Here is a 72,089-nt window from a genome sequence, read left to right on the forward strand (position 1 = left end):
GCGGTGGACCCTCGCAGCGGCCCACGCGCGAAGGCTAGAAGGGCTCCTGAGATGCGACCCTGTTGAGCCCTGGGACGTCGATGCAGACGCACAGCCCAGCATCCTCGCCTAGATGGGGAGCTGCGCCTCGCGAGCGGCGGTTGCCGCGCATGGCCCTTGCGTCATGCAGTTCCTGAGTGGTCCTGGTGATGAACTCCTGAGCGGTGGGCGCTCCTCGCCCTGTGTTCTCCTGTGGGAGACGTGCCGTGAAGCACGCCTCCAGGTGGTGCCCGAGCGCCTCCCTCGTGATGTTGGCAAGGTCTGATGCCCTCCAGAAGAGAGCCCCCGAGCCCTGCCCGAGAAGGGCGCCGGACACGCCTTCCTATGCGATGGAGGAAGGTGCCCCTGGCGCGCGCGCTGATCCTGACGAGGTTCCAGTCGCGACGCCACCCTCCCGAGGTCCTGCACGGCGCTGCTTCTTCTTCTTCTTGGGGGTGGCCTCAGGAGGGCACTCGCCCTTGCTATCAGGGTCGTCGATTGCTGCAGCTTGGAAGGCACACTCAAGGGAGCACACCGCATCTCTTTCTTCGCATGGGACCGTGATGATTCCGCCGCTTCCCGGAATCTTGAGGACATTGTAGCCGTGATGGGTCACCGCCATGAACTTGGCCAGGGGTGGATACCCGAGGATGGCATTGTACGGTAGACGGATGTGCGCGACGTCGAAGTCGATGAGTTCGGTGTGGTAGTTTTTGCGTTCTTCGAAGGTGACGGGAAGGCGGACCTGCCCGATCGGGGTAGTGGAGCCGTCGGTCACTCCTGAGAAAGGCTTGGTGGGCTGAAGCTGGTCATACGGCACTTGGAGGTTGTCGAACGTGTCAACGGACAGGACGTTGAGCCCTGCGCCGCCGTCGATGAGGGTCTTGGTGACTTGCACATTGCTGATGACTTGGGAGCAAAGCATCGGGAGGGCGCCTGCGGTAGCCACGCACTTGAGTTGATCTGCCGAACTGAAGGTGATGGCGCACTTGGACCACCTGAGCGGGCACGTGGCCTCAAGCTTGGGGAGGACTGCATTCACTTCACGAGCAAACTGTTTGAAGATACGCTACGAGGCTGGGGCCTGAGCTCCGCCCAAGATGCAGGCGATAGCACGCGGCTCCTGGAAGCCCCCAGCCCCCTCGTCTTGATGGTGGTCGTCATTCCTTCTTGGCGGCGGCGGTAGTAGGGGAAGACCGGCGTTGCCCTGAGGACGATCATCACAAGGCTGGTCCCTCCAGGCGCCCTCGCGAGGCTGATCCTGCCAGCGGTCCTCACGAGGCCGGTCGCGCCACTCCTGGCGCGAGCCACGATCGTCCCAGCGTCCGCCACCACGTCCTCCTCCTCGGCCGTAGCCCTGGTCGTTGCGCTCGGGGCGTCGACCGAAGCGTCCTTCCCGAATGGCTCTGAGCTCTTGACAGTCGCTGGTGTTGTGGGTATGCAGGTTATGGAAGGCGCAGAACGGTCGGCTGCTCTTAGATGACTCGGGCTGGTCTCTGCCGCGCTTGTTGTCCGGCTCCGCCGCGAGCACGGCTGCTCCCTTGCGCTTCACGTCCTTGGCCTTGGCTTTCTTCTCCTCTGGGTCCGCAGCTGGGAGCTCAAGGAGGGAGATGCGCCCCTCCTCAACTCTTGCGCACTTGGTCGCCAGGTTGAACAGCTCCAAGGACGTGCATAGCTCCTTGTGGATGGCGAGCTCCTCCTTCATCTTGACGTCACGGACGCCATCAGAAAACGCGGAGATGATGGTATCGTCCGTCACCTTGGGGATCTTGAGACGAACATTGTTGAAGCACTAGATGTACTTCTGGAGGGTCTCTCCCGATTGTTGCTTGACGCGATGCAGGTCACCCGCGGCTGGTGGGCGGTCACGAGTGCCCTGAAAGTTGGCGACGAAGCGGTCGTGCATCCCGTCCCAGGAGGAGATCGAGCCTGGAGGCAGGTTCAGGAGCAACGAACGAGCGCCGTCTTTGAGCGCCATAGGGAACCAGTTCGCCATGACTTTCTCGTCACCGTTGGCCGCCTCGATGCTTAGCTCGTAGAGCTGCAGGAACTCCGCAGGGTCGGGGGTACCGTCGTAGCAAGGAGGCAGATCCGGTTTGAACTTGCCCGGCCAGGCGACGCTACGCAGCTCGGGGGTGAAGGCGCGGCAGCCGGCCGTGGTCACCGGGGCCCGTCTTGGAGGTGGAGCTTGGTCTTGGCGCCCGCGGGCCGCTACAGCAGGCGTCGCGGGGCCTTGCTGCAGCAAACGATCCTGGCGTGGCAATGTGAGGAGTGGCAGAGCGTTCTCTTGCGGTCGAGGGGCTTCTTGACAGCTTCTTTCGTCACGCGCGGGCGCCGGACGCGGTGGGTCGCGCCGTGGAGCCGCGCGCCTTGGCGCCAGGGCGCCGTCTTGGTGCAGAGGTGGTGGGGGTGCTCCGTGAGCTATGTCGCCCGTAGCTGGCGGAGGGCGAGGCAGTGAGAGGGACGGCGCAGGGGAGCCCCCTGCGGCGCTGATAAGCTCGACAATGCGGTCGACCCAGTCCTCATAGAGGTCGTCGACCGGACGGTAGCGCAAGAGCTCGTGCGCCATGAGGAGTGTGGCCCGTGCGTCCGTGGGAGCACGACGAGCGTGAGACGACGAACCAGCGGGAGTCAGCGATGGAGTGACGGTGCGGCCGTCCGGTCGCACCGTGGGGTGCAACGAGGATGCTTGCTGTGTTGGGAATCGTAGCATAATTTAAAATTTTCCTACGCTCACCAAGATGCATCTATGGAGTGTACTAGCAACGAGGGGAAGGGAGTGCATCTACATACCCTTGTAGATCGCGAGCGGAAGCGTTCCAATGAACGTGGATGACGGAGTCGTACTCGCCGTGATCCAAATCACCGATGACCGAGTGCCGAACGGACGGCACCTCCGCGTTCAACACACGTACGGTGCAGCGACGTCTCCTCCTTCTTGATCCAGCAAGGGGGAAGGAGAGGTTGATGAAGATCCAGCAGCACGACGGCGTGGTGGTGGATGTAGCGGGTCTCGGCAGGGCTTCGCTAAGCTTCTGCGAGAGAGAGAGGTGTTGCAGGGGAGGAGGGAGGCGCCCAAGGCTGTAGGTTGCTGCCCTCCCTCTCCCCCCCTTTATATAGGCCCCCTAGGGGGGCGCCGGCCCTAGAGATCAGATCCAAAGGGGGGGCGGCGGCCAAGTGGGGAAAGGGGTTGCCTTGCCCCCCAAGGCAAGGGGGAACTCCCCCCCTTAGGGTTCCCAACCCTAGGCGCATGGGGGGAGGCCCAAGGGGGGCGCCCCAGCCCACTATGGGCTGGTTCCCTTCCACTTTCAGCCCACGGGGCCCTCCGGGATAGGTGGCCCCACCCGGTGGACCCCCGGGACCCTTCCGGTGGTCCCGGTACAATACCGGTAACCCCCGAAACTTTCCCGATGGCCGAAACTGGACTTCCTATATATAATTCTTCACCTCCGGACCATTCCGGAACCTCTCGTGACGTCCGGGATCTCATCCGGGACTCCGAACAACTTTCGGGTTTCTGCATACATATATCTCTACAACCCTAGCGTCACCGAACCTTAAGTGTGTAGACCCTACGGGTTCGGGAGACATGCAGACATGACCGAGACGCCTCTCCGGTCAATAACCAACAGCGGGATCTGGATACCCATGTTGGCTCCCACATGTTCCACGATGATCTCATCAGATAAACCACGGTGTCGAGGATTCAATCAATCCGTATGCAATTCCCTTTGTCAATCGGTATGTTACTTGCCCGAGATTCGATCGTCGGTATCCCAATACCTTGTTCAATCTCGTTACCGGCAAGTCTCTTTACTCGTACCGCAATGCATGATCCCATGACTAACGCCTTAGTCACATTGAGCTCATTATGATGATGCATTATCAAGTGGGCCCAGAGATACCTCTCCGTCACACGGAGTGACAAATCCCAGTCTCGATCCGTGCCAACCCAACAGACACTTTCGGAGATACCCGTAGTGCACCTTTATAGTCACCCAGTTACGTTGTGACGTTTGGCACACCCAAAGCACTCCTACGGTATCCGGGAGTTGCACGATCTCATGGTCTAAGAAAAAGATACTTGACATTGGAAAAGCTCTAGCAAACGAAACTACACGATCTTTTATGCTATGCTTAGGATTGGGTCTTGTCCATCACATTATTCTCCTAATGATGTGATCCCGTTATCAAACGACATCCAATGTCCATGGTCAGGAAACCGTAACCATCTATTGATCAACGAGCTAGTCAACTAGAGGCTTACTAGGGACATGGTGTTGTCTATGTATCCACACATGTATCTGAGTTTCCTATCAATACAATTCTAGCATGGATAATAAACGATTATCATGAATAAGGAAATATAATAATAACCAATTTATTATTGCCTCTAAGGCATATTTCCAACAGTCTCCCACTTGCACTAGAGTCAATAATCTAGTTCACATCACCATGTGATTAACACTCACTGGTCACATCACCATGTGACCAACATCTAAAGAGTTTACTAGAGTCAACAATCTAGTTCACATCACTATGTGATTAACACTCAATGTGTTCTGGTTTGATCATGTTATGCTTGTGAGAGAGGTTATTAGTCAACGGGTCTGAACCTTTCAGAACCGTGTGCTTTACGAATATCTATGTCATCTTGTGGATGCTACCACGCGCTATTTGGAGCCATTTCAAATCATTGCTCTACTATACGAATCCGGTTTACTACTCAGAGTCATCCGGATTAGTGTCAAAGTTCGCATCGACGTAACCCTTTACGACGAACTCCTTTCCACCTCCATAATCGAGAAAATTCCTTAATCCACTAGGTACTAAGGATAAGTTCGACCGCTGTCATGAGATCCTTTCCCGGATCACTATTGTACTTTCTTGACCAACTCATGGCAAGGCACACTACATGTGCGGTACACAGCATAGCATACTATAGAGCCTACGTCTAAAGCATAGGGGACGACGTTCGTCCTTTCTCTATCTTCTGCTGTGGTCAGGTCTTGAGTCTTACTCAATACTCACACCTTGTAACACAGCCAAGAACTCCTTCTTTGCTGATCTATTTTGAACTCTTTCAAAATCATGTCAAGGTGTGTGTTCTTTGAAAGTATCATCAGGCGTCTTGATCTATCTCTATAGATCTTGATGCCCAATATGTAAGCAGCTTTTATCCAGGTCTTCCTTTGAAAAACTCCTTTCAAACAATCCTTTATGCTTCCCAGAAATTTTTACATCATTTCGGATCAACAATATGTCATTCACATATACTTATCAGAAATGTTGTAGCGCTCCCACTCACTTTATTGTAAATACAAGTTTCTAACAAACTTTGTATAAACCCAAAAACTTTGATCACTCCATCAAAGCGCATATTCTGACTCCGAGATGCTTGCTCTAATCCATGGAAGGATCGCTGGAGCTAGCATACCTTTTAGCATCCTTAGGATTGACAAAACCTTTCTGATTGTATCACATACAACCTTTCCTTACGAAAACTGGTAAGGAAACTTGTTTTTGACATCCATCTGCCAGATTTCATAAATGCAGCTAATGCTAACATGATTCCGACGGATCTAAGCATCGCTACGGATGAGAAAAAACTCATCGTAGTCAACTCCTTGAACTTGTGAAAATACTCTTTGCCACAAGTCGAGCTTCATAGACGGTAACATTACCGTCCATGTCCGTCTTCTTCTTAAAGATCCATTTATCTCAAGGGCTTGCCGATCATTGGGCAAGTTCACCAAAGTCCATGCTTTGTTCTGATACATGGATTCTATCTCGGATTTCATGGCCTTGAGCCATTCGTCGGAATATGGGCCCACCATCGCTTCTCCATAGCTCGTAGGTTCATTGTTGTCTAGCAACATGACTTCCAAGACAGGATCACGCATTACTCTGAAGTAGTGCGCATCCTCGTCGTCCTACGAGGTTTGGTAGTGACTTGATCCGAAGTTTCATGATCACTATCATAAGCTTCCACTTCAATTGGTGTAGGTGCCACAGGAACAACTTCCTGTGCCCTGTTACACACTAGTTGAAGCGACGGTTCAATAACCTTATCAAGTCTCCACCATCCTCCCACTTAATTCTTTCGAAAGAAACTTTTCCTCGAGAAAGGACTCGTTTCTAGAAGCAATTACTTTTGCTTCCAGATCTGAAATAGGAGGTATACCCAACTGTTTTGGGTATTCCATGAAGATGTATTTATCCGCTTTGGGTTCGAGCTTATCAGCCTGAAACTTTTTCACATAAGCATCGCAACCCCAAACTTTTAAGAAACGACAACTTAGGTTTCTCTAAACGGTGTCGTCTCAACGGAATTGCGTGGTGCCCCTTTTAAAGTGAATGCGGTTGTCTCTAATGCCTAACCCATAAACGATAGTGGTAATTCGATAAGAGACATCATGGTATGCACCATATCCAATAGGGTGCAGTTATGATGTTCGGACACACCATCACACTATGGTGTTCCAGGCGGTATTAATTGTGAAACACTTTCCACAATGTCTTAATTGTGTGCCAAACTCGTAGCTCAGATACTCATCTCTATGATCATATCACAGACATTTTATCCTCTTGTCACGACGATCTTCAACTTCACTCTGAAATTACTTGAACCTTTCAATAATTCAGACTAGTGCTTCATCAAGTGAATACACTCAGCATCTACTCAAATCATCTGTGAAGTAAGAACATAACGATATCCACTGCATGCCTCAGCACTCATTGGACTGCGTACATCAAAATGTATTACTTCCAATAAGTTGCTCTCTTGTTCCATCTCACTGAAAACGAGGACTTTCAGTCATCTTGCCCATGTGGTATGATTTGCATGTCTCAAGTGATTCATAATCAAGTGAGTCCAAACGATCCATCTGTATGGAGTTTCTTCATGCATATATACCAATAGACATGGTTCGCATGTCTCAATCTTTTCAAAAACGAGTGAGTACAAAGATCCACCTACATGGAGCTTCTTCATGCGTTCTACACCAATATGACTCAAGTGGCAGTGCCACAAGTATGTGGTACTATCATTACTATCTTATATCTTTTGGCATGAACATGTGTATCACTACGATCGAGATCCATTTTAGGTGCAAGACCATTGAAGGTATTATTCAAATAAACAGAGTAACCATTATTCTCCTTAAATGAATAACCGTTTTGCGGTAAACATAATCGAATCATGTTCAACGCAAACACCAAATCTCGATGGTAGAGGGAGCATGCGATGCTTGATCACATCAACCTTGGAAACACTTCCAACACATATCGTCATCTCACCTTTAGCTAGTCTCCATTTATTCCGCAGCTTTTATTTCGAGTTACTAACACTTAGCAACCGAACCGGTATCTAATACCCTGGTGCTGCTAGGAGTACTAGTAAAGTACATATTCATGTAACGTATATCCAATATACTTCTGTCGACCTTGCCTGCCTTCTCATCTACCAAGTATCTAGGGTAGTACTGCTTCAGTGACCGTTCCTCTCATTACAGAAGCACTTAGTCTCGGGTTTGGGTTCAACCTTGGGATTCTTCACTAGAGCAGCAAACGACTTGCTGTTTCATGAAGTATCCCTTTTGCCCTTGCCTTTCTTAAACTAGTGGTTTTACTAACCATCAACAATTGATGCTCCTTCTTGATTTCTACTCTCGCGGTGTCAAACATCGCGAATAGCTCAAGGATCATCATAACTATCCTTGATATGTTATAGTTCATCACGAAGCTCTACTAGCTTGGTGGCAGTGACTATGGAGAACTATCACTATCTCATCTGGGAGATTAACTCCCACTCGATTCAAGCGATTGTGGCACTCAGACAATCTGAGCACACGCTCAACGATTGAGCTTTTCTCCCTTAGTTTGCAGGCTTAAGAAACTTGTCAGAGGTCTCATACCTCTTGACATGGGCACTAGTCTGAAATCCCAATTTCAGTCTTCAGAACATCTCACATGTTCTGCAACGTTTCAAAAACGTCTTTGGTGCCACAATTCTAAACCGCACTGAACTATCACGTAGTCATCAAAACGTGTATGTCAGATGTTTCGTAACATCTACAGACGACGCTGAGGTTCAGCACACCGAGCGGTGCATTAAGGACATAAGCCTTCTGTGCAGCAATGAGGACAATCCTCAGTTTACGGACCCAGTCCGCATAATTGCTACTACCAACTTTCAAGTAAATTTTCTCTAGGAACATATTTTAACCAGTAGAACTAAAGCGCAAGCTATGACATAATTTGCAAATACCTTTTTGACTATGTTCATGATAATGAAGTTCATCTGATTATGAACTCCCACCCAGATAGACATCCCTCTAGTCATCTAAGTGAAACATGATCCGAGTTTAACTAGGCCGTGTCCGATCATCACGTGAGACGGACTAGTCGAGATCGGTGAACATCTCCATGTTGATCGTATCTTCTATACGACTCATGCTCGACCTTTCGGTCCTCCGTGTTCCGAGGCCATGTCTGTACATGCTAGGCTCGTCAAGTCAACCTAAGTGTATTGCGTGTGTTCCGATGCCATGTCTGTACATGCTAGGCTCGTCAACACCCGTTGTATTCGAACGTTAGAATCTATCACACCCGATCATCACGTGGTGCTTCGAAACAACGAACCTTCGCAACGGTGCACAGTTAGGGTGAACACTTTCTTGAAATTATTACAAGGGATCATCTTACTTACTACCGTCGTTCTAAGCAAATAAGATGCAAAAACATGATAAACATCACATGCAATCAAATAGTGACATGATATGGCCAATATCATCATGCTCCTTTGATCTCCATCTTCGGGGCACCATGATCATCTTCGTCACCGGCATGACACCATGATCTCCATCATCATGATCTCCATCATTGTGTCTTCATGAAGTCGTCATGCCAACGATTACTTCTACTTCTATGGCTAACGCGATTAGCAACAAAGTAAAGTAATTTACATGGCGTTATTCAATGACACGCAGGTCATGCAAAATAATAAAGACAACTCCTATGGCTCCTGCCGGTTGTCATACTCATCGACATGCAAGTCGTGATTCCTATTACAAGAATATGATCAATCCCATACATCACATATATCATTCATCACATCTTCTGGGCATATTACATCATATAACACTTGCTGCAAAAACAAGTTAGACGTCCTCTAATTGTTGTTGCAAGTTTTTACGTGGTTTGTAGGTTTCTAGCAAGAACGTTTTCTTACCTACGTATGACCACAACGTGATTTGCCAATTTCTATTTACCCTTCATAAGGACCCTTTTCATCGAATCCGTTCCGACTAAAGGAGGAGAGACAGACACCTGCTAGCCACCTTATGCATCTAGTGCATGTTAGTCGGTGGAACCTGTCTCACGTAAGCGTACGTGTAAGGTCGGTCCGGGCCGCTTCATCCTACAATGCCGCCGAAACAAGAAACAACTAGTAGCGGCAAGAAGAATTGGCAAACTCAACGCCCACAACTGCTTTGTGTTCTACTCGTGCATAGTAACTACGCATAAACCTGGCTCATGATGTCACTGTTGGGAATCGTAGCATAATTTAAAATTTTCCTACGCTCACCAAGATGCATCTATGGAGTGTACTAGCAACGAGGGGATGGGAGTGCATCTACATACCCTTGTAGATCGCGAGCGGAAGCGTTCCAATGAACGTGGATGACGGAGTCGTACTCGCCGTGATCCAAATCACCGATGACCGAGTGCCGAACGGACGGCACCTCCGCGTTCAACACACGTACGGTGCAGCGACGTCTCCTCCTTCTTGATCCAGCAAGGGGGAAGGAGAGGTTGATGGAGATCCAGCAACACGACGGCGTGGTGGTGGATGTAGCGGATCTCGGCAGGGCTTCGCTAAGCTTCTGCGAGAGAGAGAGAGAGAGGTGTTGCAGGGGAGGAGGGAGGCGCCCAAGGCTGTAGGTTGCTGCCCTCCCTCCCCCCTTTATATAGGCCCCCTGGGGGGCGCCGGCCCTGGAGATCAGATCCAAAGGGGGGGGGGCGGCCAAGTGGGGAAAGGGGTTGCCTTGCCCCCCAAGGCAAGGGGGAACTCCCCCCCTTAGGGTTCCCAACCCTAGGCGCATGGGGGGAGGCCCAAGGGGGGCGCCCCAGCCCACTATGGGCTGGTTCCCTTCCACTTTCAGCCCACGGGGCCCTCCGGTGGCCCCACCCGGTGGACCCCCGGGACCCTTCCGGTGGTCCCGGTACAATACCGGTAACCCCCGAAACTTTCCCGGTGGCCGAAACTGGACTTCCTATATATAATTCTTCACCTCGGACCATTCTGGAACCTCTCGTGACGTCCGGGATCTCATCCGGGACTCCGAACAACTTTCGGGTTTCTGCATACATATATCTCTACAACCCTAGCGTCACTGAACCTTAAGTGTGTAGACCCTACGGGTTCGGGAGACATGCAGACATGACTGAGACGCCTCTCCGGTCAATAACCAACAGCGGGATCTGGATACCCATGTTGGCTCCCACATGTTCCACGATGATCTCATCGGATGAACCACGGTGTCGAGGATTCAATCAATCCGTATGCAATTCCCTTTGTCAATCGGTATGTTACTTGCCCAAGATTCGATCGTCGGTATCCCAATACCTTGTTCAATCTCGTTACCGGCAAGTCTCTTTACTCGTACCGCAATGCATGATCCCGTGACTAACGCCTTAGTCACATTGAGCTCATTATGATGATGCATTACCAAGTGGGCCCAGAGATACCTCTCCGTCACACGGAGTGACAAATCCCAGTCTCGATCCGTGCCAACCCAACAGACACTTTCGGAGATACCCGTAGTGCACCTTTATAGTCACCCAGTTACGTTGTGACGTTTGGCACACCCAAAGCACTCCTACGGTATCCGGGAGTTGCACGATCTCATGGTCTAAGGAAAAGATACTTGACATTGAAAAAGCTCTAGCAAACGAAACTACACGATCTTTTATGCTATGCTTAGGATTGGGTCTTGTCCATCACATCATTCTCCTAATGATGTGATCCCGTTATCAAACGACATCCAATGTCCATGGTCAGGAAACCGTAACCATCTATTCATCAACGAGCTAGTCAACTAGAGGCTTACTAGGGACATGGTGTTGTCTATGTATCCACACATGTATCTGAGTTTCCTATCAATACAATTCTAGCTTGGATAATAAACGATTATCATGAATAAGGAAATATAATAATAACCAATTTATTATTGCCTCTAGGGCATATTTCCAACATGCTGCTCGTTCCCCACCGGGCCGGTGGCGGCGTTGGCGGCAGGCGACGGAGAGCGACGGGGTGGCCCGCTGACAGGGGTCGTCTGAACAAAGCTGGTGGCGAGGGCAGCCCGGCGCTCGGCGCAGGCACGGCGTGCGTCCGCCATGGGGACGATGAAGCGACGTGACGCGGAGCGACGGAAGGGAAGCTTTGGCGCACCCCTGGTCCTCTCCCCGAATATTGAGCGGGAAGGGAGCCAACAACGGCCAATTTGAAAGGGGACAACTAGTATAGCTTATCCTGACAAAAGCGGTCTTTGCCTGCAAAAGGCTCTGGTGGTGACGCCGCCTCGGGCTCCATGACGACCTCCGTCTTGCCGTCCTGCTGGTCTTGGTCTCATTGCACCGATATGGAAACCTTTGCTTGACGCCTCGGTACTCCGCGCATGTGCTCGCTTCCTTAGCACCAAAGGGGAAACAAGGAAACTGTGCGCTGGCGCCCGCCTGATCTTGATCGTCATGGCTCACGTCACGAGAACCTCGCGAGCCTTGCCTTTCCTTGATCTCTCCGCCCTCGCGAGCCAACCTGGTGAGGCCGCTCCTGAGGAGGTCTTGCGTCGTCCGCCTCGCGAGGCTTGGCCCCTCGCGAGGGTCTTGAACGCCTTGTTGATGAAGATGGGCCGTACGGGCCCACACGCAGAGCCACGCCGCGGGCCGTAGGCAGGCAAGTCTGGGGACCCCCATTCCCAGAACGCCGACAGTTGTGCCTGCCATCTTTCACCAATAGCCGTCGGATCTAGATCTGACGCATGCAAACCAAACTTCTCCAGTTTTACAAAAAGATGCCCGCACTTGTTCCCTATTTACAAACAACTCCTTGTCTCTCACAATCAGCCTTATCTCCTCCCCACCACATCTAGAAGGCCATGGAAAAATCTGGCGCGATGACCGCTACCGGCGTTGTCCACCCCCCAATCTTGGTGTTCCGTGCAATGCACGGGCATCTACGCACGGGAAATTATGTCGAACAGGCTAGTTGTAAGCAGGCTAGGTCTACAGCCATGATGATAGTGACTGCAGACGGTGAGGCTGACTATGGTATGCCGAACACGGCGCCTATACTCAGGTGTCATCTCTGGCGTAGGGTCTTGTCACTTCACTGTGAGGAGCAGCACGTAATAATTTGACCAACGGGTAGTACATTGCTACTACATTGGTAGTACTACTACTAGTACTAGCACCACCGTCTGGATTTAGTAGTACTACCACGTCCACCTGGATTTAGTATTTGACTAGCAATATCTAGTAATGCATGTCACAATAAATGTACTACTCCCTCTGTAAATAAATACGTGATGTATTGTTTTATTCCTATCGGCGAGATAACTTAATGTCTTTTTGCTACTTAATAGGATTACATGCAATGAACTAACCACTGCATGTGATGTTTGGTAGTCTCAAGTCATTGAAAGCATGCACGAGCACGGAGGGGGACGCAGCTTCATTGACTTACTACACCTGCCTTTGGGTGTATGACACGTGGGCCCAACGGGTGATTGGCTAACCTGTCATACAGTCAAAGGCAGGTGCCGTAGAGGGGCGAGGAGTAGATGGCCAACACGCACGTGAATTCAACGCAGTCTGCACTTCTCATATAAAGGCTCCCTCCAATCCAATCTACGAAATCCTACGCACCTACGCACCCAAGGGCAAGAGTGATCATTCCAATCGCAAGATCAGTTGACTAGAAGCTAGACCCATGGAGGCGATGAGCGCGAGTATCAGCCGGCTGTGCCAGATGGTCCACGACGCCGGCCTGCGGCCCGACACCGAGGAACGTCTCCAGGTAGTGCTTGAGGCCGCCAGGGCGAGGGGCCGGTTGGACGACAGCTTCGTCTCCTTGTTCGACAAGGTCCTCGTCGGCTTCCTCGGCAAGTTCACCGTCGTCAAGAAGCTCGCGGACGACCTTGACATACGCCTCCAGCCCACGCGCCTAGGCTCTGCGATGCCTGCCACCCTCAACGGCCTCTATGGTGACAACCTCTTCGATGCACTGGTGGCCCTGCGACTGCCCGCCGTCGCGCCGGAGAATGTCCACCTCGAGGTCGCGCTCGCCGCGAGCGCCTGGCGCAACAAGACACCATCAACATAATCACCCACATCTACGCGCAAATCGTCCACAAGGACTACTACATGCAAGAGGAGGACGATAGGACGCTGGCCTTCTTGGACCGCAGGGCAACCTTGGACGGCATTGTTCAGAAGCACATTGAGCTTGCCGCCAACGCCGCTGCTCCTCACACGTCGGTTGATGACCCGATGCACTAGGGCGTGAGGATGTCGTTGATGGATCCGTATGTATCTTTATCTTTCCGTCAAATCCATGTAGCAGTATATGGTACTACTAGTAATTATCTTACCTTTCGCATCAACTTCATAATTTTCGTACGTACTCCATGCATGAACCGCGCCAGAACCAAACTTCTCATTACTCTATCTATCGGTCGCGCCATGGAGCAGAACCAAATTTTACAAGTTACAAGTTCAAAAGGAAAAGCCTGCCGTGTTCGCGTCGCACCCCCACACGGTTGGTCCGGCACGCCGCTCAAGGGGGAATGCATGCTGTGTTGCATTTTCACTTACAAGTGGGACCGCAGTTGAGCAAACCGACTATGGGCAAACCCCCACCCCGCCCACCGCGCGATGGCTGAGAAAACAGGAGGGAGAAGAGATGGCTGTAGCACGGATTCCAAGAAAGTTGGTGTCGGATGGGACTCGTGTGGGTGGCGTGTGCCGTACTGCTAGACATGAATGCTACTTATGGTCCATGCTACCCCACTATATCGAGGTGCTGGTTACGTAGAACATATTTCCTGGAGTCCGTGCTCAGCCCTCCTCTATCTCTCTTCTCAGCCAGCCAGCAGACGCGCGGAGCCCATCGTCTGTTTGCTCATATGCGGTCTTACATGTCAGTGAAAACACTAGAGGACCCACTGAACCTGCACATCTTTCACCTCGACGTGCTGGTGATGAAAAACAAATCCAATAAAGATCTTCGGTGGCCGCTTTTGGAGTTACTCAAGAGTAGTAAGATTCTATTTACAGTTTAACCCAAGATGCACATCACGTGGCTTCAACTACCACTCTATTTTCTTGCATGACACGACCTAGATGCTGGATGTCCCACGTGTCGGCAAAAGGAGGAAGAACTCGACCAAATCTTCGGTTGTGCTCTCGGATTAGACTAGTTGAGCTAACTTAAAAAATTTATTGTGTAGAATGGATGCAAGTTTTGGTATTGGGAAGAAGAGTACAACGATATATTGATAGAGCGCAATTTAGTAGATGTTCTAGCACTTTTAGCTAGCATAGAGGCTAGAGATGAGACTAGTGCGCTTGTTGATAGAATAGAGGCTAGACACGTCTACTTCTTTACACTCGAAGAAGAAAGAAGCACGCAAGATCGAGCCTCCGCAGATCAACAATGAATGCATCGAGAAGGCACTAATCCAACTTACAGGAGCAATTATGGAAGTTGGATGTCTTCTAAAATGTATTCTTGTGGTTCTTGTTTTCTTTGGTCTTGCTTTTCTAGTCAAAATTTTAGTGATGTATTTCCACGTACCAAAAAATCAATGATGAAAAAAAGATATGTGTTTGCAAAGAAAAATATACGCGGCCGGGATGCGTCCGCGCGTTCGGCGCACGGCCACCGCATCCGAGAAATGGCCCGGACACGACCCCATTGCCCTACCAAAATGGACAGAATCCGGGCAAAATGGAGGTCCATTTGGGTCGTGCGTTGGAGTTGGCCTTACAAGTGGGACCGCAGTTGAGGAAACCGACTATCGGCAAACCCCCACCTCGCCCGCCGCGCGATGGCTGAGTTAGAGAAACGACGAGGTTGAAGAGATTGCTGTAGCACAGACTCCAAGAAATATGGTGTCAGATGGAAGTCGTGTTGGTGGCGTGTGCCGTACTCCTGGACGTGAATGCTTGTTCTGGCCCATGCCACTCTACTACTCCTACTACTTATAGTAGTAGTATCGAGGATTCGAGGTCCTGGTTACGTATAGCGAACACATTAACATATGGCCCACCTCACACTGTGGCCAAATTTCCTGGAGTCTATGCTAGGTTAAAAAGTGTTCTTTGTGAGGATGGGTGGCTAGTCTCAAGTTCAAAACTTGTTGTATTACGTACGTAGACGTAGAGATAGTGCAGCATGTGAAGGTAGTACAAATAGTGTACTATTTTTGATTGGCCTCATCCGATAACCTGTTACAATGCACGTACAATTATGTATTCAGAAAATATTTTTTTCCTCGTCGCAGCACCCACTCAGAGCAGCGACTCGAAAGCCATTCATAAATTTAGTAAGTTTATCACAGGCATATCATTTTATTACATACAATAGGTCATCAACCCACAACGACAATGAGGATACATTATAAATACTAAAGTTTTCATCACACAACAAATAACAAGCAATGAAATGAACTTCAACTCAACTAATCCTCGGCGTTGGAAACGCTTGCTTTGAACCACAAGCGATTCTCTGGGAAGAGCCAGCTACTGTCAATCTCGAGACCAACGCAGGACTGATCATCCAAGCTGAAGTGGCCTACTATATCACGACCAGGGTAGGGAACCGCCGCAATTTCCGACGCATAGATACAATTGCTTCTCATAAATGGTAGTAACGTTGTGTCAACAACAGTTGGATCGCCTTTCACCATCATTGGATAGTTTTGTCCAAGGAAGAGCGAGTTTGCTCCAAGACTATGAATACTGTACCAGGGAGAAGGTGTTGGCGCTAGCACACTAGTATCCATCCCGAATACCATGCAACGGGTGTTGGAATAGGTCCGGAGAGTGTGACCATGGGAGACAACACCGGGTCCCTCAGTAGTAACATCAGCAGTTGGCTGTATACAGACAAGAAGTGGTGATCCATTGGAATTAGTTGCCAGCCGCGAGTGAGCATATGGGCCCTGCTCGTCCTCATGCTCGTGATCATCACCATCATCATCTCCCCCTTGGTTATAAAATTTTTCAAGTATAGGTGGTGGAATGTTCACAGGACCTTCAAAACACAAGAAGGTTAATTAGTAGAGAAGGGAAACTTGCTAACTCGCATGCACGTGGATGAAACAATTATAATTACGGTGGAAGACAAACGTACCGAAACTACGAGGATCCCATGAAAAAACAGTGCCACGAGTGGTGGCAGCAAACACAAGACCCTCGTATTCAATTGCATCACAGTACACATCCGTGTATAGAAACTGATTTTTGAGCAATATCCATCCAGTCGAACCACGAAGGACGGCAACAAGCTTGTCGAAGCTAGCAACAACTTGATAGTTCTTGTAATTCCAAGAGCGGTTGGGAACTCGAGAAATTGCTATCTTCCGTAGACGACAATCACCATGATCATATTTGAACGTACGTAGATCATCTGTGTGCTCAACCTCAGGGCACTCAGAGATTTTTGGAAGTGGAATCCGCTGACGAGTGTACACATTCACAAGTTCCCACTCGCAATTGTACCCAATATAAACAACCCAATCTCCATTTGCGCCAGCCCAGGCCTTACCCTGAAGCGATGGCATCTTGACATCACATGTATCGTTATCAAGCGGCATCAACTTGCACAAGGCGAGGCCTCCGTCGTCCGCGCCCATGCGAACAGGCTTATAGCGAAGAAGATAAGGGAGATCAAACCACTCCTGGACCCTTGGGTTCCTTGTAGTGATGTTATTAGTTGAGTCGAGAATGGTCTTGAACGAACCTGACATGCTAGCCAAGGTGATGACGCCGCACTGATCAATGAGTTCCCCCACCACGTCATCTTTCAGATCGTGGCAAGAATAACGGGGTCGTTTCTGGCTTGTTCCCTCCATGGAGAAGACGATCAAACAATGGCAGAAGGAAGGGTGAAGGCAAATGGAGGAGGGAGGAAGAGCGTGCGACAGCAGTTCCAAATCGAGAGGGAAAGGCGAAGAGTCAGTGGACGGTTGCCAGTTTGCCACGGTACACGAAGAGGCGCCCCGGCCTACACATCCTTTCTGAAATTGTACAAAAGGACTCGCCGTCGTCTCACTGACATGTTGGAACGGGACCACATGTCAACGAAACATGGTGTGTAATTTCTCGTGCAAAATGTGATCTGGCCGCGTTGGCCCGAGGTGCCGCATTAGTTATCGACCTTTATTTTTTTAACATACAATCTGAGTGGATAGCTCCTGTGGTCATCACACGTGAGCAGATATATAGGTGGGCTAGTTGGGCAGGCGGCAACAATCTAAGTGCTAAAAGAGTTGATCTCGAAAAAAGAGTTGATCCAATGCTTGGTTTTGTTTGGATTTTCCAACTATGACCATTGGATAGAGTGAATCAATGGTTTACGTTCAAAGTTATTCTCATACTATAGAATGGTATAGGAACATGGAGAGATTTGGTTGATTTTATATCGCTGAATAATATAAAATATTGTGAGTGCAGACGCTCCACCCCGAGGTTTGTAGCTCCTTCTCGGTCATCGGGAATCTATGTTCTTCCAGTCTTTCATTTAAGACGTGAGCTTTGTTCATCCTGTTGCCGACACGCGGGACATCTATATGCCTCCATTTTACAAAATAATACTATATGCCTCCAGGACACGCGAGATATGCAGTGCGTAAGTGAGTCTTGCACTTCGATGGTACCTAGTACTACGCAATATTTTTTCTCCTCGATGGCACATGAATAGTGCACGTACTCAATGACAGAGCACGTGATGGTAGCCATGGACATGGCCGACCCTTTTTGAAGAGAGTACTAATAAATACGTAACTTTGATGTGTCCCGTCAACTCGCAGAATGACGAGAAGCTTGCTTACTATGCCTTCTCCCTCGCCAACGCGTGCGCAGTGGCTCGCAACACGAGGAGAAACTTTTGCTTACAAGCGGTGGACGTGCAGCAGTTCATTTGGTTTCAGATTGCCAGAAGTAGTACAGTACCATCATTATTGTTCGACTTCCGGAAGAGGAGAAGAGCCAAGCGCAAGGTCACCTACTAACCTAGTACAGTACTACTACAGCCAAAGCTGGTCCACCTTTTTAGAGCATGGTTAATTAATATAGGCGGCTCTTGCAGCGGCACATCATTAAGAGCAAGTACTCTCTTCGTAGGATCAAGGGAAGTGAAACAAAAGTTGGAGTGGATGCTAGATTGCCAATTAAAACATGATTACATAGGAAAAAATCCTATAGCATTCTATCCTATGAATCAAATGACCAATGTAGGAAAATTATGAGGGGGTCTCTCCAACAGTGTTCCTCGGCTCGCACCTAGCATCACGGTGGTCGAACTTGGAGTCATTCATCTGGTACACGTGGCATCTCAGATCTGGTACTCCAATTTTAGGTTGGCTCTATGTGATGTGGCAACTTCATATACTAACCGGATGCTGGCTATACTACTATGGTACTCACACTCCAAGAAGTGACTCGAAAAACATTCATAAATTGAGTCTATGACACACATTTGCAAATGTACCATTCATTACATACAACAAGTCATCAATACACAACGACAACGATGATACATGTTGGATTATAGATTATTTCCAACAAAACATTCTAGTAAATACTGAAGTTTTCATCACACAACAAATAACAAGCAATGAAATGAACTTCAACTCAACCAATCCTTGGCGTTGGAAGCGCTTGCTTTGAACCATAGGTGCTTTGGGAAGGGCCAGCTATTGTCAATATCGAGAGCAACGCAGGACTGATCATCCAGGCTGAAGCGGCATATATCAGGAGCAGGGTAGGGAACCACCGCAATGTCTGAGGTATAGATACAGTTGCTTCTCATAAATGGTAGTAACGCTGTGTCAACAGCAGCTGGATCGCCTTTAACCATCATTGGATAGTTTGGTCCAAGGAAGAGCGAGTTTGCTCCAAGACTACCAATACTGTACCAGGGAGAAGGTGTTGGCGCTAGCACACTAGTATCCATCCCGAATACCCTGCAACGGGTGTTGGAATAGGTCTGGAGAGGGCGACCATGGGAGACAACACCTGCTACCTCAGTAGTAACAATCATAGTGCACTGTATACAGACAAGAAGAGGTGATCCATCGGAATTAGTTGCCAGGCGCCACTGAGTATATAAGTTCTGCTCGTCCTCATGCTCGTGATCATCACCATCGTCATCTCCCCCTTGGTTATAAAAATTTTCAAGTATAGGTGGTGGAATGTTCAAAGGACCTTGGAAACACAAGAAGAAGGTTAATTAGTAAAGGGAAACTTGCTAACCCGCATGCATGTGGCTGAAACAATTATAATTACAGTGAAAGACAAACGTACCGAAACTACGAGGAACCCATGCAAAAACAGTGCCACGAGTGGTGGCAGCAAACACAAGACCCTCGTATTCAATTGCATCACAGTACTCATCCGTGTACAGAAACAGATTTTTGAGCAATATCCATGGACGAACCGTGGAATAAGTAACGACGGCAACAAGCTTGTCGAAGATAGCAACAACTTGATAGTTCTTGTAATACCAAGAGCGGTTGGGAACTCGAGAAATTGCTATCTTCCGTAGACGACAGTCACCATGATCGTATTTGAACGTACATAGATCATCTGTGTGCTCAACCTCAGGGCACTCGGAGATTTTTGGAAGTGGAATCCGCTGACGAGTTTACACATTCAAAAGTTCCCACTCGCAATTGTACCCAATATAAACAACCCAATCTCCATTTGCGCCAGCCCAGGCCTTAGCCTGAAGCGATGGCATCTTGACATCACACGTATCGTTATCAAGCGGCATCAACTTGCACAAGGCGAGGCCTCCGTCGTCCGCGCCCATGCGAACAGGCTTATAGCGAAGAAGATAAGGGAGATCAAACCACTCCTGGACCCTTGGGTTCCTTGTAGTGATGTTATTAGTTGAGTCGAGAATGGTCTTGAACGAACCTGACATGCTAGCCAAGGTGATGACGCCGCACTGATCAATGAGTTCCCCCACCACGTCATCTTTCAGATCAGGGCAAGAATAACGGGGTCGTTTCTGGCTTGTTCCCTCCATGGAGAAGACGATCGAACAATGGCAGAAGGAAGGGTGAAGGCAAATGGAGGAGGGAGGAAGAGCGTGCGACAGCAGTTCCAAATCGAGAGGGAAAGGCGAAGAGTCAGTGGACGGTTGCCAGTTTGCGACGGTACACGAAGAGGCGCCCCGGCCTACACATCCTTTCTGAAATTTTACAAAAGGACTCGCCGTCGTCTCACTGACATGCTGGAACAGGACCACATGTCAACGAAACGTGGTGTGTAATTTCTCGTGCAAAATGCCATCTGGCCGCGTTGGCCCGAGGTGCCGCATTAGTTATCGACCTTTATTTTTTTTAACATACAATCTGAGTGGATAGCTCCTGTGGTCATCACACGTGAGCGGATATATAGGTGGGCAAGGTGGGCAGGCGACAACAATCTAAGTGCTAAAAGAGTTGCTCTCGAAAAAAGAGTTGACCCAATTCTTGGTTTTGTTTGGATTTTCCAACTATGACCATTGGATAGAGTGAATCAATGGCTTACGTTCAAAGTTATTCTCATACTATAGAATGGTATAGGAACATGGAGAGATTTGGTTGATTTTATATCGCTAAATAATATAAAATATTATGAGTGCTGGCGCCCCACCCTGAGGTTTGTAGCTCCTTCTCGGTCATCGGGAATCTATGTTCTTCCAGTCTTTCGTGTAAGACATGAGCTTTGTTCATCCTGTTGCCGACACGCGGAACATCTATATGCCTCCATTTTACAAAATCATACAATATGCCTCCATGACACGCGGGTCATCTAGCATCAAGGTGGTGTGTCATGCAAAAAATGGAGATATGCAGTGCGTAAGTGAGTCTTGCACTTCGATGGTACCTAGTACTACGCAATATTTTTTCTCCTCGATGGCACATGAATAGTGCACGTACTCAATGACAGAGCACGTGATGGTAGCCATGGACATGGCCGACTCTTTTTGAAGAGAGTACTAATAAATACGTAACTTTGATGTGTACCGTCAACCCGCAGAATGACGAGAAGCTTTCTTACTATGCCTTCTCCCTCGCCAACGCGTGCGCAGTGGCTCGCAGCACGAGGAGAAACTTTTGCTTACAAGCGGTGGACGTGCAGCAGTTCATTTGGTTTTAGATTGCCAGAAGTAGTACAGTACCATCATTATTGTTCGACTTCCGGAAGAGGAGAAGAGCCAAGCGCAAGGTCACCTAATAACCTAGTGTAGTACTACTACAGCCAAAGCTGGTCCACCTTTTTAGAGCATGGTTAATTAATATAGGCGGCTCTTGTAGCGGCACATCATTTAGAGCAAGTACTCTCTTCGTAGGATCAAAGGAAGTGAAACAAAAGTTGGAGTGGATGCTAGATTGCCAATTAAAACATGATTACATAGGAAAAAAATCCTATAGCATTCTATCCTATGAATCAAATGACCAATGTAGGAAAATTATGAGGGGGTCTCTCCAACAGTGTTCCTCGGCTCGCACCTAGCATCACGGTGGTCGAACTTGGAGTCATTCATCTGGTACACGTGGCATCTCAGATCTGGTACTCCAATTTTAGATTGGCTCTATGTGATGTGGCAACTTCATATACTAACCGGATGCTGGCTATACTACTATGGTACTCACACTCCAAGAAGTGACTCGAAAAACATTCATAAATTGAGTCTATGACACACATTTGCAAATGTACCATTCATTACATACAACAAGTCATCAACACACAACGACAACGATGATACATGTTGGATTATAGATTATTTCCAACAAAACATTCTAGTAAATACTGAAGTTTTCATCACACAACAAATAACAAGCAATGAAATGAACTTCAACTCAACCAATCCTTGGCGTTGGAAACGCTTGCTTTGAACCATAGGTGCTTTGGGAAGGGCCAGCTATTGTCAATATCGAGAGCAACGCAGGACTGATCATCCAGGCTGAAGCGGCATATATCAGGAGCAGGGTAGGGAACCACCGCAATGTCTGAGGTATAGATACAGTTGCTTCTCATAAATGGTAGTAACGCTGTGTCAACAGCAGCTGGATCGCCTTTAACCATCATTGGATAGTTTGGTCCAAGGAAGAGCGAGTTTGCTCCAAGACTAGCAATACTGTACCAGGGAGAAGGTGTTGGCGCTAGCACACTAGTATCCATCCCGAATACCCTGCAACGGGTGTTGGAATAGGTCTGGAGAGGGCGACCATGGGAGACAACACCTGCTACCTCAGTAGTAACAATCACAGTGCACTGTATACAGACAAGAAGAGGTGATCCATCGGAATTAGTTGCCAGGCGCCACTGAGTATATAAGTTCTGCTCGTCCTCATGCTCGTGATCATCACCATCGTCATCTCCCCCTTGGTTATAAAAATTTTCAAGTATAGGTGGTGGAATGTTCAAAGGACCTTGGAAAAACAAGAAGAAGGTTAATTAGTAAAGGGAAACTTGATAACCCGCATGCATGTGGCTGAAACAATTATAATTACGGTGGAAGACAAACGTACCGAAACTACGAGGAACCCATGCAAAAACAGTGCCACGAGTGGTGGCAGCAAACACAAGATCCTCGTATTCAATTGCATCACAGTACTCATCCGTGTACAGAAACTGATTTTTGAGCAATATCCATGGACGAACCGTGGAATAAGTAACAACGACAACAAGCTTGTCGAAGATAGCAACAAATTGATAGTTCTTGTTATACCAAGAGCGGTTGGGAACTCGAGAAATTGCTATCTTCCGTAGACGACAGTCACCATGATCGTATTTGAACGTACATAGATCATCTGTGTGCTCAACCTCAGGGCACTCGGAGATTTTTGGAAGTGGAATCTGCTGACGAGTGTACACATTCATATGTTCCCACTCGCAATTGTACCCAATATAAACAACCCAATCTCCATTTGCGCCAGCCCAGACCTTAGCCTGAAGTGATGGCATCTTGACATCACACGTATCGTTATCAAGCGGCATCAACTTGTACAAGGCGAGGCCTGCGTCGTCCGCGCCCATGCGAACAGGCTTATAGCGAAGAAGATAAGGGAGATCAAACCGCTCCTGGACCCTTCTGTTCCTTGTAGTGATGTTATTAGTTGAGTCGAGAATGGTCTTGAACGAGCCTGACATGCTAGCCAAGGTGATGACGCCGCACTGATCAATGAGTTCCCCCACCACGTCATCTTTCAGATCGGGGCAAGAATAACGGGGTCTTTTCTGGCTTGTTCCCTCCATGGAGAAGACGATCGAACAGTGGCAGAAGGAAGGGTGAAGGCAAATGGAGGAGGGAGGAAGAGCGTGTGACAGCAGTTCCAAATCGAGAGGGAAAGTCGAAGAGTCAGTGGACGGTTGCCAGTTTGCCACGGTACACGAAGAGGCGCCCCGGCCTACACATCCTTTCTGAAATTGTACAAAAGGACTCGCCGTCGTCTCACTGACATGTTCGAACGGGACCACATGTCAACGAAACATGGTGTGTAATTTCTCGTGCAAAATGCCATCTGGCCGCGTTGGCCCGAGGTGCCGCATTAGTTATCGACCTTTATTTTTTTAACATACAATCTGAGTGGATAGCTCCTGTGGTCATCACACGTGAGCGGATATATAGGTGGGCTAGGTGGGCAGGCGGCAACAATCTAAATGCTAAAAGAGTTGATCTCGAAAAAAGAGTTGATCCAATGCTTGGTTTTGTTTGGATTTTCCTACTATGACCATTGGATAGAGTGAATCAATGGCTTACGTTCAAAGTTATTCTCATACTATAGAATGGTATAGGAACATGGAGAGATTTGGTTGATTTTATATCGCTGAATAATATAAAATATTATGAGTGCAGACGCTCCACCCCGAGGTTTGTAGCTCCTTCTCGGTCATCGGGAATCTATGTTCTTCCAGTCTTTCGTTTAAGACATGAAGGGCCAGCTATTGTCAATATCGAGAGCAACGCAGGACTGATTATCCGGGCTGAAGCGGCATATATCAGGAGCAGGGTAGGGAACCACCGCAATTTCTAAGGTATAGATACAGTTGCTTCTCATAAATGGTAGTAACGTTGTGTCAATAGCAGCTGGATCGCCTTTAACCATCATTGGATAGTATGGTCCAAGGAAGAGCGAGTTTGCTCCAAGACTAGCAATACTGTACCAGGGAGAAGGTGTTGGCGCTCGCACACTAGTATCCATCCCGAATACCCTGCAACGGGTCTTGGAATAGGTCTGGAGAGGGCGACCATGGGAGACAACACCTGCTACCTCAGTAGTAACAATCACAGTGCACTGTATACAGACAAGAAGAGGCGATCCATCGGAATTAGTTGCCAGGCGCCACTGAGTATATAAGTTCTGCTCGTCCTCATGCTCGTGATCATCACCATCGTCATCTCCCCCTTGGTTATAATTTTTTTCAAGTATAGGTGGTGGAATGTTCAAAGGACCTTGGAAACACAAGAAGAAGGTTAATTAGTAAAGGGAAACTTGCTAACCCGCATGCATGTGGCTGAAACAATTATAATTACGGTGGAAGACAAACGTACCGAAACTACGAGGAACCCATGCAAAAACAGTGCCACAAGTGGTGGCAGCAAACACAAGATCCTCGTATTCAATTGCATCACAGTACTCATCCGTGTACACAAACTGATTTTTGAGCAATATCCATGGACGAACCGTGGAATAAGTAACGACGGCAACAAGCTTGTTGAAGATAGCAACAACTTGATAGTTCTTGTAATACCAAGAGCGGTTGGGAACTCGAGAAATTGCTATCTTCTGTAGACGACAGTCACCATGATCGTATTTGAACGTACATAGATCATCTGTGTGCTCAACCTCAGGGCACTCGGAGATTTTTGGAAGTGGAATCCGCTGACGAGTGTACACATTCACAAGTTCCCACTCGCAATTGTACCCAATATAAACAACCCAATCTCCATTTGCGCCAGCCCAGGCCTTACCCTGAAGCGATGGCATCTTAACATCACACGTATCGTTATCAAGCGGCATCAACTTGCACAAGGCGAGGCCTCCGTCGTCCGCGCCCATGCGAACATGCTTATAGTGAAGAAGATAAGGGAGATCAAACCGCTCCTGGACCCTTGGGTTCCTTGTAATGATGTTATTAGTTGAGTCGAGAATGGTCTTGAACGAACCTGCCATGCTAGCCGAGGTGATGACGTTGCACCGATCAACGAGTTCCCCCACCACGTCATCTTTCAGATCGGGGCAAGAATAACGGGGTCGTTTCTGGCTTGTTCCTTCCATGGAGAAGACGATCGAAAAATGGCAGAAGGAAGGGTGAAGGCAAATGGACGAGGGAGGAAGAGCGTGTGACATCAGTTCCAAATCGAGAGGGAAAGGTGAAGAGTCGGTGGACGGTTGCCAGTTTGCCACGGTACACGAAGAGGCGCCCCGGCCTACACGTCCTTTTGGAAATTGTACAAAAGGACTCGCCGTCGTCTCACTAACATGTTGGAACGGGACCACATGTCAATGAAACCTGGTGTGTAATTTCTCGTGCAAAATGCGATCTGGCCGCGTTGGCCCGAGGTACCGCATTAGTTATCGACCTTTATTTTTTTGATGGCGTGCCGTTCAGTTTTGAAGCACGACTAACTGGTACTGTTTGCATAGAAAATATAAACTACTCTACCACTACTCCTCCTCTAGTACTAGTAGTATAAAAAGATATATAGGCTGGAGCATCAGAGCTTTCTTGCTAAGGGCTGCCCACTTGCTTCTCACGCTATCACCCTCTCTCCCGATCTAAAAAAGACGGCCTCTCTCTCTCCCTCCTCGCCGGTGGTCACAGATCCTCCGGGGAAGAAAAGGACATGCAGCGTTGACACACTTGTCGTTGGCGAGCGAGGTCACGCACTGACGACAAGGCCGTCCTCTAAGACCTACCGCCCGCGCGGGATGGCCTCCGTCCCCAAGCTCGCTGCCGTAGTGCGTGCGGAGGACGACGACCACGAGCGAAGCCACTTCGCGCCGACCCTCAGGTATGCTACCTCTTTTCGAACCATACCCTTGTCTATTGCCCCATCTGCCACGTCGCTGCATGTGGATCTTTTTCCACTCCCCCATCTTCCCAATTTGCTATCCTCTGCTCTGCTGGTCACGCAGACGAAAACCTTAATTTGAACTATTAAAGGAAACCCTACTTCATGCATACTAATCCATGTATGGGTTGAATAAGGAAAGGAAGGGAGACTGTACTGTCCAAGAGAGTAGGCATCGAACCCTCATCTAGGTTGAAAAGGGGAAAATCAGTAGCTAAGGAACGAGTCTCGTGTCTCTTGGTTGAAGAAGGGTAGAAAGGCATGACAACGCAATAGAGAATGACCAGGTCGATCGGTTTGTTGTCCTCACATAGGAAAAAGGTGGCTAAACAGAACAAAAATGGGACGTAATCCACATATGCTGCCTGGATATTTGTTGCTCTGGGCAACCATACCTCCCTCACCACTCTATGCGTCCGTGGAGGTACATCGTACTGGTACGCCCACTGTCCGAATGGGCCTCCCATGCTCTTATTGTCACTTTTTTGCTGTTAGTATAACGCCAGCAGTCAAGTCAAGCAATGCTGCTGCTAAAGTGATGCCACATTTAACTAATGCCGCACTCTGTCTAAAGCCACCGATAAATTTAAGCAATGCCATTTAATGTCACTGGATTATTTCAGGGTTAGCTGTTGATTGTGGATGTATTAAAGATTTTTTGTCTAAGGCATTCTAATGTTGTTGCACAGCCAGTATACCAACGATGAAACTTGTTACTACCTTCAGATTTTTGCACTGTTAATGCTTATAGATTACATACCTCACTTTCATGAGATAAGTTAATTTTTTTGTACAGTGTCACCAAAATGCCAAGGCGCTGATGTCATTTTATTTTGGTTAAATTGCACAAAAAATTATGAAGACAAGAGGAAAGGTCAAGAGTGGGCACCTCCTCCTCGGGCTGTTCTCTTGATTTGTTCGATTGAGTTTTTATGTTTGATTGATTATCAAGATTGGGATAGCAATTTTTAAGGTCCCCCCGAGTTCGAAATGATATTTACCTTGGAGGTACATGGTTTGCAATTTTTTTATACTGTCATTAGTTAATAATGCTAGTTACCTTCAGACTTTTGTATTTGGTTTAATGCTCATGCACAGCTAGTATACCAATGCTGAAACGTGTTACCTTTACATTTTGTATTGTTAATTCTTATAGAAATCTTCCAGTGCTAGAGTTTATTGAAATCTGTTCAGTAAAACCATTGTAATGTACCCTGTAATAAAATAACTACTCTACTGTTGCACTAGCCACTAGATTAGTGTATATTTGTAGTATTCGAAATTTCGAATGGTGTTGCATTAGCGTATGGACATAAATAAAGTGTGGCAAGCTTTCCCAGATATGTGCTCAAGAAAACTACTACCTGTTTTTCTAAATACTAGACGTTTGGGTACTTTAAATTGAACCGCGAAAACGTCTTATATTAAGGAACAGAGGGTGTAGAGTTCACTCAAATTATCATGATAAAGCTAGTCACACCTTTGTTAAAATTAATGTTCATTATGTTATCGGAGGAGGTCTGTAAGTTTGTCTCTAATGCCTGTCGACTACATATCTGACATCATGATGTAATGTTAAGTCATTTCCTTTTGTACAGTGTCACTGAATTGTCAAGGCGGTGATGGCATTTTATTTTAGTTGAACTGCACAAAATATGCTTAAAAGAAGAGGAAAGGTCAGGAATCGATCATTCTTTCAGAAAGAACTATATATGCCTTTCTGACATCAGCCGTTGTTGCCTTATTTATTCCTTCAAACAGGTGGTTAGAAACAGTCTTGCTACCTTTTCCCATTAAGAAATTGAAATGCTTATATTTGTGAGTCTATGCTTCAACTAGTGCCACTTTTATAGTAATCACACTTTCAATATCTATGCAAACAGGGATGCTCGATTTTAGTGGAACTGCACAAAAAGTCCAACTGGTTCAACATTAGGAGCATGTTTTCTTCCAAACCTTTATATCCAATTGGTGGCACTATGAGCTGTTCATTACGAAGGTACATGGTTTGCTACTATCTTGCTACTCTTTTTGTACTGTCATTAGATAGTAATACTAGTGGTTTGCATGTGAATTTATTGGCAGGGTGGACCTACATTGGAGGTGCAGGACATGATTCAATGATTGGATGCTCAATTTCGGTTGTATCGATTTCACCTCTTCCATCACTGCGAACATGGATATCCTTGGTCTGATGAAGAATAGGTGCTATATTTCTGCTCTGAACCAGCAAATCAATTCAGTATGAAATTGTCCGTGGCAAAACATGACTGTATCAAATTGTCCAGTGCAAAACATGACAGATGCTAAGCGGAAGAGATATGTTTAAACCGAAAATACAAGGTGGGGTATATGTTTACTAGCTGCTTGATATTTGTGCGGACAGAGATGTCTGCCCGTTGCTATTTGGCAAACACACAAAGTGACCGCAATTTTGGTTGAACTGCACAAGATAATAGTATAGTCACTGCATGCAGTGCCATTTGAAAATAGACACAGAAAGATTGGATAGTCACTTCATGGATTGCAGAAAAGTAGTACTGTACTATTTATTGGCCAACACTAGGTGCTTCATTGCTTTGGTCTGATTATACAATGGGCATCATTTTGCCTAAGTTAAAGTTTGTATTCCGAAAATAGTCTCGCCTTGTGATCGAGAGAAGACCAAATCATATTGCAGTGGATGTTCCTCCATCATGTGTGCTTCATTCTCATGGTTCCAGCTGTTGATGAAACCACTTACGTTTGCAAGAGGAATTGTAGACTTCACAAAGAAATTTGTCTTTCAGTCTGTACTGAATGTGCCAAGAGAAGCATCCATGTTAAGAGGCAGAACAGATGTTTTTTCTAGATCTTTGCTTTTGGAGCCACATATTTGTATATGATCTGTGAATCATTGAGATGCATTAACATGTTGATCTTATGTATGGGAATCGTACTGGTTGGTTTTAGTTGTGATGCAAGATCCGAAGTGGCTGATCTTTGCTTTTGGAGCTACATATTTGTATATGATCTGTGAATCATTGAGATGCATTAACAGTTCCTTATTTCTGTTCGCTCAGTGTTTACAAGTTACTGATCGATAACTAGCTAGCCTACTAATGCGCTCCTGGCAGTTTTAGTTGCGACGCAAGATCTGAAGTGGCAGTTTTTTGAATAAAAATGCCTACCTCTGAAGAAACTGACAAGCTGTTCTGAAGAAAATGCCATGCGAATCTGAAGAAACTGCCAGCAAAAACATTCGCAAATGCCTTATCTCCCAGCTAAAGTTCATCAACTAATGCCCTCGGCTGCGACTCGTTGCATGCTGCTCCGCGTACTGGCTGCGAGCGATTTTGAGTGTCTGCATGCAGCCGCCGTAATTAAGGCAGCTAAGTGATGCGAAAAAGATGCGCTTTAATTGTTGCGGGCCTTTTAAATCCATGGAATCATTATTGACAAGGAGGGGGATGATTCGAGTGCACTCGTTTGACCGTCATGCCCGCGTGCGACCCAGCATGGACGGGACGGGACGGCACAGTCATAATTTCAGTTTCTCTAGTTTTCCACAGCACGCTGGCGCGCTAAGCCATGCCTGCTTAATTATGCATTGAATTCCGATGACCGTCGCGCTACCTTCCGCCTATAAGTACTGTTTCCCGGCCTTCTCCGGTGGCACCGTGACCCAACTCACCCTATCCTCATAAGCCCCCACCAGCCCGACGTCGCTCGCCACTTATCCTCCCTCTCGCCACGTCCGCCATGCCCCCGCCTGTTGATACGTCTCCAACGTATCTATAATTTTTTTTATTGTTCCATGCTATATTATATTCTGTTTTGGACATTATTGGGCTTTATTATACACTTTTATATTATTTTTCGGACTAACCTATTAACCGGAGGTCCAGCCCAGAATTGCTGTTTTTTGCCTATTTCAGAGTTTCGCAGAAAAAGAATATCAAACGGAGTCCAAACGGAATGAAACCTTCGGGAACGTGATTTTCGGAACGAACGTGATCTAGAGGACTTGGACCCTACCTCAAGACATCAACCAGGAGGGCACGAGGTAGGGGGCGCGCCTACCCCCTGGGCACGCCCTCCACCCTCGTGGGCCCCCTGTTGCTCCATCGACGTACTTCTTCCTCCTATATATACCTACGTACCCCCAAACTACCAGATACGGAGCCAAAAACCTAATTCCACCGCCGCAACCTTCTGTACCCGTGAGATCCCATCTTGGAGCCTGTTCCGGAGCTCCGCTGGAGGGGGCATCGATCACGGAGGGCTTCTACATCAACACCATAGCCTCTCCGATGATGTGTGAGTAGTTTACTTCAGACCTTCGGGTCCATAGTTATTAGCTAGATGGCTTCTTCTCTCTTTTTGGATCTCAATACAATGTTCTCCCCCTCTCTCGTGGAGATCTATTCGATGTAATCTTCTTTTGCGGTATGTTTGTTGACACCGATGAATTGTGGGTTTATGATCAAGTTTATCTATGAACAATATTTGAATCTTCTCTGAATTCTTTTATGTATGATTGGTTATCTTTGCAAGTCTCTTCGAATTATCAGTTTGGTTTGGCCTACTAGATTGATCTTTCTTGCAATGGGAGAAGTGCTTAGCTTTGGGTTCAATCTTGCGGTGTCCTTTCCCAGTGACAGTAGGGGCAGCAAGGCACGTATTGTATTGTTGCCATCGAGGATAACAAGATGGGGTTTATATCATATTGCATGAATTTATCCCTCTACATCATGTCATCTTGCTTAAAGCGTTACTCTGTTCTTATGAACTTAATACTCTAGATGCATGCTGGATAGTGGTCGATGTGTGGAGTAATAGTAGTAGATTCAGCAGGAGTCGGTCACTTGTCTCGGACGTGATGCCTATATACATGACCATACCTAGATATTCTCATAACTATGCTCAATTATGTCAATTGCTCAACAGTAATTTGTTCACCCACCGTAAATACTTATGCTCTTGAGAGAAGCCACTAGTGAAACCTATGCCCCCCGGGTCTATTTTTCATCATATTAATCTCCCGACAACAAGCTATTTTTGGCGCCGTTTTTATTTTACTTTCTTTACTTTGCATCTTTATCATAAAAATACCAAAAATATCATCTTATCATATCTACCAGATCTCACTCTCGTAAGTGACCGTGTAGGGATTGACAACCCCTTATTGCGTTGGTTGTGAGGATTTATTTGTTTGTGTAGGTGCGAGGGCACTCGTGCGTGGCCTCCTACTGGATTGATACCTTGGTTCTCAAAAACTGAGGGAAATACTTACGCTACTCTGCTGCATCACCCTTTCCTCTTCAAGAGAAAACCAACGCAGTGCTCAACAGGTAGCAAGAAGGATTTCTGGCGCCGTTGCCGGGGAGTCTATGCAAAAGTCAACATACCAAGTACCCATCACAAACCCTTATCTCCCACATTACATTATTTGCCATTTGCCTCTCGTTTTCCTCTCCCCCACATCACCCTTGCCGTTTTATTCGCCCTCTCTCTTCCGCTTGCCTCTTTTTGCCCGTCTCTTGTTTGCTCGTGTGTTGGATTGCTTGCTTTGTCGTTATGGCTAGTCGTCTATCTTCTCCGTTGTCTCCCGAGAATGAAGTTCTAAATTTTAAGCAAAGGGAGGGAGAAAATCTAAAAGACGCTTGGTATAGAATTTGCAATGCTCAAAATAGATCTTCCAGGAAGCAATCTACTTCCGTTCTTCTCCGCAATTTTTATGTAGGCGCTACTCCTTGGTACAGATATATCCTTGATACCATTACCGGAGGGAATTTCTTGGGTAGCCATACTTTTGATTCTTATAATGCTATGATAGATTTGTTTGGCTCACCACCTCTTTTGGTTAATGGAACTATGTTAACTTTGGAGCATGTAATGCAAAGACTTGAAATTATTGAAAATAAAGTTGCTACCGTAGAGTTAATTGAAAATCCGGATAAAAAGATCCACAATCAAATTACCCAATATGGATCTAAAGTAGGAGTCACTTTGAAAAATATTAAGGAGAAGGAACCCATAGTTAATGAAAGAATAAATCAAGATTCCACTAGAATCAATAAACTTGAGGGTATCATTACCAACTTGGGAACCGCTTTTTCTTCCGTAAAGAATACTCCAAGTTCTCCAACTAAAATTGCCAAGCTTATGTATGTTCCGAAAAATAAGGGTGAATCCTCTAGTAAAGAAACTGCGGATCTCAAATCTATAAGTATTCATCCCAATCTTTTTGCTATCATTAAGGAACCAATTGTTACAAATGAATTTTTCGATCTTGTGCCTAAAAGTTTGATAATTAATAAAAAGAAAGAAACTTTCAAGGATGATAGATGCCACATTCAAGAATTGCCCACCAAAGATGGCAATACCTAGATCTATCCTTGCTTTTATGCCTAGCTTGGGGCGTTAAACGATAGCGCTTGTTGGGAGGCAACCCAATTTTATTTTTAGTTTTTTTTGCTTTCTGCTTCTGTTTAGGAATAAATCTTTGATCTAGCCTCTGGTTAGATGTCTTTTTATGTTTTAATTAGTGTTTGTGCCAAGTTAAACCTATAGGATCTTCTTGGATGATAGTTATTTGATCTTGCTGAAAATTCCAGAAACTTTCTGTTCACGAAAATAATTGTTAAAAATCACCAGAACGTGATAAAATACTTATTCAAATTGCTGCCGATCAATAAACAAGTTGTCTAGGTCGTCCTATTTTGGCTGAATTTTTGGAGTTCCGGAAGTTTGCGTTAGTTACAGATTACTAAGACTGTTCTGTTTTAGACAGATTCTGTTTTTCGTGTGTCGTTTGCTTATTTTGATGAATCTATGGCTAGTAAAATAGTTTATAAACCATAGAGAAGTTGGAATACAGTAGGTTTAACACCAATATAAATAAAGAATGAGTTCATTACAGTACCTTGAAGTGGTGTTTTGTTTTCTTTCGCTAACGGAGCTCACGAGATTTTCTGTTAAGTTTTGTGTTGTGAAGTTTTCAAGTTTTGGGTAAAAGATTTGATGGATTATGGAACAAGGAGTGGCAAGAGCCTAAGCTTGGGGATGCCCATGGCACCCCAAGATAATCTAAGGACACCTAAAAGCCAAAGCTTGGGGATGCCCTCTTTCGTCTACTTCCATCGGTAACTTTACTTGGAGCTATATTTTTATTCACCACATGATATGTGTTTTGCTTGGAGCGTCTTGTATTATTTGAGTCTTTGCTTTTTAGTTTACCACAATCATCTTTGCTGTACACACCTTTTGAGAGAGACACACATGATTCGGAAATTATTAGAATACTCTATGTGCTTCACTTATATCTTTTGAGCTATATAGTTTTTGCTCTAGTGCTTCACTTATATCTTTTAGAGCACGGTGGTAACTTTTGTTTTATAGAAACTATTGTTCTCTCATGCTTCACTTAGATTATTTTGAGAGTCCTACAAAACAGCATGGTAGTTTGCTTTAATTATGATAGGCATCCAAGATTAGTAAAAACAAATTTTCTTATGAGTGTGTTGAATATTATGAGAAGTTTGATACTCCATAATTGTTTTGAGATATGAAGATGGTGATATTAGAGTCATGCTAGTTGAGTAGTTTTGAATTTGAGGAATACTTGTGTTAAAGTTTGTGATTCCCGTAGCATGCACGTATGATGAACCGTTATGTGATGAAGTCGGAGCATAATTTATTTATTGATTGTCTTCCTTATGAGTGGCGGTCGGGGACAAGCGATGGTCTTTTCCTGCCAATCTATCCCCCTAGGAGCATGGACGTAATACTTTGCTTTGATAACTTGTAGATTTTTGCAATAATTATATGAGTTCTTTATGACTAATGTTGAGTCCATGGATTATACACACTTTTCCTCCTTCCACCATTGCTAGCCTCTCTAATACCGTGCACTTTTCGCCGGTATCATACACCCACCATATACCTTCCTCAAAACAGCCACCATACATACCTATCATGGCATTTCCATAGCCATTCCGAGATATATTGCCATGCAACATACCACCGTTTCGTTTATTATGACACGCTCCGTCATTGTCATATTGCTTCGCATGATCGTGTAGTTGACATCGTATTTGTGGCAAAGCCACCGTTCATAATTCTTTCATACATGTCACTCTTGATTCATTGCATATCCCGGTACACCGCCGGAGGCATTCACATAGAGTCATATTTTGTTCTAAGTATTGAGTTGTAATTGTTGAGTTGTGAGTAAATAAAAGTGTGATGATCATCATTTTTAGAGCATTGTCCCAAGTGAGGAAAGGATGATGGAGACTATGATTCCCCCACAAGTCGGGATGAGACTCTGGACGAAATATATATATAAAAAAGAGGCCATAAAAAAAGAAAAAAATGCCCAAATAAAAAAATGAGAGAAAAAGAGAGAAGGGACAATGCTACTATCCTTTTTACCACACTTGTGCTTCAAAGTAGCACCATGATCTTTATGATAGAGAGTCTCTTATGATATCACTTTCATACACTAGTGGGAATTTTTCATTATAGAACTTGGCTTGTATATTCCAATGATGGGCTTCCTCAAAATGCCCTAGGTCTTCGTGAGCAAGCGAGTTGGATGCACACCCACTTAGTTTCTTTTGTTGAGCTTTCATATACTTATAGCTCTAGTGCATCTGTTGCATGGCAATCCCTACTCACTCACATTGATATCTATTAATGGGCATCTCCATTGCCCGTTGATACGCCTAGTTGATGTGAGACTATCTTCTCCTTTTTGTCTTCTCCACAACCACAATTCTATTCCACATATAGTGCTATGTCCATGGCTCACGCTCATGTATTGCGTGAAGATTGAAAAGGTTTGAGAACGTCAAAAGTATGAAACAATTGCTTGGCCTGTCATCGGGGTTGTGCATGATTTAAATACTTTGTGTGGTGAAGATAGAGCATAGCCAGACTATATGATTTTGTATGGATAACTTTCTTTGGCCATGTTATTTTGAGAAGACATAATTGCTTAGTTAGTATGCTTGAAGTATTATTATTTTTATGTCAATATTAAACTTTTGTCTTGAATCTTTCGGATCTGAATATTCATACCACAATTAAGACGAATTACATTGAAATTATGCCAAGTAGTATCCACATCAAAAATTATGTTTTTATCATTTACCTACTCGAGGACGAGCAGGAATTAAGCTTGGGGATGCTTGATACGTCTCCAACGTATCTATAATTTTTGATTGTTCCATGCTATATTACATTCTGTTTTGGACATTATTGGGCTTTATTATACTCTTTTATATCATTTTTGGGACTAACTTATTAACCGGAGGCCCAGCCCAGAATTGTTGTTTTTCCCTATTTCAGAGTTTCGCAGAAAAAGAATATCAAACGGAGTCCAAACGGAATGAAACCTTCGGGAACGTGATTTTCGGAACGAACGTGATCCAGGGGACTTGGACCCTACGTCAAGACATCAACCAGGAGGGCACGAGGTAGGGGGGCGCGCCTACCCCCCGGGCGCGCCCTCCACCCTCGTGGGCCCCCTGTTGCTCCACCGACGTACTTCTTCCTCCTATATATACCTACGTACCCCCAAACTACCAGATACGGAGCCAAAAACCTAATTCCACCGCCGCAACCTTCTGTACCCGTGAGATCCCATCTTGGGGCCTGTTCCGGAGCTCCGCCGGAGGGGGCATCGATCACGGAGGGCTTCTACATCAACACCATAGCCTCTCCGATGATGTGTGAGTAGTTTACTTCAGACCTTCGGGTCCATAGTTTTTAGCAAGATGGCTTCTTATCTCTTTTTGGATCTCAATACAATGTTCTCCCCCTCTCTCGTGGAGATCTATTCGATGTAATCTTCTTTTGCGGTGTGTTTGTTGAGACCGATGAATTGTGGGTTTATGATCAAGTTTATTTATGAACAATATTTGAATCTTCTCTGAATTCTTTTATGTATGATTGGTTATCTTTGCAAGTCTCTTCGAATTATCAGTTTGGTTTGGCCTACTAGATTGATCTTTCTTGCAATGGGAGAAGTGCTTAGCTTTGGGTTCAATCTTGCGGTGTCCTTTCCCAGTGACACAGTAAGGGCAGCAAGGCACGTATTGTATTGTTGCCATGGATGATAACAAGATGGGGTTTATATCATATTGCATGAATTTATCCCTCTACATCATGTCATGTTGCTTAAAGCGTTACTCTATTCTTATGAACTTAATACTCTAGATGCATGCTGGATAGCGGTCGATGTGTGGAGTAATAGTAGTAGATGCAGGCAGGAGTCGGTCTACTTGTCTCGGACGTGATGCCTATATACGTGATCATACCTAGATATTCTCATAACTATGCTCAATTCTGCCAATTGCTCAACAGTAATTTGTTCACCCACCGTAAATACTTATGCTCTTGAGAGAAGCCACTAGTGAAACCTATGGCCCACGGGTCTATTTTCCATCATATTAATCTCCCGACAACAAGCCATTTCTGACGCCATTTTTATTTTACTTTCTTTACTTTGCATCTTTATCATAAAAATACCAAAAATATTATCTTATCATATCTATCAGATCTCACTCTCGTAAGTGACCGTGTAGGGATTGACAACCCCTTATCGCGTTGGTTGCGAGGATTTATTGTGTGTAGGTGCAAGGGACTCGTGCGTGGCCTCCTACTGGATTGATACCTTGGTTCTCAAAAACTGAGGGAAATACTTAAGCTACTTTGCTGCATCACCCTTTCCTCTTCAAGGGAAAACCAACAGTGCTCAAGAGGTAGAACCTGTCCGCGATAGGCGAGGCTGGAGGCCGGCAATTAGTTCAAATTTCTTTTCTTCATTTAGAGATTTTAAATTGCATTAATTTTTATGCGTGGACAATTTGTTGGATTTTATATTGATATACATTTATTTTTAAAATCAGTTTGAATGTGACTCGAAATTTCGGGATTAAAAACAGTTCGGACCGCACCGAAATATGCAAAATTTCGTATAATTTTTTAACCGTGGCCACAATATGGGCTGTAATGCTAACAAAAAGAATATGGGCTCCAAAAAAACCTTAAGAATTAGCAAATGGGCTATAATTTTTTAGAAATAATGGCAGATGGGCTGTATGTTGTTTTCCACATTTGAGGCTTTCCTAAAAAAAGGTTGACGCACAAGCAGTGACTGTTGGATGTCCATCCAGCGGCCGTCGTGCTTCTTCAATCTCTGCTCTTCCTGCTCCAGTCGCTCAAACAAGCACCGGCGAGACTGCCTGCTCCCTCCTCCCCGCGGCCGGCTGTGCTGCCACGCAGGCCTCATCGCCCCACCGTACTCCCATCGCTGGCCTAGGCATCCCTCTACTCACCCACACCAGATGTTATTCTCCAGCGACGGCAGACGAACCAGTAAACCCTCGTACAGTCATACTCCCCTCCACGTGGGAAACAACTGTCGAGTCTTCCCTGCCTCCGTGTCGTTCCCTTCCTAGGCCTCGCCCACCGCCCTGGTGCTCTCGACGCGGCCTGGTCAACGTGGTCAACGACCGACATGCATCTAAAATGGACTGTAGGTGGAGAAGCTGACAGCTGGGTCCACGGTCGCACGCAAGGAAATGCCTCCTTATTACGCGCAAAATAATGATTCCTCCACCTGACATCTGGCACCCACCGAAAGGGCCTCTGTATTTCGCGATAAAACGTTATCGCCGCTGACAGCTCGGACCCACCGGCTATATCTTCGCACGCAAGGAAGTGCCACCTTATTACGCACAAAAAAATGAATACTCCCCCTGCTAGCTGGGACCCAGTATAGTGGCAGGCTGACTTGTGGGCCTCTAAGTTGACGGGGACGGAGGGCTTTGTCAACTTAGTCAATATGCACGATTCTAGCTCCAGTGAACGTACACGAAATTATAAATGGGGTGTAATTATAAAAACTAGGCAGTAACTATAAAAAATGCACCAAACACGAAATTAGTTTATAAAATATTATTTATGGATTTTGAAAATCTTAATTTTTAATTGTTGCGCGCGCAATGTTTCGTTGGCTTTTTACGTAATACAAATTTATATTTAATCTGACTAGAAATTTCGGGATAATTTTTTTCGGATCCCATCAAAATGTGGGAAATTTTATTGAATTCTGTCTTGAACGGTTGGTTGAAATTATTAATCATTGTCCTAGCTAGAAAATGGGTTGTATTTTTAACAAACTGTAAGTGGGCTGTAGTAAATTCCATTAGAATTCAAAAATAGGTTGTACATTCTTACAAATCGCAAATGGGCTATAAGTTCTCTGCCACACACTTGTGAGCCTACTAAGTTGATGCGACCCCTAAAAAAAGAAGTTGACGCGTATGCATGGCTTTATCAACTTATTATAGTCAACACACGGCTCTAGAAGCAGTGGCCGTTGGATGTCTATCCAACGGATGTCGTGCTTCTTCTTCAATCTCGGATATTCTAACTTTGGCCGCCCAAAAAATGATTCCTCCCCCTGACATCTGGGGCGCACCGTCTCGGAGGCTGACCTGTGGGCCAACTAAGTTGACGCTTACCAAGGGTTTTGTCAACTTAGTCAATATAAACGATTCTAGCTGCAGTGACCGTATGATGTCCATCCAACGGCCGTAGTGCTTCTCTAACCTCTGGTCTTCTTGCTCCAGCCGCCCAAAGCAGCGCCGGTCGTGTCGCCTGCTCCTGCCTCCCGTGGCCGACTGTGCTACCGCGGAGGCCTCACCGCCCCCTACTACTCCCACCGCTGGCCAGGCGATCCCTCCACTCACCCACACCCCATGTTATTCTGCGGCGACGACAGCCTCACACCGCAGCCGAACCAGTGAACCCTCGTACTCCTCTCCGCGCGGGCTTCCGCTGCCGCGTCTTCCCCGGCTTCGCGTCATCCCCTTCCTAGGACTCGCCGTCGTCCACCGCCGTGGTGCTCTTGGCGCGGCGTGGTTAATGTGGTCAACGACCGGCTTCAATCGGAAGAGTATTGTACGTGGAGAAGCTGACAGCTGGGTCCACGGCAGCCGCAAGAAAGTGCCTCCTTATTACGCGGAAATTAATTATCCCTCCACCTGACAGTAGGGACCCACCGGACGGGCCACCATATTTGGCGAAAAAACGTTTCCCCCCTGACTGCTGGGACCACCGGACGGGCCACCGTATTTCGCGAAAAAAAACGTTCCCCCCGCTGTCAGCTCGGACCACCGGAAGTGCCTCCTTATTACGCACAAAAAAAATGAATACTCCCCCTGCTAGTTGGGACCCACCTTGGTGGGAGGCTGACTTGTGGGCCTGCTAAGTTGACGGGGATGGAGTGCTTTGTCAACTTAGTCAATATGAACGATTGTAGCTCCAGTGACCGTACGATGTCCATCCAACGACCGTAGTGCTTCTTCAACCTCTAGTCTTCTTGCTCCAGCCGCCCAAAGCAGCGCCGGTCGTGCCGCATGCTCCAGCCTCCCGTGGTCGGCTGTGCTACCGCGGAGGCCTCACCGCCCCTACTATTCCCACCGCTGGCCAGGCCCTGCGGCGACGGCAGCCTCACACCTCTGCCGAACCAGTGAACCCTCGTACTCCTCTCCGCGCGGGCTTCCACTGCCGCGTCTTTCCTGGCTCCGCATCGTTCCCTTCCTAGGCCTGCCATCGTCCACCGCCCTGGTGCTCTCGGCGCGGCGTGGTCAATGTGGTCAACGACTGACTTCCATCGGAACAATACTGTACGTGGAGAGGCTGACAGCTGGGTCCACGGCGGCAACAAGGAAGTGCCTCCTTATTACGCGGAAAATAATGATTCCTCCACCTGACAGCAGGGACCCACCGGACGGGCAACCGTATTTCGTGAAAAAAATGTTTCCCCCCTGACTGCTGGGACCCACCAGCTACATCTTCGCACGCAAGGAAGTGCGTCCGGGCAAAAAAAATGATTCGCCCCCCTGACTGCTGGGACCCACCAGCTACATCTTCGCACGCAAGGAAGTGCCTGACAGTCGGGACCCACCTAGTCGAAGCGTACGTAGCGTTGTCTGGTCGCGAACGTGTACGTATATACTGGTCGATGTAGAGGCGCACATGTAGCATATACACATACGTACAGCGGCCAGTGTGCAAGAAAGAAAATACAGCCACGTACGTACATATGGGCGGGATCTCGAACGCCTACTCGCGCATACGTACGGCCAAGGCTCGTGTACATGGCTGGGTCGGAACGGAGAAACTGCTCGTCGTCGTGTTCATGGGGAGCCAACCGGTTGGGTCCAAACGGAATGCGTCATCGTGTTCATTGGGAGGGCTTGGACGGAACAGCCGATGGAAACGAGGCCTGGCATACCGCTAAACAGAGGAAATGGCCTTGTGTTCGACCGGTCATGTTCGAAACGAGATCCTGTTCATCGAGAGGGGTCTGGCGTATCGCAAAACGGAGGAAACGGACCTCCCATGGTCGAAATGGGGGTCCTGTTGATCGGGGCGTGTGGCGTACCGCAAAACGGGACTCCACGAGATACTGTTCATCTCCACCGTCGACCCCCTCCAGCCTCCACGAGCTAATGTTCATTCACCGTCGACCTCCTCCAGCCTCCACCTGCGACTGTTCATCCACGGGCTCCTATTCATCCAGCCTCCACCGCGCGCTACTCCACCGGCTACTGTTCAACCAGCCCTCTCCACGGGCTCCTGTTCAACCACCCCTCCACGGGCTACTGTTCATCCAGCCCTCCACCGTCTACTGTTCATCCAGCCCTCCACGGGGTCTTGTTCATCCAGCCCCAACCGGCTCGATCGATCGGGGTCCTGTTCATCCACCCCCACCGGGAACTGTTCATCCAAACCCCCCAGCAACGCTCACTGTTCATCCAAAGGCAGCATCGATCGGCTTCAGTTAGCAGCAGTAGCGAAGGAATCGCTCAATCGGGTTCAGTTAACAGCCATCAATCGATCGCTCGGGTTCAGTAACGCATAGCCTGCAGTGCAATCGCTCGGGTTCAGTTAGAGCCCAACGCCTCGCACCCACGCACGTGCGTGTACGAGAGAAACGCGCATCGCTTGGCCCCGACCACCCACCGTAACCGGGAACACCCCGGTATTTTCCTCGCCCTCGCTTCTACCACGGTTTTTTCCGTCATGGACGGCCCAAAGAATGTCATGCAGCTGCGTCTCCGGTCCGCCCAGGACGAAAAGCCCATTTTCTGTCATGATTTTTTGTCATAGAAGTAGGAGCCCACCACATCTATGATGATACCGGGTTTTGTCACAATTATCATCATAGAAGTGTCATAAGTATGACAGAAAAAAATTCCATTCAGCCCAAAATGTCACGGATGTGTCTTTTTTTTTTGTAGTGTGCATCTATTTAATAAAATGTGCAAAGCTAATTAACCTTCAAAGATCCGCTTGTTGAGTTCATCCTCTACATATCTATACACGGAATTTATTCAGGTAAAAATCCATCTTCTTTAACACTAAAAGAATCATAAAATTTGATACACTTAAATGCAATATCACAATAAAACGGATCTGATGAGAAAGAGGAAAGGTGGACCACTTTGGCTACCTGACGAAGACGGATGATGAACCCTTGCGTCAGCGTGTTGACATGGCCTTGTGTAGGCTGGCGACGCGGATTTGTGTCCCCACACCCATGTACAGGTTGGAGCTCTCCCGTCGCGTCGCCGGTGGGGCTTCAATAGACGACATCGTCAGCCTGCTCATAAGAATGATTTCTGTCAAGTTATCGGCAATTGTCTAAAGTGGATTTCAAAGTTCAGTTTGTAGAAAATAAAATCATGTAAGTACCTTGGGGGTAAAATCTTCTGTAACGTATACTGAATTGGATTTCAGCTCTGATATAGCGAAAGGAGGCCGCGACTCGGTGTGCAGATACCTTAAGCTTTGGGTGATGCCGATGGCTATTTTCATTCGTCTGAGCCAAGAGAATTGGGCCGCTTCCCCATCTAAAGGAAGAAAACAAATGAGATCAAATCAATGACACACAGAAAATGCAAATATTTAGTCTGTCGTAACGAAACTGAAGAGATAGACCTACAGTGTAGGTGCTCGTACAGGGTCCCATTTGATGCGTACTCAAAGACTAACATCCTTTAGAATGGGTCACTCTCTCTGCAATAGTCCAGAAACTTTGCTATGTTCTCATGATTCAACCTTTCCATATCAATAACCTACAATGTTCATCCCATTTTATTTGAATTAAGAGGTGTTTTTGAGTCACAGTTTTAGACAAATGAACAACCTTGTTTTGGTAAAAGAGCTCATGCTGGCTAGTCCAATGACCTTCAAAGGGGAATAATGATATGAAAGAAACCTCATGTCCATCCTTCATTGTTCCTTTGTAGGCTACATTCTCCGGAGTTGAGCCAATTATGTTGCTAAAATCCTCACACGCTACTTCAAGTTCCTAGCGACTCTACTTTGGCAAATTTTCAGCATATCAAAATCTGAGGAAAGCATGAACACATTAGCAACAATATATGTTAGACAAAATAATCAATTTATTTTATAAAGTTAATACCAACCAATCAGTACTGTTATCTCGCCGCTCCAACTTTTTGATCTACTCTGTGATGATATTCTTATAGAAGGCTTTAGATTGCAGCTTTTGGAGGCAGTAACAACACCAGTGATCACAAAAACAATTAGGTGAGTACCGGTTGCGATTTCCAAAACAATAAGCCAAGTCAGTTGCTGCACTTTATCATGCTTATGCTCAGAAGTATTATGTTTTCATTGAAAAATCACTCACTTTTCTTCTGATTGCAGAAACTGAAGGTTCGTTTTTTAGTCACACTGTCCCAAGACACACCTCAACTCGTATCTTCAAATACAAGCTTAGCATAAAAAGTGAGAATTTTCTAAAAGTTTAAGACATACACATGATCCAAGTCAACCAATCTAGGCATGGTAAAGTCTACAAAGATGATTCACTACCTTACTGTGATATCAATTGATGAAAAATTGACACAGCTTCTAGGATAATCCTGCTAGTACAACTGTAACAGTTACAATAATAATCTTGGTTTTTTCATTTGAATAAAAGAACACAAACCATCATGAGGCCCCTATAGAATCAGCACAACCATATGATTCTGATCTTCTTTTTTGCGTGGACCATGATTTTGATCTGCTATAAGATTTATCCTTAAGTTCATAATATTCAGAGTTCAGACCTCACCAGTGGAAAAACTCCTAGCAAAGCCATGTATGCGTGAAAGAAACATCAATAGTTAGTATTATCTAGATAACCATGGGAAGAACATATAAAATTAATAAAGTGCTAAAGGAATCAATCAAGTGTGGGAAATTTACATGGTTGCTAGCTAGCTAGCATGGGCTATTAGCCAATGGAACACGTACCGAAGGATCAATCAGGCATGATGTATGGTAGTTTCGTGCACACCTGGTTGGCTTGCTTCATCGTCGTTGCCGGCTAGTACGTGTACATCTGGTCATCTTGCTTCTTCATACTTCTACAACGGTACCTTGCTCTGAAGTGGATTTGAGTTTCACTCGCTCCCTCCCTATCCTCCTGAGGAGAGGCGCTCCTCACGCGCGAGACCAGTGCCCTTGCATCGCTGCACCCCTGCCGCACCCTTCCTTCTTCCCCGTCCTTCTTCTCCTACCTCTCCTCCTCCCTGGATCCTCTTCTATCTCTCTTTTATACCAGAAAAATCAAAGCCCCACCATGACCTTGGAGCTCTCCCTGCCAGCCATGGAGGCCCGCCTCCACCTGCAAGGACTTCTCCCGCCGCGCTGGATGCCGGCCTCCTTCTCCCGCGCCCGCTGGATCCCGCCACCGCCGGTCTGCACCGAGCAGACGCATCGTCCCCAGCCCCTCGAGCCGCCGCGTTGATCTGATCCAGAAGCTGCGCTCGAGCGCTGCGGCAGGGGCGGCGAGCGGGCAGAGTTGCGGCCGCGGCAGCGAGCGGGTTGAAGTCGGCCTCGACGGCGGCTAGGGGATTTGGCTCGGCAAGGCAGGGTCGAGCGAGGGAAGCGTACGGGTATTTTTTCCAGCGAACCGTTTTTCCTTGCAGATTAATGATGGATTGCGGGTTCAATACACAAAATTAGAGGGGCTTTTTTGCAAAACGTGCGCGACGGTGAGCACGCTGGCAGAAGCAATAGCCTTGATCCCAGTGCTAGTTTCTGTTTTTTCCTTATTTTTGAACTTCGCAGAAAAGAAATACTAAACGGAGTCTAAATGGAATAAAACTTCACGATGATTTTTCTTGGACCAGAAGACACCCAGGGGACTTGGAGTCCAAGCCAGAAGAGCCACGAGGCGGCGGCAAGGGTGGAGGGTGCGCGCACCTACTTTGTGGGCCCCTCGGGACTCTCCTGGCCTAACTCTTCCTCCTATATATTCACATATATTACACAACAACCAGAAGCATCCACAAAAATACTTTTCCGCCGCCACGACCTTCTGTTCCCGTGAGATCCCATCTTGGGGCCTTTTTTGGCATCCTGCCAGAGTGGGATATGATCACGCAGGGCATCTACATCAACTCTATTTCCCTTCCGATGAAGCGTGAGCAGTTTACCACAGACCTACGGGTCCATAGCTAGTAGCTAGATGGCTTCTTCTCTCTTTTTATTCTCAATACCATATTCTCCTCAATGTTCTTGGAGATCTATTCGATGTAATCTTCTTTTGCGGTGTGTTTGTCGAGATCCGATGAATTGGGGATTTATGATCAACTTATCTATGAATATTATTTGAATCTTTTCTGAATTCTTATATGCATGATTTGATAGCTTTGTATTTCTCTTCGAACTATCGGTTTGGTTTGGCTAACTAGATTGGTTTTTCTTGCAATGGGAGAGGTGCTTAGCTTTGGGTTAAATCTTGCGCGATTTCACTCGGTGACAAAGTAGGGGTAGCGAGACACGTATTGAATTGTTGCCATCGAGGATAAAAAGATGGGGTTTTCATCATATTGCTTGAGTTTAGTCTTCTACATCATGTCATCTTACTTAAGGCGTTACTCCAATCTTTATGAACTTAATACTCTAGATGCATGCTGGATAGCGGTCGATGTGTGGATTAATAGTAGTAGATGCAGGCAGGAGTCGGTCTACTTGACATGGATGTGATGCCTGTATTGCATAATCATTGCCTTATATATCGTCATAACTTTGCGCTTTTCTATCAATTGCTCGACGGTAATTTGTTCACCCACCGTACTATTTGCCTTCATGAGAGAAGCCTCTAATGAAACCTATGGCCCCCCGGTCTATTTTCCATCATATTTGTTTCCGATCTACTATTTTGCAATCTATTATTTTCAGATCTATAAACCAAAAACACCAAAAATACTTATCTTTTGTTTGGTTTTATCTATCTCTATCAAATATCACCTTTGCAAGTGACGGTGATGGGATTGACAACGCCTTTATCGCGTTGGGTGCAAGTGTTTGATTGTTTGTACAGGTGCATCTATTGGGGACTTGCGCGTTTCTCCTATTGGATTGATACCTTGGTTCTTAACTGAGGGAAATACTTATCTCTACTGTGATGCATCACCTTTTCCTCTTCAAGGGAAATACCAACGCAAACTCAAGAAGTAGCAGGAAGAATTTCTGGTGCCGTTGCCGGGGAGATCTACGTCAAGCCTACCAAGTACCCATCATAAACTCTCATCTCTTGCATTACATTATTCGCTATTCGCCTCTCGTTTTCCTCTCCCCCACTTCTAAAATGATTTTTGAAAAGATTTGCCTTTTTTATTTGCCCTTTTTCCGTTTGTCTTTTTGTTTGCCTTTTGTTTGCTCGTGTGTTAGTTTGCCATTTTGGCTCCACACAAGAACTTTAATCCTTATCATGGGAAGCTGGAAGAGATTGAAAATAATAATAGGAGCTTCATGTCCTTACAATTTGAGCATAATAGTTTCTTTAGGAACGAGCTCAGGGTGCAAAAAACTTTTACAGAGTATATGAATAAAGAGCTCTATGATATGTCTAAATAATTTTATGGTCTTAAATCTCAATTTGCTCATCTTGAAAATTTAGTTGGCCAAATTTGCGATAAACAAACCACTTTGGTAAATAAGATGACCGCCAAATCGGAGTTTTGTGAAAATAATGATGAAGATCTTAAAGTGATTGATGTGACTCCTATTGAATCTTTGTTTTCTAAAATCAATCTCGATAAATGTGACTGGAGGTAAGTCAACTTTAGCTAGAAGGCGACCCAATGATTCGGAGTTTATAGATCTTGATGCAAAAATTGATTAAAGTGGGATTGGAGAGGTCAAAACTTTAAGTAGCAATGAACCCACTCTTTTGGATCTTAAGGAATTTAATTATGATAATTATTCTTTAATAGATTGTATTTCCTTGTTGCAATCCATGCTGAATTCTCCTCATACTTATAATCAAAGTAAAGATTTTACTAAACATATCGTTGATGCTATGATTAAATCTTTTGAAGAAAAGCTTGAATTGGAAGTTTCTATCCCAAGAAAATTTTATGATGAGTGCGAACCTACTATTAAGATTAAGATTAAAGATTATGAGTGCCATGCTTTGTGTGATTTGGGTGCTAGCATTTCCATGATTCCAAAAACTTTATATGATGTGTTAGGTTTCCGTGAATTTGACGATTATTCTTTAAATTTACATCTTGCGGATTCCACCATTAAGAAACCTATGGGAAGGATATATGATGTTCTTATTGTTGCAAATAGGAATTATGTGCCCGTAGATTTCATCGTTCATGATATAGATTGCAATCCCACATGTCCTATTATTGTTGGTAGACCTTTCCTTAGAACGATTGGTGCAATTATCGATATGAAAGAAGGAAACATTAGATTCCAATTTCCGTTAAGGAAGGGCATGCAACACTTTCCTAGAAAAAAATTAAGTTGCCATATGATTCTATTATGAGAGCTACTTATGGATTGCATACCAAAGATGACAACATCTAGGTCTATGTTTTTATGCCTAGCTAAGGGCGTTAAACAATAGCGCTTGTTGGGAGGCAACCCAATTTTATTTTTGCTCTTGCTGTTTTGGTTCTATTTTTAAATAAATAATTCATCTAGCCTTTGGTTAGATGTGTTTTGGTCTTTCAATTAGTGTTTGTGCCAAGTAAGACCTTTGGGATGGCTTACGGTGATAGTTGATTTGATCTTGCTGAAAAACAGAAACTTTTACGCCTAGGAAAACAATTCTCATTTTTAAAAGAAGCGTGATAAATACTGATTCTTTTTGCATAAGATTAATATACAAATTTCCCAGGTGGTCCTAATTTTCCAGAATTTTGGAGTTACAGAAGTATTCGAGAGTTACAGATTACTACAGTCTGTTCTGTTTTTGACAGATTCTGTTTTCTATGTGTTGTTTGCTTATTGATGACTCTATGGATAGTATTGGGGGATTTGAACCATGGAGAAGTTGTAATGCAGTAGATATTACACCAATATAAATAAATAATGAGTTCACAACATTACCAAAAGTGGTGATTTTATTTTCTTATACTAACGGGTCTCATGAGGTTTTCTGTTGAGTTTTGTGTTATGAAGTATTCATGTTTTGGGTAAACATTTGATGGACTATGGAATAAGGAGTGGCAAGAGCCTAAGCTTGGGGATGCCCAAGGCACCCCAAGGAAATATTCAAGGACAACCAAGAGCCTATGTTTGGGGATGCCCCAGAAGGCATCCCCTCTTTCGTCTTCGTCTATCGGTAAATTTACTTGAGGCTATATTTTTATTCACCACATGATATGTGTTTTGCTTGGAGCGTCTTGTATGGTATGAGTCTTTGCTTTTTCTTTTTCCATAATCATCCTTGCCGTACACACCTTTTGAGAGGGACATGCATGAATTGTGGTTTATTAGAATACTCTATGAGCTTCACTTATATCTTTTGAGCTAGGCAATTTTGCTCTAGTGCTTCACTTATATCTTTTTAAAGAACGGCGGTGGCTTTATTTTGTAGAAATTATTGAACTCCCATGCTTCACTTATATTATTTTGAGAGTCTCTCTAAACAGCGTGGTAATTTGCTTTGGTTATGAATTTAGTCCTAATATGATGGGCATCCAAGAGGGATATAATAAAAACTTTCATATAAAGTGCATTGAATACTATGAGAAGTTTGATTCCTTATGATTGTTTTGAGATATAAAGATGGTGATATTAGAGTCATGCTAGTGAGTAATTGTGGATTGTACAAATACTTGTGTTAATGTTTGTCATTCCCGTAGCATGCACGTATGGTGAACCGTTCTGTAACGAAGTTGGAGCATGATTTATTTATTGATTGTCTTCCTGATGAGTGGCGGTCGGGGACGAGCGATGGTATTTTCCTACCAATCTATCCCCTTAGAAGCATGCGCGTAGTACTTTGTTTTGATGACTAATAGACTTTTGCAATAAGTATGTGAGTTCTTTATGACTAATGTTGAGTCCATGGATTATACGCACTCTCACCCTTCCACCATTGCTAGCCTCTCTAGTACCGTGCAACTTTTGCTGGTACCATACACCCACCATTTACCTTCCTCAAAACAGACACCATACCTACCTATTATGGCATTTCCATAGCCATTCCGAGATATATTGCCATGCATCTTCCACCGTTCTGTTTTATTATGACACGCTCCATCATTGTCATATTGCTTTGCATGATCATGTAGTTGACATCGTATTTGTGGCAAAGCCACCATTCATATGTTTTTATATATGTCGCTCTTGAGTCATTGCACATCCCGATACACCGATGGAGGCATTCAGATAGAGTCATATTTTGTTCTAAGTATCGAGTTGTAATTCTTGAGTTGTAAGTAAATAAAAGTGTGATGATCTTCATAATTAGAGCATTGCCCCATGTGAGGAAAAATAAAAGAGGCCAAAGAAGCCAACAACAAAAAAAAGAGAGAAAACAGAGAAGGGGCAATGTTACTATCCTTTTTCCACACTTGTGCTTCAAAGTAGCACCGTGGTCTTCATGATCAAGAGTCTCCTATGTTGTCTCTTTCATATACTTGTGGGAATTTTTCATTATAGAACTTGGCTTGTATATTCCAATGATGGGCTTCCTCAAATTGCCCTAGGTCTTCATGAGCAAGCAAGTTGGATGCCCACCCACTTAGTTTCTTTTTGAGATTTCATAAACTTATAGCTCTAGTGCATCTGTTGCATGGCAATCCCTACTCACTCACATTGATATCTATTGATGGGCATCTCCATAGCCCGTTGACACGCCTAGTTGGTGTGAGACTATCTCCTTCTTTTTGTCTTCTCCACAACCACCATATTCTATTGCACCTATAGTGCTATAACCAGGGCTCACGCTCATGTATTGCGTGAAAGTTGAAAAGGTTTGAGAACATCAAAAGTATGAAACAATTGCTTGGGTTGTCATCGGGGTTGTGCATGATTTGAATATTTTGTGTGATGAAGATAGAGCATAGCCAGACTATATGATTTTGTAGGGATAGTTTTCTTTGGCCATGTTATTTTGAGAAGACATGATTGCTTTATTAGTATGTTTGAAGTATTATCATTTTTATGTCAGTATTAAACTTTTGTTTTGAATCTTATGGATCTGAACATGCATGCCACAATAAAGAAAATTACGTGGATAAATATGTTAGATAGCATTCCACATCAAAAATTCTATTTTTATCATTTACCTACTCGAGGACGAGCAGGAATTAAGCTTGGGGATGCTTGATACAATTGCTTGGCTTGTCATCGGGGTTGTGCATGATGAGAGCATTCTTGTGTGAGGAAAATGGAGCATGACCAAACTATATGATTTTGCAGGGATGAACTTTCTTTGGCCATGTTATTTTGAGAAGACATGATTGCTTAGTTAGTATGCTTGAAGTATTATTATTTTTATGTCAACATTAAACTTTATCTTGAATCTTTCGGATCTGAACATTCATGCCACAATAAAGAAAATTACATTGAAAAATATGCTAGGTAGCATTCCACATCAAAAATTCTGTTTTTATCATTTACCTACTCGAGGACGAGCATGAATTAAGCTTGGGGATGCTTGATACGTCTCCAACGTATCTATAATTTTTGATTGTTCCATGCTATTATATTATCTGTTTTGGATGTTTTATATGCATTAATACGCTATTTTATAATATTTTTGGGACTAACCTATTAACCTAGAGCCCAGTGCCAGTTTCTGTTTTTCCTTGTTTTTGAGCTTCGTAGAAAAGGAATACTAAACGGAGTCCACACGGAATAAAACTTCACGATGATTTTTATTGGACTAGAAGACACCTAGAGGACATGGAGTCGAAGCCAGAAGAGCCATGAGGCGGCGGCAAGGGTGGAGGGCGCGCCCTAGGGGGGTGCGCCCCCTAACTTGTGGGCCCCTCGGGACTCCCATGACCTAACTCTTTCTCCTATACATTCACATATATTCGAGAACCACCAAAAGCATCCACGAAAATACTTTTCTGACGTCGCAACATTCTGTTCCCATGAGATACCATCTTGGGGCCTTTTCTAGCATCCTGCCAGAGGGGGATTCGACCACGGAGGGCATGTACATCAACTCTATTGCCCTTCCGATGAAGCGTGAGTAATTTACCACAGACCTACGGGTCCATAGCTAGTAGCTAGATGGCTTCTTCTCTCTCTTTGATTCTCAATACCATGTTCTCCTCGATGTTCTTGGAGATCTATCTAATGTAATCTTCTATTGTGGTGTGTTTGTCGAGATCCAATGAATTGTGGATTTATGATCAGCTTATCTATGAATATTATTTGAATCTTTTATGAATTCTTATATGCATGATTTTATATCTTTGTATTTCTCTTCGAACTATCAGTTTGGTTTGGCCAACTAGATTGGGTTTTCTTGCAATGGGAGAGGTGCTTAGCTTTGGGTTCAATCTTGCGTGATTTCACCTAGTGACAAAGTAGGGGTAGCGAGACATGTATTGAATTGTTGCTATCGAGGATAAAAAGATGGGGTTTTTCATGATATTGCTTGAGTTTATTCCTCTACATCATGTCATCTTACTTAAGGCGTTACTCCATTCTTGATGAACTTAATACACTAGATGCATGCTGGATAGCGGTCGATGTGTGGAGTAATATTAGTAGAGGCAGGCAGGAGTCGGTCTACTTGACACGGACGTGATGCCTATATTGCATAATCATTGCCTTAGATATCGTCATAACTTTGCGCTTTTCTATCAATTGCTCGACAGTAATTTGTTCACCCACGGTATTATTTGCCTTCATGAGAGAAGCCTGTAGTGAAACCTATGGCCCCCGGGTGCATTTTCCATCATATTTGTTTCCGATCTACTATTTTGCAATCTTTTATTTTCAAATCTATAAACCAAAAACCCCCCAAAATATTTTATCTTTTGTTTAGTTTTATCTATCTCTATCAGATCTCACCTTTGCAAGTGACTGTGAAGGGATTGACAACCCCTTTATCGCATTGGGTGCAAGTGTTTGATGTTTGTGCAGGTGCATCTATTGGGGGCTTGCGTGTTTCTCCTACTAGATTGATACCTTGGTTCTTAACTGAGGGAAATACTTATCTCTACTGTGCTGCAACACCCTTTCCTCTTCAAGGGAAAAACCAACGCAAGCTCAAGAAGTAGCACTTGTCATCCCGAAATTTCGACGCGTGCGAAAACTCCCTCCTCTTCCATAACCTGCCCCGCAGCCCAGCCACGCAAAATCCCCTTCTACCCCTTAACCAGAAATGCCGCCTCGACGTCGCGTGGTCAAAACCGGTGGGGGTACGTTCGTAACTTACCTCACATTTCAGACAAGCGCGTCCCTAAGCCATGGCTCCCCCTACCTTCCCCTTCACCCCCCACCCATTCATAGACCGAGGCCGCCAAAACCCGCGAAACCCCACGCTCCTCCGCCGGCCTCCCGACCGCCGCCTAGTAGGCGCCTCTTCCCCGATGACATCATCCACAGCAATAGGTCGGCGTCCCTTAGCCACCGCATCGGATGAGGATCCGTCATTGATCTCGTCGTCTCGCCGGATCAGCCACCCCGTCCTCCACCACCAAGGAGCTGCCCCGACATTCGCCTCATCTATCGCGTCACCTCCATCCCCACTGCGTCGTCTTCACCTGCCCCACCGGAACCGCAACACCCTCACCAATTCCTCCAGTGAAGCCGAGGCCTACTCGACGCCACCAAGGAGGTTCTGCACTCACCGCTGCATTTTATCTTTTATTTGATCTCATGGGGCTGCCGGTGCTCGATACCGAGCAGCCATGGCGGCTCTCCATCGGTGGCGCCATCGCCGGACACTTCCTCCACAGTGTCTCTCCCACATGTCATTGCTTCCTCTGCGGCGACTTCCACACCAGCGCTAGCTGCTGCTGCTCCGGCTCTCGCCCGTGTTGTGGCTCTGCTCTTGCTGTCAGTCGCGATGCTGCTTTGCTCTTGCTTTCCTTACTGCTCTGCTCTGCTCTTGCTGTCGGTCGCGCTGCTACTCCGCTCTTGCTCTCGTTCGTGTTGTTGCTTCGCTCTTAATCTCGTTCGTGCTACTGCTCTTCTCTTGCTCTCGCTCGCGCTGCTGCTGCTACACGACCTGCAGCAGCTACAGGTGTTGCTGCTTTAGCACTCACCCGCGGTGCTGCTGCACGAGCTGCTCTCTGCTAGTGTGTTCCCTGCTTGAGCGGCTGCTGATTTAGATCACTGCTTCTCTGCTACCAGTGCTCGAACGCCCTAAACTTCTATTGAAGTGCCCTGCTACTAGTTCAATAAGTTTCATCAGTAAAATTCAGTTTCGACAGTAAAATTTGGTTTCGACTGTAAATTTTAGTTTCTTCAGTTAAGTTCAGAGTCAACAGTATTTATAGCATCTTTCAGAGCGACCGCGGCGCAGTTGATGCATTTTACATCTAACACTTTTTGGTGATGTATTTTACATCATCTATTGCAGATGCTATTAGACTCCCACTTTAGATTAACATTGTATGTCTTGTCCTGCTTCAGCCTCCCCGTCGTACATCTCACCGGAGCTGCTCCAATGACGGAACCGTCCATCATAGCGGAGCAGTAACCTAGGCACCATCTCCAGAGGCCTCAGATTATCTTCTCCGCCTCCGACAGTCACACTGTCGGATTTCGGGTTCCGGCAAAAACCCTTGAGGTTCGAACACGGGGGTGCGCACGAAGATCTCCCCTACCTAATCACGCCCTCAGCCTCACCGCGATCTCAAAGCCTGGCTCCACAAATTCGCAATGCAAGGGACACGAGATTTATACTGGTTCGGGCCACCGTTGTGGTGTAATACCCTACTCCACTATGGTGTGGTGGATTACCTCTTGGGCTAAGGATGAACAGTAGAAGGGCAAGAACAGCCTCCTGAGGCGAGGTGTTCTTGTGCTTGGTGGGTGTGAGGATGATCTGAATCTCCCCTTTCCTATTGTGGTGGCTGGTCCTATTTATAGAGGCCTGGTCCTCTTCCCAAATATTGTGCGGGAAGGGAGCCAACAACGGCCAAATTCAAAGGGAGATAGCTAGTACAAGCTATCCTGACTAAAGGTGGTCTTCGCCTGCCAAAGGCTCTGGCGGTGTCGCCATCTTGGGCTCCAAGGTGACCTTCGTCCTGCCGTCCTGCTGGTCTTGGTCTCGTTGCACCGATATAGAAACCATTGCCTGATGCCTCGCTACTCCCCGCCTGCGCTTGCCTCCTTAGCATCAAAGAGGAAACGAGGACACTGCGCGCGCTGGCGGCTGCCTGGCGCCCGCCTGGTCTTGGTCGTCATGGCTTACGTTATTGGAACCTCGCGAGGTTCGCCTTGCCTTGATCTCTCCGCCCCCCGCGAGCCAGCTTGGTGAGGCTGCTCCCGAGGAGGTCTTGTGTCGTCCGCCTCGCGAGGGTCTTGGGTGTTTGCTGGTGAAGACGGGCTGTACCGGGCCGCAGGTGGATCCACGCCGTGGGCCGCAGGCAGGCAAGTCTGGGGACCCCCGTTCCCAGAACACCGACAGTAGCCCCAGGGACCAAGGTGCGCTCGGACTTGGCTTTGAGGCGAAGCCAAAGGGCAAGTGCAGAGCGCCGCGGGCCCCAACAGCCTGCAGCCCTGGTCGACGCGTGGCAATTGATTGGACGTGGGCGTCTGCGCTTCCCCACGCTGCCTCGGCAATTGCCCGACTTGACGAGTCCCTGCTGCATGCAGAGAAATATCATCATTACCTGTGATCGTGGGGATCGCCGGTTGGCCTTCTCCTGCTATAAATGAGGAGGGGGGCAGAGCCCCCGTCGCCCATCTCTTCCCATTCCGCTCGCTTCTCCTCCCTTGCTCCATCGCCAGTAGCGACTCCCATGGCGCCTGCAAAGAGGTTTTCGGCCGCGGAGAAGGGGAAGGCTCGCCAGGAGTGGCCTGGCTCTCCGCCGCCCAAGCGTGGACGCGGTCGTCCTCGCAAGCACTCCGCGACCCCCGCCGCGGCCCCTCACGGCCGCGGCGGTGCTCTTTCGCGTGGTGGGAGCCGCCCATGTCAAGGCAGCCCCGTCGATGAAGGGAGGTGAGCCATGGTCGCGCGGCCTCCCCGGCCGTGCTTCCACTCGGCGGAGGTGCTGTCGGAGTTCGTGGTGTGGTCGGAGAACCCTGCCGGCAACTGGCTTCAGCTCCCGCGCTTCTTCGCCGACGAGCTGCCGACCGCAGGTCCAGACAGGCTCTGGCTGCAAGCGGACGGCTGCTGTAGCAAAGCCTCCTGGGTTGCGGTCGAGACCTCCGTCGCGGGCAACACTGCCCTGGCCTGCGGCTGGCAAACGTTTGCCCGCGTGCGCAGCCTGGGCAGGCGGTGCACCCTCCACTTCAAGTACGACGGCAATGCGACCCTCTACGTGAGGGTGTTCGGAGAAGACGGCCGCCACGTCGGGTGCTGCCCTGAGGATAACGATGGCGATGAGGTGCTCGGTCTTGGCGACGGTCGTGATGAGGACAAAGGCGGACCCGCTCTCGGCGCCGACCGCGGCTCGTCAAGCTACGGCGGCTCTTCCTCCGGCGACAGCTCCACCAGCGGCGGCTATGACCAGCCGCCGCGCCTGCTTCGAGGGCGGCAGCGGGTCATCTCGTCGTTGCGCTTCGGTGAAGCGCGAGGTGGGGTCTGGCTGAGCCCAGGAGGGCATCATGGATCCCTCCTCGCGAACTGCTGCAAGGAACGCGTCGCTTTTGTTTCGTTCTTCTTTTCCTTCCTGCATTGAGAGAGACAAGTATGGGGCCCCGTGGGGGCATGCAAGAAACTATGATTTCCAAGTTGTTATGCTGTGTTTATCATTCCTGTGCCGCGTCGCAATATCAATGTTTTATATAGGCACGTAGGAATAACTTAGCTTGACGTGCTTGAAGTAGTTTCCGCCTCACGAGGCACGCGTTTCTCAGTACCTGGCGAGGTGGAACTGCAAGAATTTGTTAGGAGATCCAGGCCCTGGTCGCAGGCGCCTCTGGCCACGACCCAGCGCCTCGTATCGCGGTACCCGAGGGGCACGGATTGAGAGAGGTGCGCCAGCTTGTGGCTCGAACGAGAGTGCCTCGCGAAAAACAGACAAGACGCTCACGAGGGCACCTGTCCAGCCCCCTCACGAGGAACACGAGAGAGGGTACAGGTCAAACAAAGAACCGAAGGCAGAAACAGAGGCAGAAGTCGATGGAACAAGATCAGCAAGCAACACCAGAAAGCAAAATTTTTATTAAAGAGGGGCAAGCCAACTACGGAAAGCAAATGAAAAGCCGCGTCCGGCACCTAGTCTAGTCTTCTTGTCTTCTCACCAGCGCGGAGCTAAGTGCTGCCCACTAGGACGTGGGAGGGAGCCCCAGAGGCCCGAGGGCGGCACTCCTGAGACTCCGGGCCGTGTACAACCCCACTCATTATTACGTGAGAGTGTCACGAGCGGAGACCTTCACAGGCACGGGGCCTTCTTCACAGGCGCTGGGCCTTTCTTCATGGGTAGAACTTCCGGAGGTGCTGGATGTTCCAGGCGTTCTGGATGGGTACCCCGTCCTGTGTCTCCAGGCGTGCGGCGCCAGGCCTGGAGACGTGGGCGACCCTAAACGGGCCCTCCCACATGGGTGAGAGCTTATGCAGCCCTCCCCTGGAGAGCACCCACCGTAGGACGAGGTCACCCACCTCGAGCGTCCTGGAGCGGACGCTACGACAGTGGTACCGTCCCAGCGCCTTCTGATATCTTGCCGCCCGTAGCATGGCTTCACGGTGGCGTTCCTCCCCCAGCACGAGGTCCATCCCCCGCATGGCATCCTGCCGCGCCTCATCAAACGCCAGGACCCGCGCGGAGCGATTCCTAACCTCGTGAGGGAGAACCGCCTCTGCTCCATAGACAAGGAAGAATGGGGTCTCGCCCGTTGGCTTGGTGGCGATGGTGCAGATGGACCACAGCACGGACTGGAGCTCGTCGTGCCAGCCCCTGCCGCAGGCCTCGAGCTTCTTCTTGAAGGTCCTTATCTTGAGGCCTCTCAAGACCTCTACGTTGGCGCATTCGGCCTGGCCATTGCTCCGGTGGTGCGCCACCGAAGCGTAGCAGATCTGCATTCCAAGGTTAGCACAATATGTCTTGAAGAGATTGCTAGTGAACTGCGAGCTGTTGTCGGTGATGATGCAGTTGGGGACCCCAAACCAGCTCACGAGACCTTTGACCGTGGAGCCATCCGGGATGGTGCGGACGGCTTCTACCTCCGCCCACTTGGTGAACTTGTCGATGGCGACGTAGAGGTAGCGGTAGCCCCCAGGCGCTCGAGGGAACGGGCCCAAGATATCCAGCCCCCAGACCATGAATGGCCACGAGAGTGGGATGGTCTGGAGGCCCTGAGCCGGCTGATGGATCTGCTTGGCGTGGAACTGGCAGGCCTCGCAAGACTTCACTAGCTCAGTCGCGTCGTTGAGTGCCGTAGGCCAGTAGAATCCGCTGTGAAACACCTTGCCGATGAGGGTCCGTGACGACGAGTGGTGCCCGCATTCCCTGCTGTGTATGTCGGCCACCAGCGCTTTCCCCTGCTCCCTGGAGATGCAACGCATGGAAACCTCATTTGGTCGTTTCCTGTATAACTCACCGTCCTGGACGCAGTATGCTGTGGCCTGTCGGGCCACACGCTTCGCGTCCTCCTCCTTCTCCGGCAGCGTCCCTTGCATCAGGTATTCCTTGAATTCCCTGGTCTAGCACCCCTCCTGAGGGTCGAGCGCCAAGAGTAAGCGTGCTCCCGAGGTCGGGCCACAGGCCAGGGCTCCCGAGGCAGGTGGTTGAGGGAGCTCCTCCCGAGGCAGCCCTGTTCTTGAAAGTGGCGGTGTTGCTGATGGCTTGAAGAGCCGCTCCTTGAAGACGCCAGGCTCTTGGGGTTGCCGCTTGGATGCTCTCCTGGCGATGTCATCGGCTTCCTTGTTGGTGCCACGGGGCACATGCTGCAATTCCAGGCCCAAGAACTACTTCTCCATTTTGCGCACCTCCGCGAGGTACGCCTCCATGTGCTCGTCCTTCGGCTCGTACACCTTGTTGGAGAAGTTGACGAGGAGCTGCGAGTCGCCCTTGATGGTGAGGTGCTTCACCCCTAGGGCCACCACAGCCTTGAGGCCAGCTATGAGGACTTCGTACTCTGCTATGTTGTTGGAGACCTTCTCGCCCTGCTGGAAGCAGAGCTGCATGGCATAGTAAAGCTTGTCCTGAGTGGGTGAGATGAGCACTGCTCCAGCCCCCGCGCCCTGGCACACAAAGGCGCCATCGAAATACATAACCCAGCCGTCTGGCGCTTCACTCCCCGGTGAGAGGGACCGATCCTCACCTTCTTCAAGCCCCGAGCCGTCCGTCCATTCTGCCATGAAATCAGCGAGCGCCGCTCCCTTGATGACCCTGGTTGTGCTGGACTCTAACTGGAATGCCTGTAGCTCGATGTTCCACTCAGCGACTCTCCCGACGGAGTTGGGGCTCCTGAGCACCCTCTCCAACAGGTAGGCCTAGACGACCTTGATGGAGTGACCTTGAAAGTAGTGCCGCAGCTTGCGTGAGGCCACCAAGAGCGCGAGCAGGAGCTTCTGAGGCATGGGGTACCGCGCCCTCGCGTCCCGCAACACCGTGCTGACAAAATACACGGGGTGCTCGACGAGGGCGGGTGCATTGGCGAGGCCCGCGGCATCCGGAGGTTGGGGCGTCTCCTGAGACGACGAAGCCCCCAAAGCCTGGTTGCTCGTTGGGGCTTCCGTAGGCCCAATTGCGCCGTCTTGTTGAGCCTGATCCTTCACTGGCGTCGCCGCAGCCCTCGCGGAGCCCTCTGGGTCTTGCGCTGCCCCGGCTGAGGGAGCGGCTTGGCGCGACGCATCCCTGACCCGGCGCTCCTCCTGGACTGCCACCAGAGCTGCGCTGGCGGAGTAAGGGGTGGCGGCAAGGTACAACACCAGGGGATCGAGAGGTCGGGGTGCCACCATCACTGGAGGGCTGGTCAGGTATCTCTTGAGGTCTTGAAACGCTTGGTCGGCCTCTGGAGTCCACTCGAATGGGCCCTTTTTCTTCATCAGCTTGAAGAACGGTAGGGCGCGCTCTCCCAGCTTGGAGATGAAACGCCCCAACGCGGTCACGCGACCAGCGAGCTTCTGCATCTCCTTGAGGGTTTGTGGTGGACTCATGTCTTTGATTGCCTTGACCTTCTCCGGGTTCGCCTCGATCCCTCTATGGGACACGAGGAAACCCAGCAGCTTGCCGGAAGGGACGCTAAACACGCATTTCTCTGGGTTAAGCCGCAAGTCTACCTGGCGCAGCCTTTCGAATGTCTCCTCTAGGTCTTGATTTAAAGTTCTCGCCTCCTGAGACATCACCACAATGTCGTCGACGTAGGCTTCAGCATTCCTCCCAAGCTGCCGACCCAGGGCGATGTGCATCAGCCGTTGAAAGGTCGCGCCCGCGTTGCGCAGCCGGAACGACATGCAAGTGTAGCAGTATACCCCGCACGGAGTCAGGGAAGCCGTCTTCTCGACGTTTTCTACCGCCATCTTGATCTGGTGGTAGCCTGAGAACGCATCTAGGAAGCACAGCAGGTCACACTCGGCGGTGGAGTCGACGATCTGGTCAATGCGTGGAAGCGGGAACGGATCTTGGGGGCAGGCCTTGTTGAGGTTGGTGAAGTCGACACACATACGCTCCTTTCCGCCTTTCTTGGGCACAACGACGGGGTTTTCCAACCATTCAGGGTACCGGTCCTCGTGAATGACGCCTGCTGCCTCCAGCTTGCGGGTTTCTTGGACGATGAAGGACTGCCTCTCCGTGGACTGCCGCCTCGCCCTCTGCTTCACAGGGCGTACGTTGGGACACACCTTTAAGTGATGCTCAATCACTCCTCTTGGGACCCCTACCAGCTGATCGGGTTCCCAGGCGAATACTTCCTTGTAAGCGCGCAAGAACTTCACCAGTGCCTCCTCTTGGTCGGGGTCGAGGTTGGCGCCTATGGTGAAGGTGGCCCCCGAGGACCCGTCTTCCTCGACCGACACCTGCTTGGTTTCTGCCCGGTCTTGGGTGAACAACTGCTTCTTCTTGGTTGGCGCGGCCGCCGTAGCTCCAGAGGTGCCCGCATCGGCCGGTTGCGCAGCCGCGGCGGTCTTGAGGGCAAGCTTGAGTGTCGCCAGAGCCTCCTTGGTATCCCCCACTATAGTGAGGACGTCCTTGCTCCCAGGCATCTTCATGAGGTTGTAGGTCGGATGGGCCGCTGCCATGAACTGAGCTAGGGCTGGGTACCCGAGAATAGCGTTGTACGGGAGGCCAATGTGGGCGATGTCGAAGTCGATCACCTCAGTGCGGTAGTTGTCGCGGGTGCCGAAGGTCACGGAAGATGGATCTGCCCCAGGGGTGGAGGTGCTGCCTCCGACGCCGGAGAAGGGCTTGCTGGGGCGGAGCCGCTCGAGTGGTACATGAAGGAGGCTGAAGGCCTCCACCGAGAGCACGTTGAGGCTGGCGCCGCCATCGATGAGGGTCTTGGTGACGGCTACGTGGCAGATGGTGGGTGTGCAAAGCATAGGGAGCACGCCTGAGCCGACGGTGGTGACGGGGTGATCTTCCGAGTCAAAGGTCAGGTCGGCCTTGGGCGCCACCCAACCCGGGGGAGCTCCCTACCGCACGGAAGCGGTGCTGATCTGGCAAAAGAACGGCTTGGCGTGGCGGTCCGAGGGTAGCGCTTGCGAGCCACCGAGGAGGGCCGCGACCGCGTGGGGCGCCGGTGCCACGAAGCGCGCGGCGAAGAGGCCGTGCAGCTCCTCCCAAGATGCCATTGTGGATCCGGGGAGGTTGAGCAGCCAGGCGCGCGGCACGCCAGTGAGGGCCATGGGAAGCCAGTTGGCCATGACCTTGTCGTTGCCCCCTTCCTTACAGACGGCCTCCTTGTACGCCAACAGGAAAGCCACGGGGTCCGCCGCGTCGTCGTAGCACAGTGGCATCTCCGGCTTGAACTTGGGCGGCCACTGCACCTGCCGTAAGGCGGGGGCCAATGCTCGGAGCCCCCTGGCCCCGCCACTGGCACCAGTCGTCGGAGCCGGAAGCGCGCTGCCTGCCATGTGGGCGAAGCATGGTGATGGTGGAGCGTAGATTGACGGAAGGAAAGCTCCGGCGCACCCCTACCTGGCGCGCCAAATGTCGGATTTCGGGTTCCAGCATTTACCCTTGAGGTTCGAACACTGGGGTGGACACGAAGATCTCCCCCTACCTAATCATGCCCTCAGCCTCACCGTGATCTCAAAGCCTAGCTCCACGAACTCGCAACGCAAGAGACACGAGATTTATACTGGTTCGGGCCACCGTTGTGGTGTAGTACCCTACTCCAGTGTGGTGTGGTGGATTGTCTCTTGGACTGAGGATGAACGGTACAAGGGGAAGAACAGCCTCCTGAGGCGAGGTGTTCTTGTGCTTGTGGGTGTGAGGATGATCTGAATCTCCCCTTTCCTACTGTGGTGGCTAGTCCTATTTATAGAGGCCTAGTCCTCTTCCCAAATATTGAGCGGGAAGGGAGCCAACAACGGCCAAATCCGAAGGGAGACAGCTAGTACAAGCTATCCTGACTAATGGTGGTCTTCGCCTGCCAAAGGCCCTGGCGGTGATGCCATCTTGGGCTCCACGGTGACCTTCGTCCTGCTGGTCTTGGTCTCGTTGCACCGATATGGAAACCTTTGCCTGATGCCTCGGTACTCCTCGCCTGCGCTTGCCTCCTTATCATCAAAGAAGAAACGAGGACACTGCGCACGCTGGCGCCTGCCTGACGCCCGCCTGGTCTTGGTCGTCATGGCTTACGTCATTGGAACCTCGCGAGGTTCGCCTTGCCTTGATCTCTCCGCCCCTCGCGAGCCAGCTTGGTGAGGCTGCTCCTGAGGAGGTCTTGTGTCATCCGCCTCGCGAGGCTTAGCCCTTCGCGAGGGTCTTGGGTGTTTGCTGGTGAAGACGGGCCGTACTGGGCCGCGGGTGGAGCCACACCGTTGGCCGCAGGTAGGCAAGTCTGATGACCCCCGTTCCCAGAACGCCTACACACACCAGGATCACCATCCTCCACATCCAATCCAATGATGCTGAGGTCAACAAGCCTATGCCAAAGAGGTTGTACACTCGTTGCATCACTTTGTTACTCTACATTCATGTCGATCCCTCAGGGATCCTTTGGTTCAAAGCAGTTGCAAATCTAGAAAGAAATGAATTGTGGTCACAAAGTTAACAGGGAGAAAACTAAATGCTCTTTTGAACCACAATTTAAATCGGTTTAGCAAGATAACCATTATATGATATTCATGTGGACCAAATAAGCTCACAAAATATTTCGAGGGCAGGCTTCAGCCTGTTGAAGACTACCTACTAGAATCGCCTCTGGTTCAAAGAAAAAGTGAAGAAAAATATAGGAATTGGAAACTTTACTATGCTACTACTATTCGTGCATTTGGTTAAAAGGAATGTAGCAAGCCAAAACTGGAGGATTTTTTTCCTTTGGTGTCTCTTTCAAAGAAAAAACGCAGGAATTTTAATATCCACTTGGATGTCCTTTTCAAATTAATATGCATGAAGAACAGGATTAAGTGCATTGCGTACTGGCATAATAAGATTCTTATTTTACATTTTCATGTGGTTTGACTTTAATTTGACCATGTTTCTCCATTTCTGTGTTCTTCCAATTCAAGTGAACCAAACACCCAGGTTGACAGAAATCCTGTGTTTGCAAATGATTTGTTTTGCATGTGCATTCATATCCTATTCATGTGTTTTTCCTGTCCCTGCATTTTTAGAATCCTCCAATTCCAACGAGCCCTTACAGATTTACTTCATCTTAAGATAGGTGTCACAGAAAACTCTGTGTGTTTTGTCCCACTCCTACCATGTCGTCATCCACCCCACCTGAGGTGCACCATCGGCGGAAGCGTGTACTGCAGCACAGATCCCCCCGGCAGACCTTCTTTCGCTGCCTCCTATCATCTTCCCCATTGTCGAAAGCCACGCCAACTGCATTACCATCATTGACTGAGCAAATGAACCTAAGGACTACACAGTTCCGAAAGAGAGGTTGCACTCTTTCGTGTCTACTTACGTTATACATCGATTATTATTACATGCTACTTTATCGTCATGTTCATCTCTTAGACTCTGAGTCAGGTCCAAACTAATGTTCAAACTTGAGTTTTAAAATGCCTATGGGCACATATCGAGGCAGCAACGAATAGTATATATCTACTATCTAGTTCATCTCGGGTCTTCTATGTGGTTCATGTTGGGTGGGCAACAAACAGTAGATGATCCATCGTCTATCTTTTTAAACTGAAGCTATCATCTACCTGCTATCATTAGTTTTGGATCTATCCACTCGTTTGCTACCATCAGTCTTGATTTCTGCATGCACCCCTTAGGCCTTACATAATCTAACTATGTTTTTTTATTATGCATGTCAGTTATTGTACACAATCGTACTGAACATGTAGAGAAAAATAGAAGACTGTTGCATGGGAATATAGTGTCATCCAGACGCCGCTCCATGGTGGGCAAAGTTGGGGGGGGGGGGCTCCCCCCATTCCAGATTGTATTCCAGAGGAAGATAACTGTTTAGAGGGGGATTCAGAGGGAGCCGACCACTCCTATTCACCCCCTGAAGTGTTTGCTCTAACTTGGCATGCTGATGTTGGTCATATCATGCATATGGCGCCTTGCATTGCTTACTTTATACATCTTATATGTCATCAGCTTACTTTAGATTTGCCTTGTGTGAATGCCACTTGTTTGGTTTCTATATCATATATGTGAATTATGCAATGCCATCTTCTTTTGCCAGGCATCATATACGTGAATCATGCAACGCCATCCTGTTTAGCCAGTCATCGTATGTGTGAATTCTATCGTGTCATACTATTTTATATCATAATGTATTCCATTTGTCGACAATGTTTGTACATTCATCTACTCTTCCTGTGCATCAGCCATTTGAGTCGGTCATTGGAAAATCTTGAGTGAAAACAAGGTCTTCTGAGCAGTCAGTGCTAGCTGTCGATGTAGATTTCTTGATGGTTACAGATAGCTCCTTAGAGGAGGATTCAAAGACAGATGACCAGTCGTATCCCCCCGAGGTATATGCTCTAACTCGGCAGGGTTATATTGCGCATATCATGCATATGGTGTCTTGCATTGCCATGCCATCTGCTTAGATTAGACATGCTTTGTGTGAATGCCTCCTATTTTCTTTCTATATCTGATATGTGAATTATGCAATTCCATGTTTTTTAGCCAGTTATCATATATGTGAATTATGCACCGCCATCATATGTAGCTAGGCATCACATATGTGAATTATCTCATGCCATCCTTTTTTTCATTACGTATTCTGTTTGTCGACAAATTATGCACCGCCATTTTGAGCCGTTTATGGAAAAATCTAGAGTGAAAACAAGGTCTTCAGAGCAGGCAATGGTACCTATTGAAGCATATATCTTGATGGTTACAGGTAGCTCCTCGGAGGAGGATTCAGAAATAGATGACTAGTCCTATATCCCACCTGAGGTGTATGCTCTAACTTGCAATGTTTATATTTCTCATATGATGCATATGGTATCTTGAATTGCTTAGTTTAGATGTCATATACACAATATTCAATGCCATCTGCTTAGTTTAGAGATCATACATGCGAGTGCCAACTGCTTAGTATATGAATCAATTATGTGAATTATATCATACCATCCTGTATACTTAGAAAACATGTATGTGAATTATTTCATCCCAACCTATTTTAGAAAGACATCATATAGTTATGTCATGTCCTCCTGTTTAGATACTCATCATATGTTGAATTCTACCATTATATCCTGTTAAGTTATCCACCATATATCTTAAACTGTGTCATGCTATCTTGTTTAGTTAGCCATCATATATGTGAAATTGTGTCATGCTGTCATGTTTGGTTAGACAATATATGTCTGCACATTCAATTTCTTTTCTTGTTTATCAGCCATTTGAATTGGAGGCGGTGATGGCAGTATCTAAGGGAGTAAAAACCCGTTCTTCACAAAAGACGGTGCTACCCGTCGATGCAGATAGAACCATGGTTGTACTCGCCCACGACCTAGCCCCACCACACATAATCGAGACTCTTCCAGATTGTACACCTACACCGTTGGACAGAGAACTAGCTACACTTATATTCTGTCTATGCTACTTTGTCTTAAAAAGATATGATTTGAACTATGTCTCTATCTTGATTTGGCAACATAAACTAGAATATATAGACAATACAGTGACCATAGTACATAGATATATGTTTGTTTCATGTTCTAATCCTGTCCACCTTACTACTGAACCAGTTTACCTAAATGAGTTTCATATACTACATGCTAAACCTGTGATGTGTCTGCTTGTTTCTCTTGTAGAATGCGAACATAATATTAGAGAAGAGCGCCCCATTATGCAATGGTAGAGAAAGTAATGCAAATAAGGTTCAAGATAGTGAGACAACCTTGTTGGTCTCCAAGAAAGGTGATAAAAACTATCTTCTAGACAGTGAGACAACCCCAAAGTTTTGCGTTGATGTAGTGTTCGAGTTACTGGCCACTACCGATTTCTCAAGCTCTTCGAACTCGCTGCCTGAATCACATCGGCTTCTTCAGTCTCAGCTACAAGATGACAGGCATCTGTCAGCTGTGCTGCGGCAAGAAGCTGAAGGACTGAGGAAGTCCATGCAGAATTCAGATGCATACTTTCTGGTGCAACAACAAACACTGGACGATTTTAGCGCCAAACAAGAGAAAACTAATAAGCTTGCCAAGCTTCTCGCCAGCATGGTGGGTATCCAAGATATCGTTTCTTGAGCTCTTCTTAAGTGGTTTCAGTTATGCAATTGTTTTGCTGCCGTGTTTATTTTCACTAGTGGCCAATTTAGATGCCCAGTGTATGTAATATGCTGCTTTGTTAACGATATTTGCAATGGTGGCGAACTTTGATGCCCAGTGGATGTAATATTTGTAATAGCCGTAATAGCCTAGCGTAAGTTGCTTGCTTATTTATTTCCTTATTGTCTTGTTTATTTTTTGCTTGTAGTCGCAGCAAATCTTTTTCCGCGGTAACCTTTTTATTTCGAACTAAGCCACAATAACCATGGGCAACAATACGAATTGTTGTAACCATGGTCCTGCTGCCTGCTGTAGTGGGCCTCCTAAGGTCCGTATGAGCCATGGGCCTTCTACGGCCCGCAGATTCAGTGGGCCTTCTCCGGGCCGTTTGATCGATTGGCCAAACATGGGTCGAGCTTTCGTGGACCATTAACATACCGCAATATGGGCCGTAAACGGGCTAGCATCGGAATCGTCTATTTATAGGCCGACCATAACAGGCCGTTAATAGGACGATGTGTACAGTGGGCTTAATTCTATCGACAGGCATAACGGGTCGTTAATGGGCCATATTTGATGACGCTATGAAAACAGCCCAATGGATTAACGGGCCACAGACGGGCCGACTTTAACCACGGGCTGAATTTGGCCCACAAGCGGAATAGGCCAGTAACGGACCGTAAGTAATCGAATGCTAGAAATGAGCCCAATAATAAATGGGCCCTTAGAAGGCCGAAAGTTAACACAGGCTGGAAATGGCCCAATGGAATAATAGGCCGTTAATGGTTATAAAGCGATATACTGTTCATTTTGGGCCAGTTTCACCACGGGCCGTTTATGGGCCAAGAGTTAGAAAGGGCCTCATATGGGCCAAAATACGTCATGGGCCAGAAGTTACAACGGGCTGGAATCATATAGGACGACCCATAGGACGCTACTTGGCCAAATTCGGATAGGCTATAACGGGTCGTGAGTTAGCGGGCTATAAATGGGCTCTATGCGAACAAGCCGTTAACAGGATTTCCGTGGGCCGGGCCGCTACCTTTTGACCAAGTCAAACGAGCCGGCCTTTTGACCTTAATGGGCCACTGTTGGGCTGAGCCACGTGTCGACGTGTTATAGGTGTGTCCCATCCATTCGCTGGATGACATCTGTCCCAGCACTGAGCTGGCACGTGGATACTCCGGCGAATGAGAATTTTACACATGGAAAATCCCCATTGGTCGGGGCTATTAACAGGTTATTGGATCCAAACCGAAACCCGATAGCTTAACGGCGACCCGTTACGGTGGATACGACGTGTCGGTTACCCTTGACGAAAACACTTCCATGACGCGCGATTTATCATCACGGAAGTGGACACTTCCATGATGATAATTATGGTATTGTCATGGAACACTTCTATGATAGCACAGGTATGACTATCTTGATTCTGTCATAAAATCGTCATGGATGTACATGCATGACAGAAAACGTGACCTACTGTGAAAAACACGTATCATCACGGAAGTGGTTTTTTGTAGTGGTCGTCGCCCGCCTCGACTTCGTCAGAGCTCTACCCACTATCGTAGGAGAACTTCCCGAGCAGCATGTCCACATGGCCTTCTACGACATCTACGACAGTCACGAGGTTCTCACAGAGTTCTTCAGGGACGGGAGCTGTCTCCTTGCCGAAGTCGAAGTTGGGGTCGCTGTGGAGAAGGTCGCTGAAGACGCGTGTTGCCACCTGAGAGAAGAGGCCACGACAATCCTCCTCTAGGATGCCATCCACCTTCCAGGCCCCGTCTTCGAGTTGCTCCACCAGCTTGGAGAAGAATTTAGCGTAATCTGCGTCAAGGGGCATGAGGGGAGCTCCGAGCGTCTCCATGTAGATGTAGCTCAAGGCGCCGTGGGCCCGGAGCTCGAGCAAGGGAAGAACCTTGAGGCGCTCGTGCTTCTCTTGCTCTCGGCCCGCCTCGCCAATGGCCTCCTCAGTGGCACCGGCAGCACCCTCCGCAGGAAGTCAAAGAGAGGAGAGCTTGGCCTGGGCGTCGGCCTGGGCCTACCGCGCGATGGCCTGGCAGGTCTCGGCCTAGCCAAGTGCCACGTTGAGGTTGGCAATTCCTCGCCAAAGCTCCTCAGGCTCCACCGCAAAGGTGTCCTCCTGCTGCTTCAGCTCCTTGTTGTGCTTGTCGATGAGCTTTGAGCGTTCCTCTATTGCCTTCCCATCAGCGTCCGCTTGTATCTTTTTCTCCTTATCCTCCAGCTGAGAATCGGCTTCGGACGCGCTTCGCATGGGCCTCTTGGGTGGCGGCCACCTCGCGCCCCAGCGCCTCTAAACGCTCGCGCTCCATGGCCTGCATAGTCAACGCCTTCGCCATGTCAGACTCGCGGGCTTTGAGGCCGTCCTCCCGCGATTGAAGTTGTTGCGACTGCGCAGCTCGTTCATCCTGGGGCGCCTTCAAGCCAGCTTCCGCTTCTTCGCAGCGCTTGGCAGCCGCCTCGGCCTCTGCGAGAACAGACGCGCGAGCCACCTTCACCTCGACGGCTGCCTTTTCTCTCTCCGTGCGGGGAGCCTCATTCGGACGCGGGCCTTCCTTCGTATCAAGGTTGAGCTAGCGCCACCCATCGGTGAGCCTTAGGCGCTCTTCGGCAAGTCGCTCCTCGGCATCCTAGAAGTCCGCCCCGAGCCGATCGAGCGCGGCCCTGACATCGCTCAAAGCCTCACACCTGAGCAAGGTGTGGCAGCTCACAAGCCCGAGGGCACAACCCGGGCTCGGCTCCTTGTTGCCCACAATCACTGCAGCCGAGGATGCCCCATCGAGCGCCAGAAGTGGGGGGCATACGTCTCCAACGTATGTATAATTTATGAAGTATTCATGCCATGTTTACAACAATTTTATATGGTTTGGGTGCAATTTTATATGATTTAAATGAAACTAACATGGACTGATGCTGTTTCCAGTAGAACTACAGTGGTGTTGTTTTTTATGCAGAAATCAAAGTTCTCCAAATGCAGCAAAACTTTTGATGATTTTCTTGGAAGAAAAGAGGCACTAGAAGCTTCGTGGGAGGGCCAGAAGAGCCACGAGGGCCCCACTACCCACCTGGGTGCGCCAGGGGGCCTGGCTCGCCCTGGTGGTAGTGGGTCCCTCGAAGCCCATTTCGACGTGAGACCGATGCCAAAAAATCCTATAAATACAAAAAACCCCAGAAATAACCCTAGATCGGAAGTTCCGTCGCCGCAAGCCTCTGTATCCATGAAAACTCAATCGGGAGCCCATTCCGGCACCCTACCGAAGGGGGAAATTATCACCGGAGGCCATCTTCATCATCCCGACGGTCTCCATGATGAGGAGGGAGTAGTCCACCCTTGGGGCTAAGGGTTTGTACTAGTAGCTATGTGTTTGATCTCTATCTCTCTCTCTCTCTCTCTCTCTCTCGCGCGCGCGCGCGTGTTATTGATTTGGCATGATCTTGATGTATCACAAGCTTTGTTAATATAGTTGGATCATATGGTGTTTCTCCCTCTTTATCTTGTTGTGATGAATTGAGTTTTACCTTTGAGATTTCACTTTTCTCAGATTGAGTACTTTGTTGGATTTGAGAACACTTGATGTATGTCCTGCATATGAATACCCATGGTGACAATGGGGTATTATATTGATTCACTTTATGTATGTTTTGGCACTCAACTCGCGGATTCCCGAGGTGAGATTGGGGTAATCTATGCATAGGGGTTAATGCACGTTTTCGTCCTTGTTTCTCCGGTAGAAATCTCTGGGCACTCTCTGAGGTTCTTTGTGTTGGATTTAATATTATGAATCTGAAGTTGTTTGATGCATATCGTATAATCAACTCACGGATACTTATGGTGGCATTGGAGTATCCAGGTGACATTGGAGTTGGCTGATGTGTATCATATGGTGTTATTTTAGTACGAACTCTTGGGCTGTTTGTGACACTTATAGGAATAGCTCCATAGATCGATTGGAAAGGATAACTTTGAGGTGGTTTCATACCCTACAAAGAATTTCGGCTTATGTTCTCTGCTAGATAACAACTTTGGAGTGATTCTTTATCGCACATTGAGGGATTGCCATATGATCTAACTATATTAGCATTGTTGAGAGATTGCACTAGTGAAAGTATGAACCCTAGCCTTGTTTTCAAGCACTGCAATACCATTTGTGCTCACTTTTGTTACTTGCTACCTTGCTATTTTTTATTGTACCTATTACAAAAATCAATATCTACTATCATTACAACACTTGTATCACCATCTCTTCGCCAAACGAGTGCACCTATAAAATTTACTATTGTATTTGGTGTGTTGGGGACATAAGAGACTCGTTGTTATTTGGTTGCAGGGTTGTTTGAGAGAGACCATCTTCATCCTATACCTCCCATGGATTGATAAACCTTAGGTCATCAACTTGAGGGAAAATTGCTACTGTCCTACAAAACTCTTCGCTTCGAGGCCCAACACGAGTCTACAAGAACAAGTTGTGTAGTAGACATCACACGCCAGGACTTCACCCGTGCCCAGCCGTCGCGGCGCACCATGGGGGCTCACCGCGCCATCCTCGGGAGCATTGGAAGCGCGCACGGCCTGCGGGTCTTCTGTGGCACGCCCCGCATCGCTCGCCATCTTGCTGAGGGGGTGACGGGTGGGAGGTTTGGCGCCTTGCCCTCCCCTGCTGCTGCCTCTCCTTTGGCAGCAGGCCCATTAGGCGGCACGCCCTCGCTTCTGGTGGGTGCACCAGGGGCTAGCTCGCCTCGGCCTCAGGGGTCGCGCCAGCTCGCGGCAACCTCCCTTCGACCCATGAGCGCCCCACCTCGATGATGGGGCGATGCGCGGCCTCCTTACGCCCCTCGGGGCCCCCGACAGGCGTCGGCACCTCCTTTGGGCTAAGGGTCGCCTTCACCCCGCCTTCTTCCTCTTCTTCTTCTGGTCGTTGTTGGACCGCCTGCACAAATGGAGGTCAGTACGGACTCGCTCAGGGGGTACAAGCACCACGTGGGGCCAGACACGGGGACTTACTTGTCTCGGGCGGCCCATTTCCTCTTCTTCTCCGTGGCGGATAGCGCGTCACCACCATCCTCGAGCGTCGCCCCGGCCTTACCGTCCGAGCCCTTGAGACGGTCCCCAGCGAGCCCGGACGCACTATCGCCTTCTTTAGGGGCTTAAGGGGCCCCGGCCCTCTGGAGGGCCTTGGCTGCTGATACGTCTCGAACGTATCTGTAATTTTTTATTGTTCCATGCTATTACATTATCCATCTTGGATGTTTTATATGCATTTATATGCTATTTAATTTGATTTTTGGGACTAACCTATTAACCTAGAGCCCAGTGCCCGTTTCTGTTTTTTTTCGTTTTTTGAGTTTCGCAGAAAAGGAATATCAAAAGGAGTCCAAACGAGCTGAAAATTTACGGTGATTTTTGATGGACCAGAAGAAGCCCCCGAAGCAAAAGAGTTGGGCCAGAAGAGCCACGAGGCCTCCACAAGGGTGGAGGGCACGCCCCCTGTCTTGTCGTCGCCTCGTGGACCCCCCCTGACTTGTTCTTGATGCCAAAAATTCCTATAAATATATTAACCCTCAGAAATAAACCTAGATCGGGAGTTCCACTGCCGCAAGCCTCTGTAGCCACGAAAAACCAATCGGGAGCCCATTCCGGCACACTACCGGAGGGAGGAACCATCACCGGTGGCCATCTTCATCATCCCGGCGGTCTCCATGACGAGGAGGGAGTAGTTCACACTCGGGGCTGAGGGTATGAACCAGTAGCTATGTGTTTGATCTCTCTCTCCCTCTCTCGTGTTCTTGATTTGGCATGATCTTGATGTAATGTGAGCTTTGTTACTATAGTTGAATCATATGACGTTTCCCCCCTCTACCTTCTTGTGATGAATTGAGTCTTGCTCTTTTTGCAGTTTCGTTATGTTTGATTGAGTATTGGATTTGAGAACACTTGATGTATGTCTTGCGATGGAATATCTGTGGTGACAATGGGATGTTCTATTGATTCACTTGATGTATGTTTTGGCACTCAACTTGCAGATTCCCGTGGTGACATTGGGGTAATCTATGCATAGGGGTTGATACACAGTTTCGTCCTTGTTTCTCCGGTACAAATCTTGGGGCACTCTTTGAGGTTCTTTATGTTGGATTGAATATTATGAATCTGAAGTTATTTGATGCATATCATAGAGTTGACCCACAGATACTTGTGGTGACATTAGAGTATCTAGGTGACATTAGGGTTGATTGATGTGTGCCATATGGTGTTATTTTACTACGAACTCTAGGGCTGTTTGTGACACTTATAGGAATAGCTCAATGGATTGATCAGAAAGAATAAGTTTGAGGTGGTTTCGTACCCTAAAAGCAATTTCATCTTATGTTCTCCATGATAGGAACTTTGGAGTGACTTTTGTCGCACGTTGAGGG

At 47.7% G+C, this 72,089-nt stretch overlaps 1 long non-coding RNA gene across 11 annotated transcripts; it reads right to left on the bottom strand.

The window, feature by feature from the left end:
- Positions 1-22,008: 22,008 nt before the first annotated feature.
- On the bottom strand, positions 22,009-44,461 carry LOC109743663 (uncharacterized). Of its 11 annotated transcripts, none has more exons than XR_012203982.1 (6): positions 42,880-44,390; positions 42,638-42,801; positions 42,393-42,525; positions 42,143-42,300; positions 41,901-42,050; positions 22,009-22,736 (listed from the first exon to the last, which is right to left on the bottom strand). It is a non-coding gene; the product is annotated as an uncharacterized lncRNA (long non-coding RNA). The 11 variants fall into 11 exon arrangements; XR_005769590.3 differs by lacking the exon at positions 22,009-22,736 and adding an exon at positions 24,394-24,760; XR_012203980.1 differs by lacking the exon at positions 22,009-22,736 and adding an exon at positions 28,627-29,173.
- Between the last annotated feature and the right edge of the window lie 27,628 nt (positions 44,462-72,089).

The sequence above is a fragment of the Aegilops tauschii genome, chromosome 1, assembly GCF_002575655.3.
Source record: "Aegilops tauschii subsp. strangulata cultivar AL8/78 chromosome 1, Aet v6.0, whole genome shotgun sequence".
Lineage (NCBI taxonomy): Eukaryota > Viridiplantae > Streptophyta > Magnoliopsida > Poales > Poaceae > Aegilops > Aegilops tauschii.